The sequence below is a fragment of the Mytilus galloprovincialis genome, chromosome 1 (assembly GCF_965363235.1).
Source record: "Mytilus galloprovincialis chromosome 1, xbMytGall1.hap1.1, whole genome shotgun sequence".
NCBI classification, from domain to species: domain Eukaryota; kingdom Metazoa; phylum Mollusca; class Bivalvia; order Mytilida; family Mytilidae; genus Mytilus; species Mytilus galloprovincialis.
In genome coordinates this window covers 74,265,576-74,337,664 of record NC_134838.1, presented here as the reverse complement: position 1 = coordinate 74,337,664, position 72,089 = coordinate 74,265,576, and the positions used below count along the sequence as shown (strand labels likewise).

Genomic DNA, 72,089 nt, shown 5'->3' with positions numbered 1-72,089 from the left:
CTGTTCTTGATTTTTTCATACATATGAATCTGTTAAGAAATTAATCAGCTCATTCTGAATTATGCACTGAGTAAATTAATAAATATACATGTACCTACATTGTTTTGATTGTGGTCACAACTTTTATTTCTCTCTTTCACATTTCTTTAAAATGTAATTTGATCAGAAGGTGAGCAGATAAATATCAGTTATTGGTCATAATAATTAATTTTGATCCACATGTGCATCATTTTGAATAAGAGGTACAGTTTTGAAAAAAGAATAAAAATATAAAGATAGTCATAGGGCATCATTATCACTTGATTTGCCAAAAGTTCACCGCAAACTATATAAGGCTTTGAAAGTTTGCCGGAAGTTCACCACAAAAATTGCCAGAAGTTCGCCACAAACTATATAAGGCTATCAGAGTTCGCCAGAGGTTCACCACAAATATTCGCCAGAAGTTCACCACAAACTATATAAGGCTATCAAACTTTGCGGCAGACTTGCCGCAACCTTCATTTGCATGGTAAAAAGTCGCGGTGAAGTTGCCGCAAACTATTTGCAGCAACCTTACCGCAGTGTTTGCGGCAGATCTGCCGCAACAGTTCGCCAGAAGGCTGATTTTTCAGTAAGGGGGCCGCGCGCGCGCGCGTATATATATATATATAATTGTACGTACTTAATTAATTATATATATATATATATATATATATTAATTAATTAATTAATTAATTAATTAATTAATTAATTTATATTGTTATGGTATAAATGATAAAATTATGTTTTTTCAAAGTTAAATGCAATTGGGGGGGAAAGATTAATACTACACATATCAAGTAAGAAACAACACAGTTCATACCTACAAGGTACTAGTATTCAAGAATAACATCTTAATCTTATAAAATAAAAACCCAAAACAAAGTAACGGTACTTAAAACTTTAAATAGTAAATGTCAATGATACTCAAGAAGGAAAATGATTATAAACATCTACAACATTTTTAAAATGAGTAATTACCAAAACAGATATATTAGAACAATACATTACATGAATTTTACACAACTCTGTCATATAGTCATAAAATATAAAGCAAAACTAAATATTAAGTGCAAGTCTTCTCTGTTCTTTAAAGTCATTCTTGTCCTTCAATCTTTGACACTTGTATTGCAACCACTAAGGATCACTAAGATATATTGGTGAACCTAAAATAACATTGATTCATGTAAGTGCACAAAATATAGTTCAATTAATAGAATAAGCATTCATGTTAAAATGAAAAAGAAATAAGTTTGAACTGATCTGTTAACATCTGCACTAGATGACTGACTTTTCCAATGATGTGTTCAAAACTTAAGTTGAAGCTGTGTCTTTCTCTGATCTTCCTGCTTGGGAATGTTGCCAAAAATACCTTTTTTGGTTTAAGAATATTTTACCAAGTATAATTTAATATATTACTTAAAGTCCTTAAACATCTTTTATAGTTTGACAGTAAAATAAAAAAATCTCAAGTGTGATAACATCTCTTAATGTTTAAAAAAAAATCCTCTTTTAATTCAAGGGCTGTGCAGATAATAACATTGATTATGTAAGACAATTTGTGTTTTGTTTTTATCCTGAAGGCTAGCCCACTGGATTTTTATTTGATATTTATACATATGTTCCAGACCAAAGGATAATTTGGGCTGTACATGTACAGTCTGGACAGTTTGCGAACTTTTACACAATATGCATATGGTTGGATTTGAGATAAATAAAGTGGTGATATAGATATAGAGAGTTGAGATAAATATACAAAATGGGGATATATAAACATAGTGGTGATAGATATGGACTTGAGATAAATAAACAAAGTGGTGTTATATATACAAGTGGGGATATATATAAACATAGTGGTGCATATATAGAGTTGAGATTAATAAACAAAGTGGTGATAGATATAGAGTTAAGGTTAATGTATAAGTGGTGATTAATATATAAAGTGATGATAGATATAGACTTGAGATAAATCAATAAAATGGGTATAGATATAGCATGAATAGAGAGTTGAGATAAATATAGAGTTGAGATAAATATACAAAATGGGGATAGATATAGAGTTGAGATAAATAAACAAAATGGGGATAGACATACTTAGTGGTGATAGATAGATATAGAGTTGAGCTAAACTTACAATTGGTGAACAATATACATAGTGTGTTAGATATAGAGTCGAGATAAACATACAAAGTGGAGATAGATATAGAGTTGAGATAAATATACAAGTGGTAAAAGATATACATTGTGGGGATAGGTATATATACAGAGAAGTGACAAGTATACAGAATGGTGAATAAATAAGTTCATCATAGATACCAGGACTAAATTTTATATATACGACAGATGCTCGTTTTGTCTACAAAAGACTCATTAGTGATGCTCGAATCCAAAAAAGTTATAAAATAAAAAAAAAATGCCAAATAAAGAACGAAGTTGAAGAGCATTGAGATCCAAAATTCCTAAAAGTTTTGCCAAATACATAGATATTCAAGGTGGTGAAATATAATTTAAATGTTAAATAAATACAAAGTGGTGACAGATATAAAAGGAGGGACACCTATATAGTGCTGGGACAGATATATATACATAGTGGTGATAGATATTCAAAGTGGTAATAGATTTACAAAGAAGTGACAAATATAGAGTGGGGTTGTAGATATATAGAGTAGTGATAGAAACACATAATTTTAATAGAAATAAGAAGAGGTTTTAGATATACAAAGGGTGATAGATAAACAGAGGAGTGATTGATATACCTATAAATATTCTATACCATTTATTCCATTAGGAACATATACTGTTATATTTACTCCTGTGGAAATAATATTCCAGAATAATGTTTCCTTTTGGAACTTGTATTATGAAGGAACTTCAATTCCATGACAGTGATAGATATAGAGGTGAGATAAATAAACAATTAACAAAGTGGTGACAGATATACATAGTGGTGTCAGATATAAAGTTGAGATACATATACAAGTCGTGATAGATATACATAGTGGTGATAGATATATAGAGTTGAGATAAATAAACAAAGTGGTGATAGATATAAAGTTGAGATACATATACAAGTCTAAATAAATATACATAGTGGTGATAGATATAGAGTTGAGATAAATAAACAAAGATGATAGATATAAAGAAATGAGATAAATAAACAAAGTGGTGAAAGATATACATATTGGTGATAGATAAAGAGAGTTGAGAGAAAAATACAAAATGGGGATACATTTTTGTATATAAACATAGTGGTGATAGATATAGAGTTGAGATAAATCTAGAAGTTGTGATAGATACACATAGTGGTGATAGATACACATAGTGGTGATAAATATACACAGTGGTGATAGATAAACATAGTGGTGTTAGATACAGAGTTGAGATAAATAAATAAAATGGGGATAGATATAGACTTGAGATAAATAAACAAAACAGGGATATATAAACAGTGGTGTTAGATAAAGAGTTGAGATAATTAAACAAAATGGGGACAGATATACAAAGTGGTTATAGATATAGGGTTGAGTCAGAGATAACAAGAATGTGTCCCCAGTACACGAATGCCCCACTCGCACTATCATTTTCTATGTTCAGTGGACCGTGAAATTGGGGTAAACCCTCTAATTTGGCATTAAAATTAGAAAGATCATATCATAGGGAACATGTATACTAAGTTTGAAGTCGATTGGACTTCAACTTCATCAAAAACTACCTTGACCAAAAACTTTAACCTGAAGCGGGACAGACGGACGAACAAACGAACGGATGGACGAACGAACGAACAGACGGACGGACGCACAGACCAGAAAACATAATGCCCCTCTACTATCGTAGGTGGGGTATAAAAATACAAAGTGGTGAAAATATACATATTGGTAATAGATACAGAGAGTTGGAGCTAAATATACAAAATGGGGATATATAAACATAGTGGTGATAGATATAGACTTGAGATAAATAAACAAAGTGGTGTTATATATACAAGTGGGGATATATATAAACATAGTGGTGCATATATAGAGTTGAGATTAATAAACAAAGTGGTGATAGATATAGAGATTAGATAAATAAACAAGTGGTGATAGATATGCATAGTGGTGTTAGATAAAGAGTTGAGATAAATAAATAAAATGGGGATAGATATAAGATTTGAGATAAATAAACAAAATGGGGATAGATATAGACTTGAGATAAATATACAAAATGGGGATACATAAGCATAGGGGTGATAGATATAGAGACATAGTGGTGATAGATATAGAGAGTTGAGATAAAAATACAAAATGGGGATATATATAAACATAGTGGTGATAGATATAGGGTGGAGATAAATATACAAAGTGGTAAAATATATATATATTGGTGATGGATATGGAGAGTTGAGCTAAATATACAAAATGGGGATATATAAACATAGTGGTGATATATATAGAGACATAGTGGTGAAAATATAGAGAGTTGAGATAAATAAACAAAATGGGGATATGTATAGAGTGGAAATAAATAAACCAAAATGGGGATAGGTTTACATATTGGTAATAGATATAGAGTTGAGATAAATTTACAATTGTTGAAAGACATACATAGTTATGATAGAGAGAGTTGAGATAAATATACATAGTGGTGATAGATATAGATATAGATATGAAATTATACAGTGTGGTGATTAGTTTTCAAAATGTTGATAAGTTTACAGATTGGTGATATACAGAATGGTGTTCAATATATAGTGTTGGTATAGATATACAAAGTAGTGATATGTATATATGTAGAGTGTTTTGAAAGACACACAGGCTAGCAAACACCTTTATCCATACAGTGTAAATTCATTCATTTTTTATGAAACCATTTTTTTTAACAAGATTTAAAAAAAAACTACAGCTGTAAATTAACCTTTTGCAATGACTGGAGAATTCTTTATTTTCCTTGGTAAATTCTTACACCAAACAAGTCCTCATTTTCAATCCAGCATGTTATCTGCAAAATATAATATATGTTTATACTACATGCGAGTACAGTAAAACTAATATCCTGAAAGTTTAAATAAGTAGTTTTTTATTTGAAGTGAAAAGTCCTTTTATAAAAAGGTCTTCAAATTGTAGGGTAATGAAAAAAGTGGTATAACCCTGACGGTTTTATACCTTAAAGTTAATATACCATCTACGATATTTTTTTTGGGAATGATTGCTTTATAAACTGTGTATAGAAATAAGGTGAGGTCTCTGAAGGATTGTTCATTAAACCAACAATATACATGTAGGTAAAAATGATTAACCACAATTTTCTACAGGATCAACCATTATAAAACTAGCTATAAATTTGATCAACCATTAGTTTCCATTGGATCAGCCTTCATAAAACTAGCAATATAGTTGACATTGAAAAACTTCTATTTAATACTAGATCAATAAAAAAAAACAAGAAACTAAACATGCTTAAGTGAGGTTGATAAGCAGCTATTTCAGACTACATAATTATATATATCTACAATACAAGCAATATAGGAAGGAATGATAAACCTCCATTTTATACAGTATCAGTCTTGAAACCTGAAACATAGATAAGGCTGATACATGTAATTTCCCATTTTATAATTGATATACCGTTTATAAAACAGGCATATACTAGGTTGATAAGCTACAGTTTTTAACTGGATCAGCCTACATAAAACAAGTAATATATTATAAAGGAGAGGATGATGAACCACAATTTCAACCTGGATAAGCCTTTCGCAAAATAAGAATATAAGTAAAGTTGAAATACGACCATTAAAACCTGGATTAGCATTCATCAAACATGTCCAAACTAACAATATAGTTGCATGAGGCTGATATCTATACTTGATCAGCCTTCAGAAAACAAGTAATAAAAGTGAGGTTGATGTTACACCATTTAAAACTGGATCAGACTTCAATCACTGAAAAAGAAATATAGGTGGAGTTTATATGATATATTTAGAAAAGACATTGGTGGATAAACAGCTATGGTTTTCAAAACAATGAGAGGGGGAACCAAGTTGCTGAATAAGTTAGTAAATAATTTACAATTTCAACATTTCAATTAAAAGCCTGTCAACATTCAGATTGTGAGTTTGCAATAGTATGTGGCAGCATGGCCAACTGTATTAAATTCCAATTTTAATTGACTAGAATTGATATTTTCCTGTTGAACAATATCTCTGGGGCAACTCAAAATATTTTTCTTAAATTTTCAGGGTAGTTATTATAGTTTTTGAGATATTAGCCATAAAGTGCAGGTTTGGTAAAACAGATTTCTTGTGCCTTCATGAAGCGTTATTGATACTGGAACAGAAGTTGACCAAACATCATCTTATAAACTTTTAAAAGACATTGAAACATTAATTGTGACTCTTATGTTAATCATTACAAAATTTTTTTTTTTTTTATTTAAAAAATGGATAAAAGCCTTAAACTCAAAATGTTAACCTTTATCATGCAGAAATAATTTCCATCTTTATAGGCACAAATATTTTTTCCTTTTCAAGTGGAAATATTTTCCGCCTCTTTAGGTTGAATATTTTCAAGTGCTATATTTCCCTTCCAATATAGGCGCATATTTTGGCTCTATTCCTACTTGAATATGTCTGGAACCCATGTAAGAAAGTTTCTAGGCGTAAAGGGGGACCTCAAACGGATTCCCTGTAAAAAAAAACCACCTGGAATCCATCAAAAATCCACATGGATTTTTTTATTTAGGGACTACATTGTAATAAGAGGAGATTTTGAAAGAAAAGTTTACCGGTAACAAAGAATAATACATGTAATGTAAAACTAGGGGACAAACAATAGTGGACTTTTTATATGTGCTCTTATTTTTTGCAATTTCATACTTTTCATACCATTAAAACTATTAATCCCGCTGCAAATGTTTGCACCTGTCCTAAGTCAGGAATCTGATGTACAGTAGTTGCCGTTTGTTTATGTAATTTACATGTGTTTCTAATGTTTCTCCTTTTTGTCGTCTCGAGCCTTCGACTTTAGTAGAAAAAGCGAGACTAAGCGATCCTAAATTCTGTCGTCGTCGGGTGTCGTCGGTGTCCAGGAATATTCACTCTGTGGTTAAAGTTTTTGAAATTTTAATAACTTTTTTAAACTATACTGGATTTCTACCAAACTTGGACAGAAGCTTGTTTATGGTATCCAGAAGTAAATTTTGTGAAAATAAAATTCCATTTTTTGCTTATTTTACTTATAAATGGACTTTGTTTTTTTCTGCGGGGAAACATAACATTCACTCTGTGGTTAAAGTTTTTAGAATTTTTATAACTTTCTTAAACTATCCTGGGTTTGTACCAAACTTGGACAGAAGCTTGTTTATGATCATAAGATCTAGTATCCAGAAGTAAATTTTGTGAAAAAATAAATCCATTTTTTCCGTATTTTACTTTTAAATGGACTTATTTTTTCTGCGGGAAAACATTACATTCACTCTGTGGTTAAAGTTTTTGAAATTTTTTAAATGACTTTCTTAAACTATCCTGGGTTTGTACCAAACTTGGACAGAAGCTTATTTATGATCATAAGATATATAGTATCCAGAAGTAAATTTTGTAAAAAGATGACTCCATTTTTTCTGTATTATACTTTTAAATGGACTTAGATTTTCTTCCAGTTAACATTACATACAGTCTGCATTTAAAGTTATTTAAAAACATTTATTAGATTCATTAACTATCATAGATTTTTACCAAACTTGGACAGAAGCTTCTTACAATCATAAGATAGTATCAAGAGGAATATTTTTATTGATTTTTTTCCCTCATTTTTTTTGAGCCTGCCGTTTACAGCAAAAGTAGGCGAGACACTGGGTTTGTTGTTTGGTGTGAGCCAAGGCTCTGTTTTGAAGGATGTTCATTGGCCTATAATGGTTTACTTTTTTTTAAATTGTTATTTGGATGGAGAGTTGTCTCATTGGCACTCACACCACATCTTCCTATTTCTATTTTCCCTGAAATATTTCAAAAAAGACATATTCTGACCGAATAGAATCTCAAAAACACATTTTGCCTTGAAACACTTGTGAAATAGGGATATTAGACTGTTAGTTTTCCCGGTTCAATGGTTTTACACTAGTAATTTGGGGGCCCTTTAGAGCTTGTTGTTCGGTGTGAAGCAAGGCACTGTGTTGAAGGCAGTACATTGAACTATAATTGTTTACTTTTATAAATGGTTATTTGGATGGAGAGTTGTCTCGTTGGCACTCACACCACATCTTCCTATTTCTATACAGTTTGTGTATATCCTGATATTATACCCTGATGCAGAGCAACTATATACTCATTTTCTTAATTTTTCTCCTTATTTCATATATTTGACTATAAAAGAAAACTTAATTGTTTCTAACTTTAATGCCAAATTAGATTTTTTACCCAAATTAACATTCCATTGAACATGGAAAATGATAGTGCGAGTGGGGAATCCGTGTACTTTGGACACATTCTTGTTATCATTCAATGGGTCCACAGCATATTTTATCATGATGCTGTGCGATTTGGATTTAAAATTATTTTTTGCTAAAATCCCAGTAGATCATATGATCCAAAAACTTCATTCAATCCCATGTTCTATAATTTTAACAGCAGCAGCCAGGTTTGTTGATGGATTAAAACTAGGCAACATTTTTTTCCCTGTTTTTGTTTTCAACTTTAAATTTAGTTTAATCAAAAGTAGGGTATGGAAATTATACACAATACTTATTACAACAAAGCACAGATCAAGTTAAAAATTGGATGGCTTTGAACAGGAGTTGTGCCCCTGTTTTTAACATAAATTTCTGATCTTTTAGTTTCTGCTTTCTAACTATAGTTTGTCTCCTCCAAATTTCATGAAACTCCATACACTATGCTGAATATATAACCAGAAACACAAATCAAGTTTGTCATATGTTGGTTTCACTTAAACTGTTCTTGAGTTATGCCCCTTTATAAATTTATATTGAAAACTGTATAAAAATCGCTCATACAGTTGCTCGGTAATAATTTATTGAAAATTATTGATTTTAGTTGAAATGATAGGACAATTTTTTAGTGGGAACTCACTTTTGTCCAACGACTTTTGTATTTGGACCAGTATAAGTTGGTCCCTTCCGTAAAACATTCAGTATGCCTTCTAGTCCAGTCAATCTAGCATAAATTTGACCCTAACCCTAAAGTAATTGCAACAGAAGATTTTTAAGTTTTAATCTTTTGCATTATACCCCAAAATATACACAGAAATAAGTCCCATCAAATCTAACTTGAGGAAGACTAAAAAAATCACTATTTAAAATTCCTATGGAGATTTGCATTGAAAAAGTAGATAACTCTCGCAAAAAAGGCAGAAATTTGAATAAAAATTGATAGAAAGTTATTACTTTACTGCTTCTATTCATCAGAATGTATTGATTCTTGATTTTTTAGCTGTCTTTAGAGTATAACAAACAACTCTAAAGGTGTTTTATATCTTTTATCAAGCTATAAACTTAATTTCATAATTCATTGGTTGACCCTTTTTTGAATTGTTCAACGTGTCAAGGTAAAGAATCTCAAATTTAATCAAAATAATTAAGCATGTATTCTTCTTTTTTGTGGTTTAAAGTTTCTTTAGATAAGTAAGTTGCTGAAAAAATAGAATATACAGATGTAAACAATACCAAATTTTCACATTACTTTTTCTAAATTGTCACAAAGCTTCAAATTTGCAATTTTTTAAATGAAAAATGCATGGAAAAAATAAAACTACCCATAACACTTAGGTTTTGTACATTTCATGAGCAGAAGATTATATAATTTAGTCAAATACAAACCTATAACCCCATTTAAGTTTCATACTTTACATAAATTTCAAGAAAAACAACCAAAATCTGACCAAAAAAAGACTTATTTTTGCAAGAGTTATCTCCCCTTCTAATGTTAATTTCCATAGGAAATTAAAAATGCTGATTTTGAGTTTTTCTCAAGCTGGGAACAGTATATCTAGTATATATAACATATTATATAACATGTTCCTGCCTCAAGTGAAGTTAGATTTAATGGGACTTTTTTCTGTGTATATAAAAAGGGCATAATGCTATAGATTATAACTAAAACATTTTCTCAGTTTCTGTTGCAATTAGTTTGAGGATAAATCTTAGATTGACTGGACTACGGTATTCGGAATATACATATATTAACAAATATTGTCAACAATTTCAATAACGGCCGGGAAACAGACTAACATCTCAGTCTGGTAAGTCTAGTATTTTATTTTTGTTTCTGGAACGCCTCACATTTTCTAATTTTATTATCTATAGCATGTATAGGACTGTCTACGAGTGCAGCTAAAACAAAAAATATATCATTTACACCCATTACTCTTTGGCCTTCTTCCATCTTCATCGTCATTACCAGTCTGTCCCGATTTTTTTGTTCATCTACTCTTGACTCTTGCTGATCCGACATGCTGTAATGGCCGTAGAAATTATTTATTTTTGTAGAAATATTCGAAGCAGCTCAGGAAAGGGATGCTGGCCTAGTTCCGGAACAAATCACCTGTTTACTTAGTCTGTTGTAATAAGCTAATAGCATACTGTACCATACTATACCGTACATACAGTATACGTTGTTACTATTTCTAGAAGACAAATAACACTAATAACTTTCTTATTGATAAAGCAAATAGTTTTTGGATGGGGTGAAAAACCATAACTGTCAACAAAATTAAAAGGACCATCAAAAGCATGTATTTTATCTAAAACCTCTAAAGAATTTTTAACACTCCAAAGATAATAAATTCCATTTGTTTTATAAACTATATTACAAAAGTTAATGACAAGGACTTTGATAGAAGTAAAAAGGTAGTTAAAAGCACTGATAGATTAGTAGCAGAACACTTACTAGATGCGAAGGTGAAATGTATGTTCCTGTAATTTCGATAACCAGTACATAGTAGGGACTTTCAAATGTTCGGAAGAGGCTACATTATTCGCTGCCTTGTCTGCCAGTACGAACACAAAACCGAGTATTTGTAGCTTATTTTTTATTCTAGAAATGGGAATATCATGAACCCTTTTTTTTATTTCAGAATTGTTGTCAAAATGAGATATCCGAACATTAACAGTATTCATGATTTTACTAAATTAACTGTCTTAGAGTTTTTTTTATTTTTACTGTAGGCAAACAAAGCGTCTGTAATAATCTGACGACACGGGTTTCAATCTATCATACATGGAAGACGATATTTTGATCCTTTCATTAGTCAAATTTTGACCTAACGGTCTTCTGTAATGACATGACCATATGACATATATCTGAAATTAGAAGTTTCACAGTCTAAGGTGGGAGGAACAACCATGATATATACTGACGTCTGATGTAACTGACTTATAATTTAAAATCAAACTTCTGCATGCTTTTCCCCATAAAAATACGAAATAATGGCTGGTTCTATATTATCAAAATATGCAGGTATTTAGCTATAGATGAAAGAGTCATTGTATATACTTGATAAATAATGTTTGAATTATAGTTGACTGACAATGAACAGTTATACTGTTGCAATACTGTTTATACATCCATGTGTTTTACTTAACACTTAATCTTATAAAATAGGTTGAGTGCAAGGAATTTATATCATGAAAGAGAGTACGTATGACGAACGAAAACTCTAATCTTGGAAGCGTGTAGAGTTTTAATAAAAGGCATTTGTCAAAAAGATAAACACATTTTAAGAGTAGCTTTTTTGGGGGGGAAGGGGGGGGGGTATGAGTGTCAGTTTATTTAGCTTTAAATTTATTTCTGCAGATATCATCTTCTCAATTCATGTTTCCTATAATCTATAATACTAAAATTACGAGGTCCAATTTGTCAGCCGTCATCACGTAAAAACGACGAATCACAGAATTCAACTTTATATATAACTAATATAGTACAAAGGTGTAGAATAAAAATTACACCACTCCAGGCCCTTTTGTTTTCCACGTATTTAATATTGCCAATAATTAAGAAGTTCCGGGTCGAGTCCGCTACCGATACCAATAGTATATTCACCTGTTACCTATTACCTTATCTGTACGTTCCGCATCTGACAGGCGCACCACCAAACGTTGTATTCAGGATTAATATGCTATATACACGGGTCATAACCACAGGGTTGACACTACTAAATTGTCAAATTGTTACCTATTGTAGTATTTTAATCAATAAGACTTTCTAAGATAACAATACGAATACTAAAAATCTGGACTAAAAATAAGGCGTATAGGTACAGTTTTCAATTTGTTAGTGGGCATGACGTAAAACAGCGAAGCAAATAATTCAACTTTATTTATAACTTATATAGGACAATGCTGTTGATTAAAAAATACTCCATTCCAGGACCTTTTGTTTTCCAAATAATTAATATTATTGTTTCAGTTCGACGGGTTCAAACAGAAAGACTTGAAAGCAGAGAAAAACTGTGTATCTTATAATCGGCATGACTTTATCAGATGACAATACTAATACTAAAATAAGGCTTGCGCATAGTTATATACTTTAATTCAGTCACGGACCCGTGCTATCACGGGTGTGTTCTAGTACTTTTTGATTTTATACAAAATACCATGCATATAATGTGTAAATTAAGGAAGCTCAATACAAAGATTTTTTTACTTCCAATCTTCAACCTTTAAAATGTTGTTACTTTCTTAAGACTGCATATAAATTAATAATAAAAAAGTATATAGAGAGAGATAAAAGATTTATCTTTTAAATGAATGCAATATTTTTGTTATGTAATCATCATGTAATCAATAATTGTTATGCAATTAATGGCAAAATCGTTGTCAGTTGAATGAATTTAGCTATATACTCTTTATAACTATACATGAAATCTTAATCAACACAACAGGAGCAAATCTCTAATTAGGGTAAACACCCTTACAACATAAAAGTAGATAATATTTGATTAGGTGTAAAACTTGATCTATACACTCTAACCAAAGTATGAGACAAGCTTTTGTAAATAGTGGCTCTAGGAACAACACATAATAATATCAAATATAAATCATTTTGTTTTAAAAACAATTGTTGGCGGTCTTTCCCCTCCAAAACATGAATGATTGACTGATTAATTGATTGATTGATTGATTGATTGATTGATTGATTGATTTGATTTGATTGTATGATTGATTAATAGACTTATTACACACGTGAGATAGGGTAGCTTGAAACAAGCAAACACGAAACAAATGAGATATTGCACCCGAATTAAACACAAGGGACCACAACATGCATGTAATAGTTGGTTGGTTGTCGGTTAAACACATGGACAACGCAAAAAGGGATTTGAGAGTCAAGTGCTCGTGTTTAAACACAGAACACGTAAAATAGGCATTGAGAGCCTAGTGTCCGTGTTTAAACACTAGAGACCCAGCCTCTAGGAACACGTGAAAACGGCATTGAGAGCCTAGTGTCCGTGTTTAAACACTAGAGACCCAGCCTCTAGGAACACGTGAAAACGGCATTGAGAGACCAGTGTCCGTGTTTAAACACTAGAGACCCAGCCTCTAGGAACACGTGAAAACGGCATTGAGAGCCTAGTGTCCGTGTTTAAACACTAGAGACCCAGCCTCTAGGAACACGTAAAATAGGCATTGAGAGCCTAGTGTCCGTCTTTAAACACGAGAGACCCAGCCTCTAGGAACACGTTAAAACGGCATTGAGAGCCTAGTGTCCGCGTTTAAACACGAGAGACCCAGCCTCTAGGAACACGTAAAATAGGCATTGAGATCCTAGTGTCCGTCTTTAAACACGAGAGACCCAGCCTCTAGGAACACGTGAAAAAGGCATTGAAAGCCTAGTGTCCGTGTTTAAACACCAGAGACTCAGTCTCTAGGAACACGTAAAATAGGCATTGAGAGCCTAGTGTCCGTGTTTAAACACTACAGACCCAGCCTCTAGGAACACGTAAAATAGGCAGTGAGAGCCTATAGCTAGTGTCCGTGTTTAAACACTTGAGACCCAGCCTCTAGGAACACGCGAAAACTGGTCTGTGAAACATTTTGATTCTATTAAAATTATGAAATTTGAAGGAACATGCAAAGATATATACACTCTTACAAAAAAAAATCCTTGCATCTTCCTTTATAAAAGTTTTTTTTTAAGTAGGCTTTCCAGAATGTGTGTCGTGTCTTATTTACTTATTGATCTTATTGTGTGTGCATTGTATTCAATTTTATATTTAAAGGAAATCGAACCTGACCTGCATGGTTTAAAATGTACGTGCACATTTTATTTTTTTTCGAAAAGGGGAAACCCCTATTTCATTTAAGGTAGTACCGGATGCAGCGATTGTGAAGTCATGTGCACCAAGCAGATATACTCAGAAAGATAGTTTATTTTAATCCTTTGCAGAGAGAGACGAGGTCCTGACCACACCTATGTATAAAGAATGTGCAAAACGGATTCAATTTTCTTTCATTTACAGGTCATTGATGTCGGATCATGCATGCTTTTTTCGTTTACATATTTACAGGTACACACGACAGATTTATTTAATTTAAATGCATGTTTGATTCTAGGATTTTTAACCGGATTTTTGTGACAAAAATGTCGGTTATTGATTTGGGGATGTACGGCGGGCGGGCGGTCGGGCGGGCGGCAATCAAATGTTGTCCGTGCATTAACTCATGAACCGTTCAACCAAAGCTTTTAAAATTTTAATATGTTGTTACTGACAACTAAATGAAGGTCAAGTTCAACAATGGCGATTTTGACTTTTACCGTTCAGGAGTTATGGTTCTTGAAAAATTGAAAAATGGAGTTTCCAGTCGTGTTAGTGCATTTATGCATGAACTGTTCTACCAAAGCTTCCCAAATTTTAATATGTTGTTACTGATGACAAAATGGAGGTCAAGTTCAATAATGACGATTTTGACTTTTACCGTTCAGGAGTTATGGCTCTTGAAAGATTGAAAAATGGTGTTTCCAGTGGTGTCCGTGCATTTTCTCATGAACCATTCAACTAAAGCTTTTGAAATTTTTATATGTTGTTACTGATGACAAAATAGAGGTCAAGTTCAATAATGACGATTTTGACTTTTACTGTTCAGGAGTTATGGTTCTTGAAAGATTGTAAAATGGCGTTTCCATTCACGTTGTTGCATTTACTCATGAACCATTCAATCTAAGCTTTTCAAATTTTAATATGTTGATACTGATGACAAAATGGAGGTCAAATTTGATATTGACGATTTTCGCTTTCACCATTCATCAGTAATGGTTCTTGTGATATTGCCAGGACACAAATAAATGTTAATAAATCCGGTTTGCTGTCGTTGTTACAGCTTCTTGTACTACTATTTACGAACTTTGGAGGGAATTCTATGTCATAGATTTTAATTTCTCAACCCAGATTAGAACGTCAGGCAGACTGCACGTGATTTATACTGCTAACGGAAAATATATTTTCTCGATTTATTTTACAGGTAAACTTTTGTCCAATCGCTGAACAGTGGTCGACTCATTCATTGCATGCACACAAAAATAATGCTGGTGCTATAGTACTTTTATTTTTCAGAAATACATGTACATGATTTGGAGCCGATTTTTTTTTTTTTTGCAGCAATAGATTTGTATTTCAGAAAGAAATTTATACATAAAAAGAGAAGGATTAGCATTTTTATGATAAAATAGAAATGGGATTTCGAAAAAAAAGGGGGAGGCGGTGGTGGGGTTAGAAGGGGCTAGAATGGTGGTTGTGGGCATTGGATGATTTATAAAGATAAATTGCATGAACGCATCACGAGAGCTGTAAAGTTTGAAGCTATAATTAATCAATCTGTTCATTTTTTCATTTCAGTGGCACGAAAAACCCCGAAATACTATTCGTACCAATTCGACATATTTTCTCGACTACGTTTATGTCGTGACTAATATTTTGCTCACATTGTTTTTAATTTTACCTCAACTTTTTTTCTGAGTAAAAGCAGTTTGAAGTGAAAGTTGAGATTTAGAACATGACCTTGACCTTTGACCTTGACCTAATTTTCTAAGTTGGGACTCAAGGACCTTCAATAAAGCGACTCTAGGTTTATACCGCTTACGGTTCATGAGTTTATATGCATATCACTTATATTAAATGCATAAGGGGAAATAACTCTCATATGGAGACTCCGGAGTACTTTGGTGCAAACCAACTCGGCATCTTGAAGATATAGCAAGCACTTTGGTCAAATAAATTTGTCGTAATCTTTTACGGTTTGCGAAGGAGTAGTGGACACAAGAAAAACAGTGTTCGGGGAGATAACTCTTACACCGTAAAGTGTACGGTTTGACAGGGTCAGTTTCAAAAACGCAATAACTGTTCGATATCATACGCGAAAAATCAAAGCGACATCTTGCGAAACCACTATTTTATGCAAGAACAAAATGTGGCGGAAGAAAAAAATAAAATCTCAGAAGAAAACCAATAGGTCTTTCCACGGAAAAGTGGAAAGACCTAATTATCTCGAGATATCCATGAAGAAGATAATTTCAATTGAAAGTGGAAATTTCTTGTAAAATTGTGTCGACACAGTTAACATTATAATTGATTACATTATTGTTGTATAATACTAACATTGCATTAATATGAAAGAGTAATCTGTTAGCTATCTTTACATACCACTTTTATAAATTTTCAAGCATTTTACAGAAAATTACAGCATTTCAAAACTGGGGAATCGGAGGTATCAAATCTTTGCATTGTGCTACCTTTAAAGCGGTATATTGAACCAAACAAAGTGTATGGTTCATATGTCAATGTTCCAGCCTAAATAAAGACCAGAATCATCAAATGCCATCTTTGGGTAAAATAAAGGCAACAGTAGTATACCGCTGTTCAAAACTCATAAATCCAGGGACAAAAAACAAAATCGGGGTAACAAACTAAAACCGAGGGAAACGCATTAAATATAAGAGAACAACGACATAACACCGAAACGTAACACACACAGAAACGGACCAAGCATCAGACAAAACACCACGAGAATAACAAATATAACATGAAAACCAAATACATGAATTTGGGATAGACAAGTACCGTGCCACGTCTGATCTCAATATCTCAAAAATAAGAGAAAACACAAACGACTCAACGTTAAAATGCAACACACACAGAAACGAACAATAATATAACAATGGCCATCTTCCTGACTTGGTACAGGACACTTTTAAAGGGGAATAAAAGTGGTGGGTTGAACCTGGTTTTGTGGCATGCCAAACCTCGCACTTTATTGGCAAAGTTAAATATAACATTGAAATGACAACATAATATTACAGGACTACAATACAAATAAATAGGAGAACATATTAGACAAAGAAAAACATGATTAATAGATAACAAAAAGCATCAGGTTTAAAATTCAATACGCCAAAAACGCGCCTTGTTCACACAGGACTTACAAGTGACGCCCAGATATAAAAGATCGAAAGTGAAAAAAGTACAAAGTTGTACAGCACTGGAGATAAAAAGTTGAAAAGGTTTCGCCAAATACGGCATTGTTTTTATGCCCGGGATAAGAACATTCTTATTATATAGAACAATTCATGCTATTGCAAACAGTAAATTTTATCAAATGAATATGAAAGAGATATACATAAAGAAACTGAAGTATTAACTAATTACAGAAAACTAAACCCGAATACATAACGCCCAGATATAAAAGATCGAAAGTGAAAAAGGTACAAAGTTGTAAATAGTGTTTTTGTGTTAAACAATCGGGTGTTCAAACAGTATGTCAAACTCGTAATCGTTCCATATTAATAAAACAAAATATAAATAAATATAACAAAAAAACAAATGCAACCGCTTCCAAATACGGTTACAGATCTAAAATTGGGATAGATAATTGAAAAGTATTTTATTCAGACCAATCTATCCAAATTTTGTTTCATGCTATAGACATGGTTGAAAAACATGTTTCTTGTTCTTTATCTAGTTTAAATGTGCCACACGTGGATTAGGATCTGCTTACCCTCTCGGATCACCTGAGATAACCCCAATATTTAGTGGGGTGCGTGTTGCTCAGTCTTTTGTTTTCTATGTTCTGTAGTGTGTTCTTTTATATGTCTGTTTTGTCTTTTTCTTTTTTAGCCATAGCGTTGACAATTTATTTTTAATCTATAAGTTTGACCGTTCCTCTAGTATATTTTTCGCCCCTCTTGAATATCCATATGATCTCCGGTATGACACAATTACACAAAATTGGGAAAGGAAATGGGGGATGTGTCAAAGCGACAACAATCCGACCATAGAGCAGACAGCATGTACATGTATGTCAATAGTGTTTCTGTTTCCTATTGTCATATAACGTCTCGATTGTTTCTGTTTTGGTTGTTCTTTATATAGACTCATTATCGATCATCATCGACATGTAAGTAGCAGTCTAAGATTTTGCACATTGCAAATGCGTTAAGAACCCAAACTGGGGATTCCATATATAGATTCGGCGAGAAAAATAATAAAATGTGAAAAGGGTATAAAAATCGTACGTTTGACTGAACCAGATCTTTTTGAAATCTTTTGTTAGAAGTTATCTGTTTGCCAACTATATTTTTAAAATAAATTATCCAAACACCTAGTTAACTCCATGCAACATTCTTCTTGGTCGGAGAACAGACAGCAGGGGTTTAATTGGTTATTATAAGTTGTTAAATACTTTATATTATGTACTTCTTAACTGTGCGTCAAGTTGCACCTAATAATCCGGAGATACAGTGTACATTTTTCAACATACGATTTCCGTTCCAGTGTAAACAAGATTTTATGTACAATAATGACTACCCGTCCTCCCCTTCCTGGTATAGACCATACCATTTAAATGTAATTAAGTGTTAAATAGAAATGTAAATGAAAATATTACTTTTCTAGTCAGTACAGTATGTGACATCCTTTTTTAACATGTTTAAAGCAAAATACTTAGGAAATCGCTTTCCTCACTAGAAATATAAGAGAAGAATAAAATATACTAGATTTATTTTTTAGAGCTTTCAAAAAGGAATATAACATAAAGCTCTCATGTAACAGCTGTTTTGTCCAGTGCAGGTGATCTACATTCGTTTGATGTAGTTGCGTTTTTGATTTTGCCATTTAATAAATAACTTTCCGTTTTGAATTTTTCTAAGGGTTCGGTATTTTTTCTATTTTCCTTTTCTATTTTCCTTTTCTTTATCATTTGAACAACGTGTACACTTTCATACAATTGATTATATTAAGTTTGATATACTTATGGTATAGCATCAAATATTTCATGTTGCTTTTTGTAAAATAAAATAGAAATATACCCCATTGATTTCCCCAATCAAATCGTAAAAGTTTGTTAAAGGAGTAGGACCGGTAAGGGTCGATTTTGGCCTACAATTTCCGGTTCATCTGACAAAACATTTTAGGCACTTTTCAAACACTTAGGGTCTATCTCAGTTGATTCAATTAGTGTGTGTGTGAAAGATTTTAACTGATTTACTCATTAAAAACGCTCAGATTCTAGCTTAAATATGAAAAATCTATCAAATATGCTCAACCTTTATATATGTAATGTAGTATCATCAAATACAACTTACATTTCAATAGTAAGAATAAACACAAATGCCCTCACTTTTATTTAAGACGGAAACGGTCTTAAATTTCAATAAAATGCTAACAGTGTGAATATTTTTAGTAATTTAGTAATGATGCTAGTTCCCGATATATGTGCATTTTATTGTCAAAAACAGCCCATACATTTTGTATTTATGTGGCAGAAGAATTCTACTTTCCAATAAATACCTAACAGTTTACATTTTAACAATTGTGTAAAACTGCTATATTTTGGGGCTAAAAAGGGGTCTTACCGGACCTACTCCTTTGAACTTTTTATCAAATTGTGCAGAATTTATCTTTGTTTCAAATAAAAAAAATTGGCATGAGTAGAGTTTCCACGTCTACTTCAACTACTTCAACTGACACCAAAATATTTATCCAACCTTATTGTGCCTACGCATAGTAAACAATCGTACAATACTCGACATTCATCATCAGATAATTTCATTATCTCGAAATCAAATACAGGTTTATACTGTTGAAGTGTGGTATTCACTATCACTGACACTTAGATTTTATGCGTAGCAAAATGTGTTTGACTCCTTTCCTAATCAGTCAGGATTCTACTTCGTCAAAATTATCTCCCCATTACGCCAGTTCATTTTCACAATCGTAGAAATGGAAGCTATTGTAGGGATGACGCGCCACCAATTTTGCTCTTGGAAACCGATAAATTTATCCACATTGCACCATAATTGATTACGATCCTTATATGTCAATTGTATTTTAAAAGACAATTGTATCAACTCGCTAATGAGCATCAGTTAATAATCTTGTCTGCATTGATTCAACTTAAAACCATTGTCTGATCGGTTGTCAGGTTGAATTTTCGAAAATTCATAAACATTTAAAAAAATTCTTATTAAATATTTCGTGGAAGGGCAGACTAGATTTTTTTAGTGTATGAAGACTATAAACCCTAGTTATCACTCAGAATTTTTTTTTCGAAGATATGCATTTTCATCATCCAACTTGAAAGACTGTCGTCAAGTACTTTCAGTAAAAAAAATAGCTATTCGAACACACCTTCTCTGTTGTTGTGACTCATTAGATAGGTATTTCACTTGACCCATATATTTTATCTTTTAGTACTGTGATTTTTTTGTGTTATAAAGTCAACCTGTAGCTTTAATATATAAAAATGATAAAATCTGAAGCGAGACGATGTATGAAATATTCTTACTTTGTACGATATCAAGACAATATACTCAACTCAAACACGCCCTGACATAAAAAGGTGCACTCGATTTTCTCTTTTCGATACAATTGTTACCCATTTTTGGGAATTTTTTCTTCAGTCACATAATGGAAGGGCAGACACGAAAATTACTGAACTAATAGATTGATATGTTTTCCGTCCGTGGTAATTTTTTCCAAAAAATCGGAGGTTTTGCATTTTCTTCATCCAACTTGAAAGATACCCATGTCTCCGACTTGATATCTAATTGTTCTGCTTAACTATGTACTAGATAAATTGAAAACTTATGCAAATGGGGTTTTTAAAATAAAACACCTCGTAATTGAGAAGAAAATTGCAATTTTGTTTGTTTCTATTAACTTTTAAAAATTTTGTCACTATAGTAAACAATACAGTAAACATTTATCGCCTTCTCTAACAAAGAGCTTGGATTCTTTTGTTCTAATTCAACCTGGTTTAAGACTGTAATTCACTTCACTGAGTTCTGTCTCAATACTCCTTGAAATTAAAAATTAAAGCATTTTAGGTTGTGTACTCGTCCGTTTTTATACGCCCGTCAAAATTTTGACGGGACGTATCATGGTATACAAATGTCCGGTGTCCGTCCGTCTGTCTGTCCGTCCGTCTGTCCGTCTGTCCGGCGTAAACATGTCGCACCGTAACTTGAGAACGACTTATCCAAATTTCATGAAACTTAAGATAGTTGTTTCTTATGATGGTCAAATGATCTGTATACTTTTTGGTGAAAATAAGATTAAAACTTTTTGAGTTACGTCACTTTGTAACTAAAACAGGGGTGTGTTTTTTTCACATGTCGCACCGTATCTCAAAAACGATTCTTGATTATGGCTTAAAACTTTAAACACTTCTTAGTTATATTAATCTTAATATCTGTATACTTTTTGGTGATGATTCAACATTTTATTTTTGAGTTATTGAGTATTTTGTAAAAAAGGGTGAGGGGTTTTTTACATGTCGCACCATATCTCAAAAACTATTTATGATTATTACTTAAAACTTTACACATGTCTTTGTTATATTAATCTAAAGATTTGTATACTTTTTTGTGATGATTCAAAATTTCATTTTTGAGTTATTTAGTATTTTGTAAAAAAGGGGGAGTTTTTTTTTTTACATGTTGTGCCGTATCTCAAAAACAATTTATGATTATTGCTTAAAACTTTACACACTTCTTTGTTATATTAATCTAAAGATCTGTATACTTTTTGGTGATGATTTAAAACTTTATTTTGGATTTATTGACTATTTTGTTAAACAGAGGAGGTTTTTTTTACATGTCGCGCCGTATCTCAAAAATAATTTATGATTATTGCTTAAAACTTTACACACTTCTTTGTTATATTAATCTAAAGATCCGTATACTTTTTGGTTTTGATTCAAAATTCTATTTTAGTGATATTTAGTTTTTTGTAAAAAAAAACAGGGTTGGGGGTTTCACATGTCCCGCCGTGTCTCAAAAACAATATATGGTTATTGCTTAAAACTTTCTCAGAAACTATTTATGATTATTGCATAAAACTTCCACACAAGACATCGGGCGTATCATGCGCTCATGGCGCAGCTGTTTATTATCAAATATAAATCATTTAGTTTGCAAAGATTTTATATTTTCGAACTCTCAACCCGACATTATCGACTCACAACTCAACCCTCATTTCTCTAAACTGGACTTTCGTTACTCGCAACTCGACTTTTTCAGCTCATTACTCAACTTACTTTAAACTCGTAATTCTACTATCTAGACTCGCTGCTCGACTTTCTAAATTCTAAATTCGACTTCTTAACACGCAATTCAAGTTTTATGACACGTAAGTCGACTTTTATAACTCGTCCCTCGATTTTCGTAACGCTCATGTCGACTTTCTGTACTCGTAATTGGATATCCAACATTTATAAATTTTGCCTGTCAATCTATTTCTCTACATAAGTCAATTTTCCCTACCTTATCTGAAGAAATACCACAGGTTTTTTTATTCATTTTAAAATTATTTTTGGCCGTAATACAATTTTAACGAAATTATTAGTTAAAAGAGGGTTTCTATAAATTACAAACATGGACAAAAATTATTAAGGGAGACTCTGGAAAGTGTGACAAATAAGCCCCTCGATTTTCAATTTGTTTCATATTTCATTTTCTTTTTCCTTTATTCCATTTTACCGTTTTGGTGCAAAATATTCTATACAAATATGTCAACATGGTTTACAATTGTTGTGATATATATGATATGTATATATATTAGTGTTGTGATCGATAAAAAGCTTTTTAATCGCGTGTATATTCAAATTATGTAGTATACAGTAGTGTATGTCTTACAGAAAATATTCCCAAGCGATAAATTCATTGAAAAGGTCATTTTTGCTTAAAGCAAGTTATATTATACCTAATACAGAAACTAGAGTGTACAAGTGTGTAATGCGATGACTGCTACAGGTGACCATTTAAAAGCTTCATTTCGTTTATTTACATATTTTGTTTTTAAACGTCTACAGGTACAAAAAATGTAGAAAAAGTATTTCTTTCGACCTTTTATCAAGGTAAAAAAGGGGAATTCATGAGTATCTACAGTTGTAGTTCTTTAAAACTATTTAAATGTCTGGTTTTTTTTAAGTGTAAGGATTTATATTTTTGAGCTTTTCAAAAAGTACTTTTTTTTTAATTCGGAATTGTATGATAATTATTTTTCAACCTAAACACAATTTATGGAGATAATTATACTGTATGAAATGTATGCATGACTTGTAAAAGGTATAAACTAGTATCGGATTAACTTGACTTGAAATTGACATATAACTCGAGAAATGGACAGATATACTTCCTAGTTCTATTGTTTATTTACTGTGAAAGTATTACTGATGTAAGGTACGTTTTCTTTCGTTAAAATATCAATTGTTGTTTGTCTTTATAAAATATTATGCAAGTAGCCATACTCTGTATTAAATAATGAGAATAAAGCATCTTATTTTTTATAGTATGAATACGTTTTTACAAGGTTATTTGCTTTTAGTCTAAACATATTAATGTACAGGGGATCGGGAAAGACGTTATAACAACTTATATTAATTCCTTCAACTCTACTGGTGCGAGTGCTGCCTTGTAGCGGTATAAGCCTGTTCTTTTCCGAAATCTACAAGAGTGTCTTTAAAGTTTAAGAATATATGCCTCTTTAAACACGGGTCAGTCATTTGTCGTCCCCTTCTGACGGACTATCGTCGTTTATCAAGACCATACTCGCAAATTGTGTCAAAGAGAAGCCGAAAATGCAATCCCTGAAGTTTTTTCTCCGGAACGGGGATAAAACCAGAAACCTTTACATGTTAGTAGTCCGATGCACTAACCTTTATGACACGGCTCTCCTTACTTCACCACGGCGCATTATTATTTGCGCATTGACATGAACATTTGTTTTAACATGTTTATGTATTCTTACCAAATATTAATATATAATATGTATATGCATGAATCGTTTATTTCGTCAAATAAAATGAATATTTCGATCGTTATGTATCTTTTTGTTTCGTTGTTTCTAATGATATCATGTTGTCCTTTTTGCACTAAAAGATTGTTAAATATAGACTCTTACATTATTACGACTTGATTATCCAATCGGATTTATCCAATTGAGATAGTTAAAATATCAATTTTAAAGTCCGAGCTTCGGGGATGACTTTAAAATTTATAATTCAACTATCGAGATTGGACAAATCCGATAATCCACAAGAAACTATGTAAGAAACTGTTTTTCTAATGATTAAAAAATAAATTTTCCTTTTTTGTTAAACGAAAATCCCCTTTGAGTGCCTTTCACATTTCACGAAGTTGTCAATTTCATTAGCACCTGTTAGCATATTTTGATTCATCCAGTAACTTAAAGAGGTTATGACCCTCTAAATCATCCAATGATCTTTTGAGATCACCGGCAACCCCACGTTGATTAAAAAATTTCATACAATGGGTTCGGAGAGGGATAAATTTCCATAGAATTAGAGAAATGTATGTACAAAACTAGTTCACATGTTTTGTTGAGTGGTTAGCTGAGACCCGCTTCCGCTTCCTTTTGTTGCCTTGGGCTGTTTTCTGCTCTTTGGTGGGTTGTTGTCTTTATGACTCATTCCACATTTCAATTCTCAATTTTTAGTGAACGTGATGTATGAATGTAAAATGATCCTATCCAAAACATATGAAATATCTCATTCATGGAAATCATTCATGTCAAGATGTACATGTAAATAAATACTCTTTGAAGCATCTAATTGAGATGATAAAACTTCAACTTGTGAATTTGTATATTACTTCAATTTATGGCCCATTTATTAGTAAAATTTGCAAAAGTTTGTACGTAAATGTCGCAAAGGATGTATCCTTTAAAAAATATTAAAACCAAAACTTTCACTAAAGCGGTAAATTTTGGACTTTGAATTTTTTAAGGAACCAAATCCATATCAATTCCAAAGAATCAATATTTTAATGTATATTTTGTGTCAATTCATAATAAATAAGGCTTTTGAACCTTGTTTTCATTCCCCAATGGGCCAAACTAGCGTAACAGGAATCATTGAATGATGTCCATTACATGAGATCCTTTTAAAATATATAGGGAAATAAAATGTACGTACTTTTAAATGTCACCAAAAAAAATAATAGAGATACAAGGAATTGCGACTTGATAACAACTGAAAACGGGAAACGATTTAGCAAAAATTTACGATCAGAAAACAGAATGTTTTGGAACATAGATCCTTTGCAATACAAGCGTGTTCAAAAGTTGGGCACACGACGTCTTGCATAGGTTTATAATAATGTCATGATTGGTCGTGATGGAAAATTATCAGAAAGTTTTGTATAAAACTAGTTATTTATTAAGTCAAATTGGACTGCACAGTTTTAGATATTAAGATCTTCTGTCCCAAAAACATGACAGGAAGACTAAAAATAAAAAAGACACTGTATAAAGATAAAATTTACACCAATGTAAATTATTTATAAGTTCTAGAATATCTTGAGATGGCTAGATAAACAAATTGAAGCAAAATATATTTACAATAAAATAATTTACAATATTAAAGTACATCATAAATTTACAAAGCCGTTCTATATCAATATTTGGACAAGCTATTGAAAATAAGAATACATACCACACAATAATGTAAATAGCAAATGAGTGGTCTATGTAGTCAAGCTACTGAATCAGTAGCCTGCTAACTTTAATACTAGCATTGTGAGTTCAATTCCCAACCATGACAGGTGCGTTCGACTCCAATCTTAATTGATCACGATGTCAGTTTTCCTACCGAGCACTACGGCTTCCTCGTACAATAAAAAAACTGACCAATGCGAATTAACAAATATGTTATCATTAGAATTTCTTAGGATAATGAAATTTACACATTACAATTGTTGCAGAAATGAAGATTCTTTCCATTTTTTTTTTTAAATTGGGAAACAGTTCATTATTTTCAATATATCTTACAAAAATATATTCTAAAACAAACACCAGTATTTGGATACATAATATCAGATTATGTGGATGATAGTTTTTGTCAAGCCTTCGTTTTCTGTGGAAGAAAGCAACACAAACATGTAGTGATGTACATGTATGTGTGCATTTAAAATTTGTTGAACTTCAAGTGAATGTTGAAAAATGTGATATATAATCCGTAGCTTTTGGTGTTGACATGAATATCAATATTGTGGTCATTTTTATAAATTTCCTCGTTACAAAACTTTGAATTTTTCGAAAAACTAAGGATTTCCTTATCCCAGGCATAGATTACCTTAGCCGTATTTGGCACAACTTTTTGGAATTTTGAATCCTCAATGCTCTTCAACTTTTTTCTTGTTTGGCTGTATAAATATTTTGATATCAGTGTCACTGATGAGTCTTATGTAGACCAATAAAGGCAACAGTAGTATCAAATATTCAGATAAATCGGACAACCCGTTTTTGGGTTGCTGCTCTTGTATTGGTAATTTTAAGGAAATTTTGCTTTTTTTGGTTATTATCTTGAATATTATTATAGATAGAGATAACTGTTAGCAGCAACAAATAGCTAAAGTAAGATCTACAAATAAGTCAGCATGACTAAAATGGTCAGTAGACCCCTTAAGGAGTTATTGACTTTTATAGTCAGTTTTACCATGATTTTTTCTTAAATTTTTGTGATCTTTTACAAAAACCCTCCCCTGTGAAACTACTTGATTAAATTTACCTAAACTTTGCCAAAATCATTATTGTGGTATCTGGTTTTACTCATTTGTCCGGTGACCCGGCCTGCCAACCAAGATGGCCGCCATGGCTAAAAATAGAACATAGGGGTCAAATGTAGATGTTGGCTTATAACTCTGAAACCATAGCATTTAGAGCATATCTGACAGAAGGTAATATTGTTTATCTAGTCAAAATCTAACTGCCCTGAAATTTTCAGATGAATCGAAAAACCGGTTGTTGGGTTGCTACCCCTGAATTGTTAATTTTAAGGAAATTTTGTTGTTTTTTGGTTATTTTCTCCAATATTATTATAGATAGAGATAAACGGTAAACAGCAAAAATGTACAGCACAGTAAGATCTACAAATAAGTCATGATGAGCAAAATAATCAATTGACCCCTTATAGGGGGAATTGCCCTTTATAGTAAATTTTAACAATTTTCATAACTTTTGAAAATTTTGGTAATTTTTTACAAAATGTCTTTCTTTGTAACTACTGGGCAAAGTGCATTATAGATTTATATATTGTTAACAGCAAGAGTGTTCAGTAAAGTAATATGACTTCACGGGTGGGACAATATCTACGAACACATCACCATTACCAAAACACAATTTTATCATGAATCCATCTGTGTCCTTTGTTTAATATGCACATAGACCAAGGTGAGAGACACAGGCTCTTTAGAAACTAGTTTTATTTTTAAAACTTAGTCTATATCATAAAAATGACAAACGACGGTAACATTTTGTGCAATAAACTAATCGAAGATCTTTGTAGTGTCACCAAGTACAACACTTAAACTGAAGTTTTAAGTGTTGTACTTGGATTGTTTATTTAGGACTTATTTCCCATTTTTCCAAACTTGGAAACCTAGAGATTTTGTTTCCATACATCAATCATTCTTTATTGATTTAGTCAGTACCTATAAGAATACGAGGACCCATATATTTTCATATCGTTACATTTATAATGATTAAAATTGTGTAAGCTCAATTTTATATTTCGCAGATTTTTTCTTCAACAATGGTAAATGGCCTATACATTTTGATCTTCTCCAGAATTGGCATTTTAGAAAGAAACATGTTATATTTGATAAAGCCTATACGTTAATGATCCTATTTCACTTTTTCTAACTGTATCGGTGGAATTATAAATTTTAAAGAAACATTCATTATATTTTCGATATACAGATGCAGTTCAACGAGTTCTAAATGATTTCAAATATAACTAAAAATAGAAATTAAAAAGATATCGCCCAATTTCCTTATTGCTTAAGTGTATTATAAACACTTAGTATAAATACTGACTAAAGTTGAGGTAAGCTATGGGTTTCTTGCAACGTTTTCTTATTCAGTTGCACGTGTTTTTTGTTTGTTTTTTTCTTATTTTTTATTCCTACGAAATGAACAGTTCTTTATTCGCCTTTTTAATATATACATATGGAACTTTAAAGTATTTTAAATTTCACAGTAAACATGCTCTCAATGAACCGTTCTTCTCAATTATTTCTTTGTTTTCTAGATTCCGTATGTTCGCTTATTATCTAAAACCATTAATATAGAAATATTTGAATTTAAACAAATGTACCTTCGATATACGATTGAAATGAGAATAACGTTCATTCCTTCATCTATTGAAACATATCTTCAAGATGAAAACAATGAAATGCAACTAAAAAGAAGAAGACACGTATTAATTTAAGTTCTGATTCGCTATAAAACCCATAATAAGTTTAGTTCTGAGAAAAAAACTGTAAACATCACAGTAACGCAAGGAATGAACAGCTTCAACTTTTTTTTTTGGTTTTTAGTAAATGTGAATTATGTCTGTACTAATGTTGCAAAATATATAATTCCACAAATAAACACCAATGGATGTCAACCAATAACGCGATAACGCAAAAATAAAATGACATCGTTTTCAGATCATAATCATGACGTCAATAAAGGATCAAAGTAAAGACAAGTGAATATCATACTGTGGATTCATTTATCTTTTTCGCTACCAATTTTCGTGGACTGAGGTCTTTTTATTGCTATAATTGATAAATAAAAACCGAACACCTTCGTTTTACATCCATTTATTTAAAAAAACAAAACACGATGGCAACGTAGTGGGATAGAGGTTTGAATATTTAAAAATTAAACGAATGAATTCCAATATTGAGGGAAATTAATGGAGCTTATACATGTAGCATAACTTTGTTGAAATTACACCAAAGTTGTTTCCTTTAAAAAGATATAGTTTTTAGACAAAATTTATGCTGTATTTCTCATATTTTTCAATGTGAACAAGATATATTCTTATTGAAATTAAATTGTTAAAAAGTTTACAACAGGACATTTCCACTCACACTGAATCAATATGTTTGTCGCTGTGTTTTGTTAACGCTCATTATTACACAATTTCTCAGGAGTTAATTATGAACCCTAACAAAACAAACAATGTCTTCCTTTTCCACCAAAGCACATTTATATATGTCTGCACATTCGCAACGCTCGTGAGTAGTCAATGTTGTCAAACACTCCCTAACAGTATATGTGTTGTTACTTTTATTTCAGCAAAGCATAAGTTGCGACTGTACCTGATGGACCTTTCGCCATATAATATGCTGCTCATGTTACTTATCCACTTATCTATTTTGTTGACTGTTACAGCCCAGCGTAAGTTAAATTAGATGTTTAGTTACCTTCAAGATTAGAATACCGATTATATATCTACTCATTGAAAGGGTACACACCGATCTCAAATCTTAGTAATGAGTTATGATAACATTTTCTCCTCGTGCTTAATTTTTCTCCCTTAACAATTTACAGTAAATGTTATACATCTTCTTTGAGCTTAACTCTATTTCGATTATTGATAACATTCATCGTAAATTATTTGTTCTCACTTTGAGATCCATATGATAAGGTTTGTTTCTCCTCTTATAAACCAAAACAAAGCATCGAATTTCAATTCCGTGAACTATCTAGGTATGTATCTTTTAATATATTGTTGTATGATTTTGAAATCTCAAAGGTAAAAGAACAGTTTTTAATTTCCAATTTTGCAATACGAACAATCTTTAAGATAATATGACATATGGAAAATATTTAAAAACACCTACTCGTTGATTATCCTAAGTTTTAATCTGAAGATGGAATAAAGAAATAATGACTTAGCATGCAGGAACGTAAAGTATTTGAAAAAAATAAGCATGCACAAAAACTATATAATAATTAAAGAAAATTATTTATTTGGATGAAGGCGTTGCAACCTTTGTTTTAAAATATTCAAATTTCACTATTAACATAACAACGGCATGGCAATGACCGCTTCGTTTTCATTTCCATTTTATTGACAATATTAGAGAACAGGATCATTTAAAATAATGTATGTAGTTGAATATTGTCTGTTTGATAACAAAGATGTCTTGTCATTTACAAGTTACATCTATATAATTTTAACTGAATATTCACCTCCTTAAAACATGACTTGGTCAAAATCCCTGTTAAATTTCAATTATATGCTTGAATTCATCATATGTTGATATCATAGACTAGAGGCTTTAAAGAGTCTGTATCGATCATCTGGTCTATGTGCATATCATAAATAAAGGACACAGACGGATTCATGACAAAATTGTGATTTGGTGATGGTGATGTGTTTGTAGATCTGACTTTAGTGAACATGCTTGCTGCTTACAATTATCTCTATCTTGATGAACCTATGAATATATCCCAGAAGTTAAAACATTTTGTAAAAGTTTACAAAATTTACAAAATTAATGAAAACTGTAAAAAATTTAGTATAAAGGGCAATATCTCAATAAGGGATCAATTGACCACTTTGATCATGTTGATTTATTTGTAGGTTTTACTTTGCTGTATATAATTTCTCTTTACAGTTTATCTCTTTCTATAATAATATTTAAGATAATAACCGAGAGCTGCAAAATTTTCTCAATTCAGGGTAGCAACTCAACAATGGGTTGCCTGATTGGTCTGGAAATTACAGAGCAGATAGTGCTTGACCTTACAAACAACGCAGTAGGTCCGGTTAGGTCCGATTGTGGTCACAAATTTCAAGTTCATCTGACGAAAGATTTCAAGACACTTTTTAAACACTTCAGTGTCTATTTTAGTTGATTCAATAAGTTTATGTGAAAGATTTTTAACTCATTTGAATTTATAGTGATTACGATTATAACGCAACGTCAAATTGATGCGACTGTCATACAAGTGAGAGGTTTAGCTAGTTTTTATTTTGATTTTCCTTTTAACATGATACTTGGCTTTCTGTGAAATTTATTCTCCTGCACTTACTCTGGCGAAAAGAATATTGTCCTGCAGTTCACAGTCAAATACTTTTTTGTCGACCATGAATGTCGATGCATCTTAAAGATTGTCAGATAAGATACATTACCACAGGAAAACTCCCTGAAGAAATGTCTTCTGTTAATTCACTAGAGCTGTGTCTGAATATTATGTTTTGTAATCAGTAACTCGTCTTCAACTTGAAAAGAAAGTTTGCATTTCTTCTAATAATATCTTTTTATATCTGATTATTAGTTTCGACAGGATTTGTGCCATTTTTTCTAGTGATTCTCGAGCGCTTCTGCAATTCAATAGCAGTCAATCGACTATGTCATTGCTGGTTGATTGATAGGTTAAACCAATTCAATATACATATATTAGCATCAAAGAGCTGATAATCAGATCCAATGATAGAGTATGTTATTGCAAGGGGTCATTATCATTCACTTTTCCACTGTCGGCATATCACTTTCTTTCAATTTTGTTCGTTAGGTATTTCAATCCAGTGTTTCCGATATATCAATGTGGTCCATTAAACATATTGTGGAGTTATATTTCGCAATTCTCTCTTCTTATTTAAGCAAACCTGTAGACAAACGAAATTATCTATTAGATACTTTCATTTTATGCGCATGACATATTTGACCACTTTATGAACATCAAATATTAAACATTCCTAAAATATTATTTGGAAAAACTTTAATGTAGTTGTAAATGCAAAAATGGAACATTTTAACAGAATTTTTGTAAATCAAAGATGTGAATCCTTTACTTTTATTAAGTTTAACAAAATGAAACCAGCAAACCATTCAGGAAAGTTGCCAAAGTACAGAATCTAGATTTACGGAATTCATATTTTAGCACCGAGAACACAGTTATTTCGTAGAACATTTCTTTAAGACGATAAATTCAAATTACTAGTAATCATGGTAATAAAGTTGAACCTGATCTATCTCAATTTTGTTTTACAGTTTAGTGTTATACAAGTAAAACAAACCATTATAGAAACTTCTACCAGCTTTAACTCAAAATATTCACAATGCTGTGTTAAGGGGGGTCTACAACTCAGTTTGAAAGCTTCAGACGTAATCAAATTTGGCCTTTTTTAACTGGACCAAATCACTACTTAACATAAATATTCAGCACCCAAATTGTTTTAACATTTCATTCAATCCCCCTACTTAACATGCTTACTATTTCATGTATTAAATATAAAGAAATAAATTGGGAAAGTGTATCAAATTAAAAAATTATAAACTGTTCACACTAAGGACGATAACTTTGTCCTTAGACCAAAATTTACCCAATCAAAATGGCTGCCAGTTCTTCAGTATATTAAGTCATCAAATGATAACCCTTGTCTGTTGTGAAAAATATAAAATATATGTTTGCGAATTTTTTTTTGGTATAAATTTTCTAGCGGCATTGAAATGGATACCCTAAGAAGCCATTTTGATTTTCTGAAATGTGTCGATATGGGAATCCTTGTGAACATGTTTGCAGTCAGAGTCCTGTGTTTAACTAAACAAATATGAATGTGAAGGTAAAACATGTTGCCGAGGAAGATGCAAATTTGTAAAGGTAGAATTATGATGTACTGCTCTGTGTATATGTGAGGGTCAATATGATAGGATATATTAGAGAGTGATCAATATTGTATGATTTGACAAAACATGTACTACTTAGTTATTGTTTGATTTTAATTATGTCAATTAAGAACATTTTAACAGACAATTTCCTGATAACATTACTTAATTTTTATGTTACTATTTATGTCTGCATGCAATGGATCTTTTTTAATATAAACAAAGAATATGTGGTATGATTGCCAATCAGACAACTCTCCACAAGAGACCAAAATGACACAGAACTACAGTTGATTTTAGATAAACAACATCAACCAAACAATTTATTTTCATCAGATTTTATATTTGGAACTCCACCTATTTTGGCATACAAATTTCAAGATATTTCAAGGTTGTCGTGATTCTGACAATATAAGCATAATTTGTGTGAACTTTGTATATCGAAGCAATTGATGGGAGTACTGTTAATCTATTTATATGGCTGTATGTCAATAGCTTAACTTATAAAATTTGCATGAATTTTTTAAGTATTGAAAAAAATCAAAAATCTGCCATTTTATAAATTGCCACCTTTACTTTCTACTTTCAGATTGGGTCCATGGCTGAAGTATTTTATGAGCTATAGGACTATTTTTCAAACGTTCAAGCTTTTACCACAATCTGAATATTTTTGCTTAAAATCTACACAAATGGACTAGACTGTTATTCAATTATTTATGATTATAAGTGTTTTGTGTAAACCCCTGTAAAACAAATAAGTTTTCCAATAAAACTCGTCCGCCCTCCAATAGCCAGTAAATATTTGTTGTAGCAATAGTAGCTAATAACATATGGATCATTTAAAATACACATGTATATTGCTTTTGTCAGTTTCGTAAATTGTAAAAAGGGTAATTGATATTTTATATGCAACAATTTCCAAATATTTCCATTTTCAATCTTCAATACTCCAATGATATCAGCTGTAGATTAAGTTTAAATTGACCAAAACAATACAAATAAAATTCATAATAGATCATAAACTTCGACCGAGCTATATCCGTTGAAGATTGTACGTCAAAAACTGTTGAATACTTCATTTGTTAAGGTATCTTACTAAAGGAGGAATGAGTGCTTGATCTATGAATTTCGAATGTTGATCCATCTCGCTCTCTCAGAAAACAAGTTTTCATCTGAACAGAACTTGAATGTATTATATGCAAATTAGACAAAAGAACAATATCAATGACAAAATATTTGTGTAAACATCAATGAGATAGCAACTTAACATAACGTTGCTTTAAAACATCTCGACTCATACAAAATCAAACTATTCAAGGTTATCGTGAGAGAAAATATTCTTATATTATATATGAATTTGCTGCATTGTTTAAAATGTATCTTAATTTGTGTTCTGTTCCTTTTACACAGAAAACCTTACACCATTCGGACAGCCTTTACAAAGTTCAAATGGTGGAGGCTATGCAAAAAATGCTATAGAACCACCTATATCAAATGAGTTTGATTTGAATAAATGTTCCAACACACGACTTGGTACCATCGCAGAATGGTGGATGTTTGAATTTTCTTTCAAAGCTGCATTTGTCACAGATATCACTATATACTACAGAGTTAATTGTAAGTACATGTATACAAATAAAATCAATACATAACTACATATAACCCGTGTTTGATAAAAACTGTCTAAAAGTTTTTTTTTAAATTTACATTTAAATAACTTAGTTTTCTATGTTGTGTCATGTGTACTATTGTTGGTCTGTTTGTCTTTTTCATTTTTAGCCATGGCGTTGTCAGTTTATTTAAGATTTATGAGTTTGACTGTGGTATCTTTTGTCCCTCTTTTATCAGAGAAGCTGTTGTTCAACACTTCTACAAACGCCGAAGATCCAACAAAACATTAGGGGATCGAAAGGAAAAACAAACGCCGAAAATTAAAGAGAGCTATACTATGGATATGACATTCGTTACAAAGATAAGCTCCGTTTCTTAGAACATTTTGAAATTTTGTGACAGCGTATTAAACATAACACAATGTTCGTATGGTCATGCCAGTTTCAAGGTAACAACATTAAATATATCATTTTACAGCTCCAGATGTGCTTTAATACAAGTATTCTCTCTTGATGTTGAAGGCAAGCATATTTCCATAAACAAAACACATTGTTATCAAATTCTTTGTTAATATATTACAAAATTATTGAGAATCCGAGACTTCAACACTCTTAGTCAAAGTTGACCTTGCATGTATTCAGGTTTGTTTTGATTATATAGCTATTAACGTGTATTGGTACTCATCCATTGCTGGATTTAAATAAAGTGTTTTAAATAAAGTTAAATCTAGAAAAGTGCTTCGAACACCCACATTTTATGTCTATTTATTCTTTGTGGTTAAGGACTGTGGTTAATTCTACGAATTATTTATAAAGGATCAAACAGTTTAACTATAATCATTAAAATTGTGTTTTGAATATTCTACTGTAGGGAAAAATAAGTTCATGCAAACCCTATCATTTTTAAACGATATTAGATGTGATATTAGCATATATCATGTCATAATTAAAATAATGTAAAAAAAAGTAACAACACATATACATGTGTAGTTACAGCAAATGTACGTGTCTTGAATCCTTTAATTTTCTTCTAATTTTTTATGAACAATTTTCTGATTATTTGCTTACGTTCCACTTTATACTGGTTTAATCGTAATAATTACAGTTCCTCACCGTATGGATGGATTTAAAATATATGTAACTAATACATCAACTATTCCACCTGACGGTTATCTATGTTATGAAGATCCTGATTCGGGGTTACCGGACATCACTCAGACAATTCCTTGTTATGAACTTGGAAAATATGTCATTTACTACGATGATAAAGGATCTACAGAACCAGGTGGTCGCAAAGATGGACCTGTTGTTGAGCTATGTTACGTTGCCATTAATGGTTGGTTGATAGTAGTTTTTAGAGATATTTGTTTTTAAAGTTTTTAGTAAATAGCTGAACTTGCCTGTAATTGTCACACCACATGTGTGGAGGTTACAGCACTTCAGTTCATGTTTAAAGTTTATGGTTTGACAATATATTGGTTTGTAAGTGCTTTAATTCATCACAATAGAACAAGTGGTTTGGGCATTCAAAAGAAAGATAGAGGAGTGAACGGCTATACGCAACAAGAACTATAAGAAACAAGAGCATTGAGAGTAGTAAAATATTTAAGGTTACAATATCATTAGATAGTTCAAATATCTTTTTTTTCTAAAATATAAACAAAAACTTAAATTTATTACACGGTTGTCAAAAACAAAATCCTTAACCACATTCATCAGACACCATGTCTCTAACATTAATCTTATATGAAAGATACGTTTTTATGAAATGAAAATCATTTAAGAAATAAACGATTGCAGTTTAACTACAATTCCATTCCATTTGACCCAATGTGACTTACCGAATTATACTATTTCCCGGGTTTGTAGTAATATGAGCAACACGACAGTTGCCACATGAGAAGCAGCCGTTATTAATTTCGATCCATTAGTTGGGTGATCCCTCTGGTATCCTTGGCCCCTTTTTTAAATAAATAGCTTTATCCTGCAATTGAGTGTCCTACTATACAGATAAAGCCATACAGATATCGCTATGCTGTATCTGTATACCATAAAAATATCCCTTTAAAGCTCCGCCTACTGCCGTACTGAGTATTGTATGAACCTGCTTGAACTCAGAATATGTATTACAGTATTACAGGCTTACACCAATTTTCTGATAACATACACACATGAATAAACTCATCATAGATACCAGGACTAAATTTAGTATATACGCCAGACGCGCGTTTCGTCTACAAAAGACTCATCAGTGACGCTCGATTCCAAAAAAGTTAAACATGCCAAATATAGTACGAAGTTGAAGAGCATTGAGAACCAAAATTCCTAAAAGTTTTGCCAAAAACAGCTAAGGTAATCTATACCTGAGGTAGAAAAGCCTTAGTATTTCAAAAAATTACAACATTTTGTAAACAGTAAATTTATAAATATAACCATATCAATGACAATTCATGTCAGCACAAAAAGTGCTGACTACTGGGCTTGTGATACCGACAGTAGTCTTTTCTACGATGACAATTATCAATACAATTATCGATTTAAAAACTTGAATGTGTCTGATTGTGTAACAAAATTTAACCATGTCAATTTCAGCATGCGTGCTTCGTGAATGTCATGTCTGAAGCGTAGGACAACTCGTACACTTCTGTTTCAAACAAAACAGTATTTTTTTTTATTTTTTAGTAATGTTTGAATAAGTTGTTATGTTAAAATGTAATAGTAAAAGTTCAATGATAAGTTAATTTTGATATTAAAAGGCTTCCGAACAAAAAGGGGTGTTCAGATCCCCGAGCCCGAAGGGCGAGGGGATTTGGACAGCCCTGTTTGTGAGGAGGTCTTTTAATGTCAATATTAACTTAATCATTGAACTTTTACTGACTTACAAACCGTCAAAAATATATGAAAAGTACATAAAAAGCACTTGCAGAAACCTAATTCCCCTGAACTGGACGAGTCTAAATATGTTTAACTTAAATGATAGTTAAACAGTACTCAGACTGGTATATACAATTAACAGTCACCAAATTGAAATGAAAACAGACCAATTTAATGGCATTACATCATATAATTATTTATTTATGATAAAAAAAAATAGCGTCTAAATAACACCAAATGATAGTTTTACAAAATTAAGGGGTAAATATATATTTTTTAGCCAACTTTTCAAAATAACGATTTCTTATTTAATAAATCAGCAATCAAAACCCCCGTACAGACCTCATTTATAACTGACCAATGAATATTATGCCCAACAACTTCAAGCTATATATACTTGATGTTTTTGATTTGTCAATAATCATGAAATAGAATCGTAAAGATCAGACCTTAAAAAACAGTAAGTAAACTCTTCCAACAATTAGCTTTTTAAACAGCTTGTTTAAGAACTTTTAATCGGACAGTCCTAGATGCATAAGGTCCTTCACAATATTCATCCGGCAAATGTTCCTTTTGTTTTTGATTTGGTAATTTTCCTACATTAAGATACATGCGAATGCAAAATAATTAGTGTTGTCTATTCAGTCCAATCAACTAATAGATCTTGCTTTATTTGTGTTTTTTTTTTTTAAATAAGAACTATGCATGCAAACTTCAATGAATAAAACCGTATTGAACTAGGTTTCACTGTCCCGATCAAAACGTGTTGGGTGAGATATATTCGCAAGTTCAATATTTTATATGAAAACAAACACTATAATTTAGTCGTCCGTTATTCCCTTTTCGTGTCTAAATGAAGCAAAAACACCTGAAAAAAACTTTTATCTTTGAAGTTTTTTAGTTTTATCCTTGCCTGACAAAAAAAATCATATGTTATAAATCGTATTCAAAGATAAGATAAGAACAATAGTAAAAAAATATCTAAAACTTTTGAATAAGCAGTCATTTATGTGATAAACTGAAGAGACCCCCCTCCCCCAAAAAAAAAGAAAACAAAAGAAAACAACATAAAAATTTAAATGAAAATTGTAAATTATAGCATTTTACAAGATCTTGTCTTTGTGTGCCAAGTACTAGTACTGTAACAGAGATATTAATCAAATTAATTGATTGTTGTTTGCTTTAAGTCCAGTAGCAAATATTTATGCCACTGCTGGTGGACGTTTCGTCCCCGAGGGTATCACCAGCCCAGTAGTCAGCACTTCGGTGTTGACATGAATATCAATTATATGGTCATTTTTATAAATTTTCTGTTTAAAAAACTTTGTATTTTTCAAAAAAATAAGGATTTTCTTACCCCAAGAGTAGATTACCTTAGCCGTATTTGGCACAACTTTTTGGAATTTTGGGTCCTCAATGCTCTTCAACTTTGTATTTGTTTAGCTTTTTAACTATTTTGATCTGAGCGTCACTGATGAGTCTTATGTAGACGAAACGCGCGTCTGGCGTATAAAATTATAATCCTGGTACTTTTGATAACTATAATCATGCCTGTTAATGACTATAACACATAAATTTTAAATACAATAGGAAGGTCGAACAATAGGTTTTTGAATTGATTCAAAAAATCTACCCTGAAGTCGATCATCCATGTTTACGTGTAGTTTACAATATCATTTCACGCATCCAATTTAGGTTATTTACTTTTAGCTCGCTTTAGTAACTGTGAGAATTCTGTGAAACTGTATTGTGTATTGTACTTTAGTTTTTGGTATGATATTCTGTACTACCGATCACTGCTGCTCTCCTGGTTGGTCTCGTGTGGGGGCGTTCGCCTCGAGAGCGAGAGGTCATTAAATTTGTTCGAATCCCGAACGGGTCAAACAAAGACGTTAATTAAATTGGTATTCTATTTCAACGCTTGACACGTGGCATCATAAAGTAAGAGCACAGACTGGCCGGCTCAGCGTCGGAAATGTGTCCTGGTCGGGTGACTTTTCTTCCTGCGAAATAATATCTTGTGAACTTACACGATAAAAAAAGACTCAGCTTGTCAGTCTAGTAAAAAACGGGGTTAATACTCTTATTATATTTCACGTAATCGTCCTGAATATTAATTTTATTCGCCGCTGGTCGTCATCCATTATCATTATTTATTTTACCGTTTTATTATACAGTGAAGTGTTGGGATTATTATCTTTCACGGTAAATAATTATAGTAAATAAAATGTGCCTTTTCGGATATATAATATTTGACGGAAAATATTGAATTAACTCCGTATAACTATTATTTAGTCATGGGTCGGTTTTGAGCTTATTATTCTGTACACGGAATGTTCTATAAAAAAAGACCGAATATTGACTCTAAATATTTTTATTTATCTGTGTCTTTGGGTTGCTGTCGCATTAATGTATACCTTTATCTCCTTTTATTCAAAACCAATATTTGCTTGGGTATAGAGATATTTACATCTCTAGACCTCTCCCGTTCCACAGTATACCCTTGCTAAATGGGTGCGTTCGTTTGGCTTATTGGTTATATAAATACGCAGCTTTGTCCGATCAAAATATAATAGGAATGTATATCAGATGCCTGGTGCAGTGAGAATTCCAAGCTATCTTAACCTTAAAAAAACATTAGAGGAAAAAATGATCTACACACGAGTTGAATGATTGAAATGTGTAAACAACAAGAAAAGTCAGCTTAATCTTTTTAAATAATTATAAGTCGCATGGCTGATTTTAACAACATTTTTGTGACTTTTGTAGATGAAATAAAAAATATAACAAAACCGATCAGCAAGACAATATTAAGAAAAACGAAACGCTCAAAATAAGTTGAATCTTTTTTATAAATTGTTGTCAACCTTTTTTTATCATTTTCCCCCTTTTATGACAACTATTATATCAGTCTGAGATATAAATGAACTTCAAACAGCAAATGTTGTCACCTAGACGAGGGAGCCGTCATTGTATGCTTCAATATATGAGTTATTGCCACTCAATGAAGATTGTTTTTCTGATGTAGTCCCTCCCCTGTTAGTTTTGCTGGAAATTATACAATGTAACCCCTGATGTGTACTACGACAACGTTTTTTTAATATTAAAAAAAAGACTAAATGCAAAGAGAAAAATGATGGAAGAAATGCTAAGATTTACGCATAAAAATTCAAATGTAAATAAAAATGAAATATATAAAAATTGGAAAACTGTTTCAGACTATAATCAACTGAGGACAAATTATTATAAATCACATAATGAAGCTGATTAATTTATTGCTCCTTTGTGTCCAGTGGCAAATATGTCATGCATATTCACGACTAGATTCAAAGTGGATCAATTTGAAGCAAATGTTCACAAATTTAGAGTGGCACTTTTTACAATAAGGCAGAGCGTTCGCTAGAGGTAAAACGTATGCCGTAATAGAATAGATTTGAACAATAATGATTGACCTCGTAAGTTATAAAGCCCCTCTTCCTTTTTTTTCTCCACGATAGACGAATGTCATATACAAAACGTCATGAATTTACAAACAATAACGGCCACTAGAAGTAAATGAGATATGGACTTTTTTATACATTAATTCCTATTGCAGCCAACATCTCCAGGTTCGGGACAGGTTATTTATTTCCACAAAATACCGCCTGATTATTGATCAAAAATATTTAAGCAACCAAAAGCACTTTGAATCAAACAAATTCTTGAAATGGTAAATTAAGGTATTTTGCTGGGTGTTTTTCCCAATCCTATTTCGGGCCCCCTGATTTTGAGAGGGCGTATCTAATTAGTCATGCCCGATTAACTTTTATTGAATTGAACTTCAACTTAAAGACCTACATCGGGTAAATAAGTTCGAGGTACAATAAGTAGACAATAGAAATCCTTTGTGAAATAAGATCGTCCCAGGTATCTTAGAAAATAAATTTGCGTTGAATAACAATGAAAAATGCACGAGCAGGTTTGTAAAGATAAATATTCACCTTGATCGATGTAATATTGCTGACCATTCGGGATTGTTTTTCTGCGTATCCGTCTTCAGCTGAATGTGTGATATTAATATTACTACGCGAGCTACAAGGGATTTCAAATCGGATATAAATATAAAAAATGTGAGTTTTTGTGTCTTTCTAAACACAAACAATATACAGAATTGCTCGGCTCGAAACAGGAGTTATAGCTCGCTAAAGCTCGCCTTTCACCTGTTTCTTAGCCTCGTACAAATACAGCTGATATTTTTTAAAGACACTAAATATTTATTGTCTATATATGTAGCATTGGATAATATCAATATTGACGTATATTAACATGTTTTAGGATGTCAAAAAAGTCTTTGGGGAAGTACTTGTGGGCAATTATGTCCAGAAAATTGTATAGATCGAAATTGTTACCCTGGAAATGGATCTTGTGTTTGGGGGTGCAATGCTGAAAACTGTTTAAATGATATTTGCGACAAAGATGCTGCAGTCTGTACCGACGGTTGTAAGGAAAGCCGAACAGGGAGGTATTGTAACAAGTGTAAGTAAGTGTGTATTAACATTATTGTCAATGAGACAACTCTCCACAAGAGATCAAATGACACAGAGATTTACAACTAACTTTTTTTATTGAAATAATTGAAAATTTAAATTTATTAAAGGTTACTAGGTAATTTTACTTTATGAAACTTGTATGCGATTAAGTAATACACTCTGTGACAAATGGTATAAAGTTAATACAAATTGTTTCGAATATTGTTTTTGTCTTTTAAGTTTTTAGTATCTGATTATGAATTTATATTTATAATATGATATATATGGTTGTTGCTATTCTGGTTAGGTATTTTTATTTTTATCCTAACAGCCGGTATTTTGCATTTGGCTTCCAATATTTTTGAATTCAAAGGTACACGATCTAAGTTTTTCCAGAATCTCCTGTCTAGCATACTAAAATCAGTTCAAATCGACAAATATTTATTTTAGTAAATATTTGACAGAATAGTTTGTTTTTGTCAAAACAAACCTGAATGTTTATATTAAGTGTCCCTATCTAATTTGACATATATATTTCGAAAATATCTTTTTTTTCTCATTTCATTTTCATATAAAACATCTGGTATTCATTTTTATCATAGATAACATAGCATCTAAAGGGATAGTATGGCAGATTCCAAGTGGTAGTACAAATGTTGGTCTAGCAAATGATGGAATTGAATCAACATGTGTCAAAACCACAGGACCTAATGGAAGATTCCACATTGACCTACAGAAGAAAAGTATTGTAACAGAAGTGTATATCATTTTAGGTATTTAACTTTTTAAAAAAATACAATCATGGTAAGCTATTTGACCCCTTTTTGATATTTCCATAGGAAAACTTTAAAAAAAAAATAAGGTATATGCATTCCTTTGATAATTAGTGTTCACAGTTTTTGTTCTTAATATTATCTTCGTCTACACTGTCTTGGGGATTTAAAAGACTTTCGCCAATTTCCTGCATAATTTTCATTGTGATTTTTAATTTTGCATAGAATAATGAAACTTATATTGCATTCTCAACCAGGTTTGTCATTAACTCATTTGATACATTTGTTAATACTGATGAAATTTGGTGATAGCAGTTTAACCAAATCATGAATCGTTTGACCTTTCTTACGATTTATTAAAAATTGTGAAAGCTGACTTAAAATATAAGTTATTCGAAGACTCTTGCTAGCAGAAAACATTGAAACTATACACGTTGGATGCATAAACCAGTCAAAAGTATAAAAATATGTGGTTTTTTGTCGCCACAGGCTGCATTTATATCAACTGATAAAATTATTTTCAATTTCATTTTTAATTTCACACCCGTGTCAAACGCTAGTTCACGTTTTAAATAATACCCTTTACTTACGTTTACTTTTATAAATTGTTATTTGGATGGAGAGTTGTCTCATTGGCACTCACACCACATCTTCCTATATCTACTTTAGATTGGAATTAACCTTCATAAAATAATAAATTCTTAAAAAAGGATATCAATTTACATTATTGTTATATAACTACTTTAGTTCATAGATGTTGCAAAAGTATTCTAATGATTGATTGCCAGACTTAAATAATGTGCTTTTTTTAAGCGATTTCAAAATATACTACACCCCATAATGCTGTACTTGCACTACACGAGATACGTAAATCAATTTGAAGGTCTGTTTGAAATAAACAAATTAAACGAACAAATGATTTGAATAGTAGTTTGCTTTAGATTGCTTTACATTTTAAGAAAGATAGAAAATATTTTTGATCGTCTGCCTTTATAAAGTATAAGGCTCAATTATACCCGCGTGATTATACTATTAAGTAAGACAAAAATAATTTTGTATGGCACCTTCCTTTACAATTTATGAAGCTACTTGTATGACCCTAAAAACAAATATTATTTGTATTTTAGGTCAATTTTGGTAAAAATTTTCTATAATTGTAATTGGCCTTGGCCGCCTTCCACGATCCAAAACGTTTTTACATTGATAAATTTTATATCATAATTAAAATCTTTTGGGTACAAAACATTTTGGATCGCTGATGGCAGCCAATGTATTCATTAAATAAAGGTAACAGCTGTTTACCGCTGTTCGAAACTCAGAAGTCGACATAAAAAAAATCCGGGTTACAAACTAAAACTGAGGGAAAAGCATAAAACGCATTTAGCTTTTATATTTTAAATTGCACCAATCATTAGATTTAGACAAAATGTCCAAACTGGGCCTACTTTGGAAAATATCATGTACTTTTAAAAAAAGAACTGATTTATTTAGCATTAAGGCTTTTGAAAAAGAACCATTTAGAAACCAAAATGTGACGTTTTTTGGTGTTTAATGATAGATATGATGTGTAGTATACCTGTTTCATTTCAGAATATAGCGTTGTAACACATACAAAATGTTATAGCATTATTACTTAATACACTTAAATAATCAATGGTTAATTATGTTAAATGGAAGTCGCAAACTATTGGTACACGTTTTTCAACTGCCCGCACAATTTATAAAAGACGTCAGATTGATGTTGTTACCTTTTATTTATCTGTTTGATAACCAAAAGTTAGCAATGCTTTCAAAACTAGCTATTATCATGATTATCGCCGACATGTCGTTTCTATGCAGATTGAGGCCTTTAGAAGTGGGTTTCCTTAGAAAATATTATATAGGTCTAGTTGTTGAAACACCTTTTGTAAGGAGCTTTTATTCTATTTTCAAAAATAAAAAGAGAATTATAAATTTACATATAATAACATATCTGTGTAGTTCTTTATAGACCGAATTTTAAAAAAAAATATTGTTATGTCAAATCATTGCTTGTAATGTAAAGGTGGTAAAGTCGGGCAGCTTTTTTTCAATGCTTACATATTTGAATACACATGAAATGATAAAAATACTTTCTATAATATAATGAGTTTTATTAGCTTTTAAACACATTTACAGGCTTTTGATTTTTGAAAAGTTTTGGCCTTAAGTGTCACTGAAAAGACACAAATGTCAACATACGCTACAAGTGTAGTACAACTGGTTTATGTATGAACTTATTCATGCTACACATGTTTATTTATGAACACTCATTATCCTATATCCTATCGAAACTGTTTACATGTGTGATGGCATTGCAACAAGGTCTCTACGGCTGTCGCGGACGTCTTTATTCTAAATTCGTTATATGTGTACTGATAGGTACTGTAGAGTGGGAGAACATGATTTTATTTATTAGTTATTCATGTTATTATTGGCTTTGATCTAGCGCCCAGTTTCTGTGAATTTCCATAAATTGGTGCCTTGTGTCTTATTTGTATTATGTGCCTGTTTTCCTTTTTTTATTAATTTGGTGCTGATCTATCGAGGTGAGTGATTTACATTTAATTTTATTGGTTGTATTTGCTTCTAGCAACACGGTCCCTGACTACGACTATTGAGCGCTGACAAACATGTTTAAACACAGACACATCATGCATGTGTCTGTCTCAATTTCAGGAGCCTGAGGTTCAGTGGTTGTCGTTGTCATATTTCATTTTGGTACTAGTAACTTGAAATGTCTCCTTAGTTTATACGTTTATCTCATATATTAGTAAGTAGGTTCAGTGGTTGTCGTTGTCATATTTCATTTTGGTACTAGTAACTTGAAATGTCTCCTTAGTTTATACGTGTATCTCATATATTAGTAAGTATTTATTGTGAAACTGAATAAAAACATTACCTTTTCTATTTTAGATGATACAGCAACCGAGGGTCACCATACTATTTACGCTTCAAATACTAGCAATGCCTGGAAGAGTGGAACTGTTTTATACAACGGGACATATCTGCCTACTGATATCAACGTTGATGCCGTTTTTAGATTCATAACTTATGTACCTCCAGTTCTCAGTCCAGTTACAGAACTTGTGCTATGTGAAATTGGGATTATCGGTGCGTATTTTCACTTGTAAAAGAAAGAAAAAAAAAACAATTACAATGGCTGTATATTCACAGTTAAAACGTTTAGAAAGTCGTTATATTTTTTCGCATACACTTTTGACTAGATTTCTAAGTCTATTCTTACATATTTTTCAAATATATAGTGGATACAAACAAATTTCTACAATTTAAAGTTCTGTCTCCTGCTGTGGTAACGATGCTCCTATAATTGCGACTTCAAAAATTCCTAATTACAACGCGACTGTAAGGGTTGTCTCCAAATCTTTATTGTGTTTGGGTTTTGACATCCCTATGTAAGGTACGGTAATTTCTCCTGAATAATTTGATATGACTCTATCTCCTATATGTAATACACAATAGGGCAGTCGGAATTCTAGACTTCATCCGTTATTCGTTTTGAATTAAAGGCGACATTTTAACGTGGGAGAAGAACTTACAATGTATTATTCAACGTTTGATGTTTGTGAGTGAACTCTCTGGGAAGCTGTAATCATTGTTCACCAGTTCAATTCACTATGTATCAAAGGTTTGCATTATAAACCTCGACTCATCCGTTTATGATGTCTATGAACATGTGCTGAAACCCTGATGTGATACTAATTGTCAGCTCGAATATCATGTCTCTCGATGAACGACTTTTATTACTGCTGTTAAGGTCAGCATCAAAAGCTACAAGTTCAGCTACTGTAATACGGTATGAGATATTGATAGAATCTACTATGATGTAATATACATTGAGTCATTAATTTGGTTACACAATTATTTCGACTATATTTTTGTAATAGGTTGTCCACCTACCCACTATGGTCATTTATGTAATACAACGTGTCCCCAAAACTGTAGAGGACCTTGTGACCTTGATGTCGGGATTTGTAAATTTGGTTGTATAAACGGATGGACTGGTAATAGATGTGAAAACGGTAAAACATAATTTATTTTACTTAGAGATTTATAGCAGCAAAAAGATTACATAAAGCCTAACTTTTGAAATGTATTTATTATCAATCTGTTACCAATGCAATAAAATTAGATAAAAAATAATGTTTAACTAATGACAAATGTTAAATACATTCATAAAAATGATAACACAAAATAATTAATGACGATTTATACAAAGGTCTTAAAACGGAAACGGGATCTGCACGTTAAAATTCACAAAGTCAAATATGTAGCTAAAACGATTTCTGGGACTGAAACCAAATCTTTATTGTTTCTAGTTAATATATCGTAAAGTGTTTCAGACTCGGTACCAGTTTACGCTGTACATTTTGGAATACCAACTATTCATGTTTTAAACTTGTCTATTTAGTGTGTTTTCTAGTTCGTTTTTGGTCTTATTTATGTAAACCAACATCTTCATGTATTCATATTTTCCAGAGATATGTAAAACTATATGATTTAAAGGTTAACACTATTAGTCACGATATATTGAAAAACCAGCAGTGTCAGTACATGGAAAATTAAAGTTATGCTATATCAATTGATTACACTAAAGTCAAACTGCATACGTTAAAAGCAAGCATAACAGAAACAAGGCTGTTATTGCTTTTATTATCTGCGGTTTCATCGTGGTGCAAAACCTCTCATCTGAGTTCAAATTCAGATTCAAAAGGAAAATTAAATACTGAATTGACAGTAGAAAACCTAAGCTCTTTTGGCAAATCTTGAAGAACTTTTACGACTTCAACACAATATTATCACTAAAAAAGTATGAGAAATATTTGATTGTGATTTTTGAACATTAATAAACATTAGATTTTTTTTGTTATTTTAGATCGTGAACAATTAATAAGTTTATAAGATATCTCAAGCTACTTAACAGATGGATCTCTCACACTTACGGCGTACCTTAGTTTACTATCAGTTTATTTAAGTTTTCAATGCTTAATCTTTATTAGTCTTTGCACCATTAATCAGGTGTCAGTTTCTTTTATGTTTTTCTTGGATATTTTCATTTGAAAAAGAAACAAATTGAAGTAATAAGAATGGTGAAGACAAACTACAAAATGTTTTGTCAAACTGTTTAAAGGTAACGTGTTGAATTCTTTTTCCGTTAAGTGTTTCATATGCATTTTTATGTAGTAAATTTTATCTTACAGAATGCAATGATGGTTCATACGGCAAAGATTGTCTTGAACAGTGTTCAGCAAACTGTTGGAATACTACATGCAATCACGTAACAGGCAAATGCATCGGTGGATGCAAGGATGGATGGCAGGGATTCAATTGTTCACAGAGTTTGTTCTTTGTTTTCCAAGAAACAATCTAATTGATTACATTTTATTCAAGTATTAACAGAAGTTATTTCTTGAGTTTTAGAATTAACTTATTGAGACTGGCTGTTGAATTTGTACATTTGACGTTAGCAATACACACACTGTTCAATTCTACTTTTAAACAAATGGTTTATTCCCTTACCACCTTCACATGTTAAGTTAATAACTGTGTCATTTGTTTAAGCGATTCAATTTTCTTCTCTTTTATATTTAAGAAATGTAATTTTGTGTTTTTTTTTTTTTTTTTATTCAGCATAATTAGAAACAAACATTAATGTTACATTTAAATACAAATCTCGACCTCAGAAAGTACGTATAATTTAATTTGTCGACCAACAAAATGAGGTTTCCTGTTTAATATTTATAGCTATATTTTGATGTGAAATTTGTATACATATTTTAAGCGTGTCCCGATAGTCAGTTTGGGAGAAACTGTTCTGGATTTTGTGAGGGATGTGTATCAAGTATGTGTCATCATGTTAGTGGGTTGTGTGATAACACCACTAGCTGTAATCCTGGTTATGAACAAACCGAAAAATGCGACTTATGTAAGTTAAGTTTAGTATATCAAAACTGTTACATTTTTTTTTAAATAATTTAATCGTAAATCGAAGACATCTTACATTTGGTAAACATGGAAATACGGTTGTGCGATATGCTTTTAATTAACTTTTAACTGCTAATGGTTTTGTTGTTGTTCGCTATGAATATAAGCATCCCTTTTTCTGAATGAGCGTAGACATTAGAATGAGAACGGATGCTGATTTGATTCAAAGATGATTTCAACTGAAAGAACAGTAAATATTTACCATTTATACGGATACATGTATGACAAACAACAGGCTGCTATTAGCAGGTTTTGAAGTCAGAGGTGCAGTGTATGTCTAAACCAGTAATGTACAGATCACTCGGTGAAACTATCAAACGTGTTACACCATCACAACAAGATACAATCGCTGTTGCCCTTTTTTACAAGCAGTCAATTTAAACTATTGATAGGAAATTGGTGTACAAATAGAAAGTTTTGTATCAGAATATTTTTGGAATTTGAATTTTTAATTGAAAACTACGCTTAATTTTGCCTCAGCCTGCGACGATGGAGAATTTGGTATTGGTTGTAAACAGAAATGTTACTGTGTTAGTGCACATTGCAGCAAAGAATATGGAATATGTCCACCTGGAGGCTGTGAGGCGGGATTCAATGGTGAATCATGTAACAAAGGTAAGACACCTCAAAAATATAAAAATACTCAGGTTTTCAAAATATTCATGAACAAAACTTCTTTCGAAAATTTCATAGTAAGGCAAGGTAAATACCTCAGATCTACCTAAAACTTTGAAACGTTGCAGTTGCATAATGGTTTTGAAGCCAACATTATCATGTTTTCATGTATGTTTCAAATCGATCAATTTAGAAAATCGCATCAAATTAACGTTACATGTATCAGTCTGAATAATGACAATATGGTACTTTAAAACATTAAGTCCAACGTTTCACACCGTTTTGTGTTAGAACATTCAAACTTTTGTGATGCTTTACAATGCACCCTTTTAAAGTGAAAAACACATTTTAATCCACCTTAACTTCTAAAGTTTTAAATTTATGTATACGATATATATACTACTAAACGAATTGACATCCCCCTCCATTCCCCAATATTTTGATATTTCTGTGAAATTGTATATACAAGAGATAACGAAATCAAACTGTTATACCACTGTGTGACTGAATTCTTTTTGCTGTGGTATGTAAAATGAATCCATGCAGAGCCTTTTACCATTAACAACTTAAGAACTTCACGGAAATTAAAAAAAGTTAAATATCGTACACTTTAAAGCATCGTATTATGCAAGCCACGACCTAAAGTTGGTCAGATAAACTTTTGTAGTTTTTAATTGAAATTAAGTTTTTCTAATTATTTTACGAAAAGTCAATAGAAATTAGAATATTTGGTATGAGTGCCAATGAGACAACTCTCTATCCAAGTCACTATATGTCAAAACTCATAATGTGCATAATGTTATAGTTATAATGTTTATAATGAAATTACGTAAATATGCGTTATTATTTCCCGCTAAATTTCAGAATGTAGCAATGGAACATTTGGCCAAAATTGTAAAAATATCTGTAAAGGATGTATATCTTCTATGTGTGACACGATTGATGGATCATGTAAAAACACGACTGGTTGTGAAACTGGTTATCTATACGACAAATACTGCAATAAAAGTAAGTATAATAGTGTATATAATACTTCTGTTATACTTTTTGGAGTCAATTCACTATCGTTTTCTATCGTTGGATATTTATTTCCCCGAGGGTATCACAAGCCCAGTAGTCAGCACTTTTTGTGCTGACATGAATTGTCATTGATATGGTTATATTTATAAATTTACTGTGTACAAATTTTTGAATTTTTGGAAATACTAAGGCTTTTCTACCTCAGGCATAGATTACCTTAGCTGTATTTGGCAAACTTTTTGGAATTTTGGTCCTCAATGCTCTTCAACTTCGTAATTTATTTGGCCTTTTTTTGGATTCGAGCGTCACTGATGAGTCTTTTTTAGACGAAACGCGCGACTAAATTTAGTCCTGGTATCTATGATGAGTTTATTTTCTCGGCTTATAAATGTAAAGCCATGCAACTATACTATTAAACAAGACGACCTCATTTTATGTGTCGCTTCTCTTCCGTCCACAATAAATTAATCATCTTATCTCTGTGTCTTATAGGTAACATACGTAGTCGCATGTGTCATCCTCTTTTATGATTATTCGTTTTAGGTTATTTTGAGAGAAAAACCAAAATAAAGGCGTCCGGATATTGTTTCCATCATCGGGCAGACTTTTAGTGATATACAAGACTCTCGTTTCGGACTGTTTAAATCTTAAACTATAAATAATTTGCATAGGTACTTGGGAACAGGACTATTATTGTTGATTGTTTATGTTACTATGAGCATACAAACACTATAAATAAAGCATATTTCCTCTTCACTATCAGTGACCGCCGCGTATTGTTAATTTGGAATTGATAGAAAATAGCAAATACAGCTTATTTCGTGGATAGTTAATAAACTTTACTTATAGTGTATGTATGCTCATAGTAACGTTAACAGTTAAAAATATCTTTCCTGTTTTCAAGTACCTATGAAACTTGTTTATAGTTTTAGATTTAATTGAAATTGAAATTAATAGAAAACAAAAAAATAACGGGTTTGGAAAAGGGGGAGGACTCAAAAAATAGTTCTGTCATTAAAAACCTATGACTGAAATTCTGCAGTCATAAAATATTTTACAAAACTTCATCCTACATCAGTTTACATACTTTCAACCACGCTCTAAATGCCCGCGATTTCGCGGGTGTGTTCTAGTATGTTTTAATTATCGTAACCACAATCTCGTCATCTTTTACTCGATTTCCACATTTCTGATTTTGTACTTACCATGATCATGTGTTTGTACTTTCTAAACATTGCATACACTATAAAATGTTCAGTTGTTTTGAGTGACTAGTTATTCAAATGCAGAAGAATTTGTTATACATAATAAAGATGAGGATAGTAGATTCACCACAAATATTTGAGAAAAATACTTCGATTTTTTTTTTATCATAAATCCTGTTTTTTAACAGTTAAACTAAAATTACTTAAACTAGCGAGGATAAATTCAATATCATTTGAGCAGGAAAGACACACGCTTTATTAATTGTTTTACACTTTTTTTATACTTTGTTGATAATCAAGAATATCCGTTACTATATTGGCATATATAAATGTTTGTTTCATTATTTTTCCTAGCCTGTGACGATGGACAGTTTGGTAAAAACTGCACAGGAAAGTGTAATTGTTTGACTGGAACATGCGACATTTCTACTGGAATATGTGGAGGTATTTTTAAAATATAATGAAATTTAACAAGACAGCTTTGTTAATGTTATTCTGATCTGATCATTCTATCTTTACTATTGATATAACAATTATTGACATATAACAATGAATATGATAAATTTACTAAGAAAAAAGTGATCAATAGTATAGCTATGCATAATTTTCTGGTTTCTTTTTGTTATAAAATTTTAAATGTTAATACATTTTTTTGTACATGCCCGACTTTCAACCCACCATAATTGTTTTAGTAAAATGACTTTATAAAGTCAGGAAAATGGCCATTGTTATATTATAGTTCGTTTCTGTGTGTGTTACATTTTAATGTTGTGTTTCTGTTGTGTCGTAGTTCTCCTCTTATATTTAATGTGTCTCCCTCAGTTTTAGTTTGTAACCCGGATTTGTTTTTTTCTCAATCGATTTATGAATTTCGAATAGCGGTGTACTACTGTTGCCATTATTGTTTTATTTGTTTGTCTTCCGAGTTCCTGATGGAGGCATAATATTGTCGAGAGCCACACTTAGGACGAACAACTTTGTTTATGAGTCGTAATGTTCCTTTGGTATCTTTCGCCTCCCTTTAACAGACTTCAGTTAATATTGAATTGAAATACCACTTGCATGCAAGATTAAACGGGCATATCTACAGAATTCTAATATACGTTCACATCATGAGATCGTTTTTGAATTGACTAGACGGTGTTTTTTTTAATTGATCAATAATACCTATAAAATGTAAAATCGTGACAAAATATAAAGTAATGAAATTCATATGCCGTCTTCTTTACCGATTAGACATGTTGTCTTTGATTTTAAACTCGCATGTTAAATATCTCCAGGTGAAAATATAATCTTACTAGTACATACAATTGTCAATCAGATCGATATAACTTCTAACAAACCTGCTCGTGCATTTTTCGTTGTTATTCAACGCAAAATAATTATCTAAAAAACCTGGGACGATCTCATTTCACAAAGGATTTCTATTGTCTACTTATTGTACCTCGAACTTATTTACCCGATGTAGGTCTTTAAGTTGAGGTTCTATTTACTTAAAGTTAATCGGGCATGACTAATTAGATACGCCCTCGTGAAATCAAGGGGTCCGAAATAGGATCGGGAAAAAACACCCAGCAAAATACCTTAATTTACAATTTAAGACTTTGTTTGATTCAAAGTGCTTTTGGCTGTTTAAATATCTCCGATCAATAATCAGGCGGTATTTTGTGGAAATAATAACCTTTCCCAAACTGAGAGATGTTGACTGCAATAGGAATTTATTTATAAAAAAAGTCCATATCTCATTTACTTATAGTGGCCGTTATTGATTGTAAATTCATGACGTTTTGTTTATTGCCACTGGACACAAAGGAGCAATAAATTAATCACCTTCATTTAGTGATGTATAATTATTTGTCCTCAGTTGATTAAAGTCTCAAACAGGTTTCCTTTTTTTCTATATTTCATTATTATTTACATTGGAATTTTTATGCGTAAATCTTAGCATTTCTTCCATCATTTTTCTCTTTTAACATTAAAAAAACGTTGTCGTTGTCAGGGGTTACATTGTATAATTTCCAGCAAAACTAATAGGGGTGGGACTAGAAACAATTTTCATTGAGTGGCAATAACTCATATACTGAAGCGTACAATAACGACTGTCTCGTCTAGGTGACAACATTTGCTGTTTCAAGTTTATTTATATCTCAGACTGGTATAATAGTTGTCATAAAAGCAACAACAAAAAATTATTAAAAAAGGTTGACAACAATTTATCAAAAAAATCAACTTATTTTTGGAGTTTAATTTTTTAACATTGTCTTGCTAATCGGTTTTGTTATAAAAAAAATTCATCTACTATTGTTCTAGCAAAAGTCACAAAAAATGTTGTTAAAGTCAGCCATGCGACTTATTTGAAAAGATTTAGCTGATCTTTCTTATTGTTTACACATTTCGATCATTTAACTTGTGCGTGGATCGGCTTTCCCTCTAATGTTTTTTTAAGGTAAAGATAGCGTGAAATTCTCACTGCACCAGGCATCGTATGTATACATTCCGATATATTATATTTTGATCGGACAAAGCTGTGCATTTATATAACCGATAAACCAAACGAACGCACCCATTTAGCAAGGGTATACTGTTGGACAGGAGAGGTCCAGAGATGTCAATATTTCTATACCCAAGTGAATCATTTGCTTTTGAATAAAATGAGATAAAGGTATACATTAATGCGACAGCAACCCAAAGACAAAAATAAATACAAATATGTAGAGCCAACATTCGGTCTTTTTTTTATAGAAAGATGCGTATACAGAATAATAAGCTCAAAACCGACCCATGACTAAATAATAGCTACACGGAGTTAACTCAATAGTATTTTCCGTCAAATATTATATATATCCGAAAAGGCACATTTGATATAATATTATTTACCGTCAAAAATATCTCAACAATCACAAGTGTTTGGTTGAAAAATTTCACCTGCCATATTTTAATTTTGATCGGTGAAAATTTAAGAAGTTGTAATATAAACCAGTAAAAGAAAAACACTTCACTGTATAGTAAAACGGTAAAATAAATAATGACAATGGATGACGACCAGCGGCAAATGAAATTAATATTCAGGACGATTACATGTAAATATAATAAGAGTATTGACCCCGTTTTTTACTAGACTGACAAGCTCACTGGGGTAAAGCTGATGACCGTAACTGCATTCACGGTCATCCCAACATGTCGGATGAAAAATTAGGTCAGTTTTTATATTGTCTGTTAAAGTGTTTCTATATCATTTTCTTTACAAATCATACATTGAAACGATGAAAAATAATAAAAGAATCACTCGGAAATCACTAATTACTTCCGAGAAATGTGCATGAAACGGGAAATTCGATTTGAAAAAATCGTGAAGATGACCGTAAATCATAATCAAAATATTTTCAAGATGACCGTAACATATAACAAGGATGACCGTGATTGGTAAAAAGATGACCGTAACTTGTAAAGGATGACCGTAATTTGTAAAGACTGACTGTAATTTATATAGGACGATCGTAACTTTTATAGGATGACCGTCAATTCTATGAAATATCCGTATTTGTATTGAAAGCTTTTTGTTGAGTTTGTCGATCTCAATAGGGGCTCGGTTGGCGGATATAAATATGTTTAATAAATTTCTTTTATTAAACTATAATATAATTGGCCGTATTTGGGATTTATGACAATGATAGTAAATTGCATATTTCTCGTAAACAATGAAATATTTATTGATAACGACGTTAAAATTTTAACACAAATTGACAGCGATACGACGAAAATTTGAAGAATAAAATTGAGAATGAAAATGGGGAATGTGTCAAAGAGACAACAACCCGACGTAATAAAAAACAACAGCAGAGGGCCACCAACAGGTCTTCAATGCAGCGAGAAATTCCCGCACCCGGAGGCGTCCTTCAGCTGGCCCCTAAACAAATATATACTAGTCCAGTGATAATGAACGCCATACTAATTTCCAAATTGTACACAAGAAACTAAAATTAAAATAATACAAGACTAACAAAAGCCAGAGGCTCCTGACTTGAGACAGGCGAAAAAATGCAACGGGGTTAAACATGTTTGTGAGAATTCAACCCTCCCCCTATACCTCTAACCAATGTAGAAAAGTAAACGCATAACAATACGCACATTAAAATTCAGTCCAAGAGAAGTCCGAGTCTGATGTCAGAAGATGTAACCAAAGAAAATAAACAAAATGACAATAATACATAAATAACAACAGACTACTAGCAGTTCACTCACATGCCAGCTCCTGACTTCAATTAAACTGACTGAAAGATTATGATTTCATCATATGAACATCAGGCACAATCCTTCCCGTTAGGGAATTAGTATCATACCATCATAACATATATGAGAAGAACATAACCCGTGTCATGCCAACAACTGTTTTTAGAATAAACGTGTTTAGTTCCGATGCAAAGACCTTATCAGTGACTCAATATTAACGCCAAAATATGCAATCTTTAATGACTTGACAACAGTATCGTAATTATATCCCTTCTTAATAAGTCTATTCTAAGGTTTTGTAAGTTCCTGAGGTGAATACTGACACCTTTGTGCTTTATAAAGAATATTACCATACAAAATTGGATGTGAAATACCTGAACGTATTAGAATAAAATTGAGAATGGAAATGGGGAATGTGTCAAAGAGACAACAACCCGACCAAATAAAAAACAACAGCAGAGGGTCACCAACAGGTCTTCAATGTAGCGAGAAATTCCCGCACCCGGAGGCGTCCTTCAGCTGGCCCCTTAACAAATATATACTAGTCCAGTAATAATGAACGACATACTAATTTCCAAATTGTACACAAGAAACTAAAATTAAAATAATACAAGACTAACAAAGGACAGAGGCTCCTGACTTGGGACAGGCGCAAAAATGCGGCGGGGTTAAACATGTTTGTGAGATCTCAACCCTCCCCCTATACCTCTAACCAATGTAGTAAAGTAAACGCATAACAATACGCACATTAAAATTCAGTTCAAGAGAAATCTGAGTCTGATGTCAGAAGATGTAACCAAAGAAAATAAACAAAATGACAATAATACATAAATAACAACAGACTACTAGCAGTTAACTGACATGCCAGCTCCAGACTTAAATTAAACTGACTGAAAGGTTATGATTTCATCATATGAACATCAGGCACAATCCTTCCCGTTAGGGGTTTAGTATCATACCATCATAACATATATGAGAAGAACATAACCCGTGTCATGCCAACAACTGTTTTTAGAATAAATGTGTTTAGTTCCGATGCAAAGACCTTATCAGTGACTCAATATTAACGCCAAAATATGCAATCTTTAATGACTTGACAACAGTATCGTAATTATATCCCTTCTTAATAAGTCTATTCAAAGGTTTTGTAAGTTTCTGAGGTGAATACTGACACTTTTGTGCTTTATAAAGAATATTACCATAAAAAATTGGATGTGAAATACCTGAACGTATTAGAAGTCTGCATGTTGAGCTATATTTACGAATGATGTCTTTATACCGATGATAAAATTTAGTAAATGTTTTGACTAGTTTGTGATATCGAAAACCCTGGTGTAATAATTTTTCAGTAATACATAAATTTCTCTCGTTAAAATCAAAAACATTGTTACATACACGAGCGAATCGTACAAGTTGAGATATATAAACACCGTAAGATGGTGACAAGGGAACGTCACCATCGAAAAACGGATAATTAACGATAGGAAATGAAAAATCATCCCTTTTATCATAAATTTTAGTATTCAGCTTTCCATTAGTGATATAGATATCAAGATCGAGAAAAGGGTAGTGGTCATTGTTAGTATTAGATAATCTGACGATATACGGAATCTCCAAAGCGAACAAAAATGTTATCTAGTAAAAATTCAAGGGCATATATAGTATCAAAGCATGTCCAATTAACATAGTTTTTTTGTTTATTGCTACTAAAAAATGACCTAAAAGAGTTTGAACATATATATTCACATTCTGATTTTTTGAATGCCCATTTAATTAGGTGTGTGAATTTTTCCTTAATGAAAATGTGAGGCAATGTGGTATACAGGGTAGAAAAATCAAAACTTTGAACAGATTCAAAATCACCAATATAAGCATGCAATTTATCAAGTACTTCCAACGAGTTCTTGACACTCCAAAAGTAATTTATTCCACTATTTTCGAAGGCCTTATTTGAACAATTTATTATCAGGTTTTTAATTGTACCAAGTGTGCTGGTAAGAAGAATAGACAATTTAGTAGTTGAACAATGGCTTGAAGACGAAATAAATCTATATTTGTAAGGGGTTTTGTGTAGCTTCGGAAGCCAATACATAGTTGGGACTTTCATTGTATTTGGCTCTGTTTGTAAAGCGGTGGCTAAAATGTAGAAGTCTGCATGTTGAGCTATATTTACGAATATTGTCTTTATACCGATGATAAAATTTAGTAAATTAATGTGTCCCTGGTACACGGATGCCTCATGTACACTATCATTTTCTATGTATAGTGGACTATGAAAATGGGATAAAACTGTTATTTGACATTAGAATTAAAAAGATCATACCATAGGGAAAATGTGTACTAAGTTTCAAGTTGATTTAACTTGAAGCTGGACAAACGGACAAACAAATAGACGAACGGACGAACGTACGCACAGACCAGAAAAACATAATGCCAATTAATGGAGCATAACAAACATTAATAATACATATGGATATTCGGTAATCGAGCCCATGTGTATGGTTCCAGAGCAAGCAGATTAAAATCTTAATTTGTCTTGATATATGCAGGCGGAAACACTCTTGAAATAGAACAAAAGAATCAAAGCTCTTTGTTAGAGAAGGCGATAAATGTTTACTGTAATGTTAACTGTAGTGACAAAATTTTTAAAAGTTAATATAAACAAATACAACGACAATTTTCTTCTCAATTACGAAGTGTTTTATTTTAAAAACACCATTTGCATAAGTTTTTAATTTATCTATTACATAGTAATGCAAAACAATAAGATATCAAGTCGACGACATGGGTATCTATAAGTTGGATGTAGAAAATGCTTAACCTCCGATTTATTTGTTTTAACGAGGGACGGAGAACATATAAATCTTTTAGATCAGAAATTTTCGTGTCTGCCCTTCCATTATGTGAATCAAGAAAATATTCCCAAAAATAGGTAGCGATTGTATCGAAAAGAGAAAATCGAGTGCACCTTTTTATGTTGGGGCATGTTTGAGGTGTATATTTTGTCTTTAAAACGTAAAAAGCAAGAGTATTTGATATAGCATCTCGCTTCAGATTCTATCATTTTTATATATCAAAGCTACAGGTTGACTTTATCACGTAAAAAAATGACAAAAGATGAAAATTGAATAAATGGGTCAAGTGAAATACCTATCTATTGAATCACAAAAACAGTAGGTGTGTTCGAATAGCTATTTTTTTTCTAAAAGTTCTTGACGACAGTCTTTTAATTTGGATGATAAAAATGAATATCTTTGAAAAATTTGATTTTCTTGTGTGTGATAACTAGGGTTTATAATCTTCAACCACTGAAAATATTTAGTCTGCCCTTCCACGAAATATCTAATTAGATTTTTTTTTAAATGCTTAAGAATTTTCGAAAATTCCACCTGACATCCGATCAGACAATATTTTTAAGTACAGACAAGATCATTAACTAATGCTCAATTGCTAGTAGATACATTTGTCTTTTAGAATACAACTGACATATAACGGATCATAATGGTGCTATGTGGATAAATTTGTCAGTTTTCAAGAGCAAAATTGGCAGAGCGTTATCCCTACAATGGCTTCAATTTCTACGATTGTTGTGAGCATGAACTGGCGTAATGGGGAGATAATTTTGACGAAGTATAATCCTGACTGTATGAATAACATTTCTGTATATATACAAATTGACAACGTTCCGCCTTGTGATACGCTTTTCGTTCAAAACTATTTTAAGGATCTACTTTGCTGGAGCTCACCTTCACTAGTCGTATGATATTTTCAAAATATTTTCTGTGATTTTATTTGCACGACAAAATGGAAGGCGATATAATGCATTAAAAGGAATCCCAGAAATAAAAAAAAATCTTTTGTCGTGCAGTTGGAGGCTGTGCACCGCATTTTTTTCATTATACTTGTAAGGTGTCATTTTATCGCGCTTTTGTAGCATGTTTTCCCTACCTGTTTATTTGCATGTCTTTTTGCAAATTCATTTTAAAAATTAAACCCTCTACCGTAAAAAAGATACATATGGTAAACTTTGCAATTTGAAGCACGTCTTATTTTCTTCTACCTATAGGATAATACTCTCATATTAATATGTTTATACCAACACGATTTATCATTTGATACAAAAAGGTAGTTAAATACGGATATTTCTTAGAATTGAGGGTCATCCTTTAAAAGTTACGGTCATCATTTACAAATTACGGTCATCTTAAAACCAATTACGGTCACCCTTGTTATGAATCGCTGTTTCTGTTACGGTCATCTCGATTGTGATTTACGGTCATCTTCACGATTTTTTCAAATCGAAATTCCCGTTTCATGCACATTTCTCGGAAGTAATTAGTGATTTCCGAGTGATTCTTTTATTAATTTTCGTCGTTTCAATGTATGATTTGCAAAAAAAAAATGATCTAGAAACACTTAAACAGACAATACAGAAACTGACCTAATTTTTCATCCGACATCTTGGGATGACCGTGAATGCAGTTACGGTCATCAGCTTTACCCCAGTGAAGCTGAGTCGTTTTTTTATCGTGTAAGTTCACAAGATATTAGTTCGCAGGAAGAAAAGTCACCCGACCCGGACACATTTCCGACTCTGAGCCGGCCAGTCTGTGCTCTTACTCTATGATGCCAAGTGTTTAGCGTTGAAATAGAATGCCAATTTAATTAACGTCTTCTTTGACACGTTCGGGATTCGAACAAATGACCTCCCGCTCTCGAGGCGAACGCTCCACACGAGACCAACCAGGAGAGCGGTAGTGATCGGCAGTACAGAATATCATACCAAAACTAAAGTACAATTATCCACTATACAGTTTCAAAGAATTTTCACAGTTACCAAAGCGAGCTAAAAGTAACTAATCTAAATTGGATGCGTGACATGATATTGTAAACTACACGTAAACATGGATGATCGAATTCAGGGTAGATTTTATTGATCAACGCTCTCGGCAAATTAAAAGTTCTTGCACCTATTATTTGAGTGGTCCGAATATTGCCAGCTGTTTCAAGTCTAAATTTCTGTCCTTATTCAATATACCCTCATTTTCCAGTGGTATTTTAAAGTTTCACGTCCAACCTCACTGTCGACCTCCTATTGTACGACCTACCTATTGTATTTAAAATTTATGTGTTATAGTCATGAATGTGCATGCAATATTTGCTACTGGACAAAAAGCAAATAACAATCAATCAACTTTATCGATTTCTCTGTACTAGTACTTAGCACACACAGACAAAATCTTGTAAAATGCTATAATTTACAATTTCCTTTTAAATATTTTTGTTGGTTTTTTTTAGGGGTGGGGGGTTCTTTTCAGTTTATCACATAACTGACTGCTTATTAAAAAGTTTTAAATATTTTTTACTATGGTTCTTATCTACTGTTTTAATACGATTTATAACATAGGATTTTTTTTGTCAGGCAAGGATAAAACTAAGAAACATAAAAGTTTTTTCCGGTGTTTTTGCTTCATTTAGACATGAAAAGGGAATAACGGACGACAAAATAAAAATGTTTTTTTTCATATAATGCATTGAACTTGCGAATATATCTCACCTCACACGTTTTGATCAGGCCAGTGAAACCTAGTTTAATACGGTTTTATTCATTGAAGTTTGCATGCATAGTTTTTATTTAAAAAAAAACAAAAATAAAGCAAGATCTATTAATTAATTGGACTGAATAGTGAATAGACAAAACGAATTATTCTGCATTCGCATGTAACGTAATGTATAGGAAAATTACAAAATCAGAACCAAAAGGAACATTTACCGGATGAATATTGTAAAGGACCTTAATTATGTATCTAGGTTTGTCCGATTAGAAGTTCTGAAACAAGCTGTTTAAAAAGCTAATTGTTGGAAGAGTTTACTTACTGTTTTCTAAGGTCTGATCTTCACGAATCTATTTCATGATTACTGACAGATCAAAAACATCAGGTATATATAGCATGAAGTTTTTGGGCATAATATTCATTGGTCAGTTATAAATGAGGTCTGTATGGGGTTTTGATGGCCTGATTTATTAAATAAGAAATCGCTAAAAAATATAAAATTTACCCCAACATTTTGTAAAACTATCATTTGGTGTTATTAAGATGCTAATTATTTTTATCATACATAAATAATTATATGATGTAATGCAATTTAAATCGGTCCGTTTTCATTTCAATTTCGTAACTGTTAATTGTATATATCAGTCTGAGTACTGTTTAACCATCATTTAAGTTGAACATATTTATTATCGTCCAGTTCAGGGGAATTAGGTTTCAGCAAGTGCTTTTTATGTACTTTTTTTATATTTTTGACGGTTTGTAAGTCAGTAAAAGTTCAATGATTAAGTTAATATTGACATTAAAAGACCTCTTCACAAAAAGGGCTGTTTAAATCCCCTCGCCCTTCGGGCTCAGGGATCTGAACACCCTTTTTTGTTCAAAGGTCTGTTAATATCAATATTAACTTATCATTGATCTTTTACTATTACTAAATGCATGATAAGTATCTTAAAGGGAAAATTCGCGATTTTTTACTTATAGTTTAAACATGTTCATTATGACATTAAATTTTCAAAAGTAAGATTTAATCAATACAATAGACTGAAAAACTTCTACTTATTGTTCCAATTCAGTAGCAAAATAATGCTTCCTATCGCACTGTCTCTGTGTGTTTTTCAAAATTTCTGAACAAAAATATCTGCCGATTTAGAAAAGGCTATGTTCGATTTTACAGGAAATAGAGAGGGATAGAGTATTTTCAATGAATTTGTGTTAATGCCTTAATCTCCATTTAATGTATGCTGTATGTGCTATATTAAAGATGAATTTCAAATAGGAAGTGACGAAACGTCTAACGTGGCTGCTATAGGTGGAAGTATTGCTGCTTTCATAATTGTTGTGCTGATACTAGTGGCGGTATTTATCTTTTACAAGTAAGTTTAAATCTTAGTTAAGTAGAAATTAAAAAAAAACAAAATTCTGAGCTCCAATCAAAATTCAAAACAAAAAGTCCTTTATCAAAGGACAAAATTAAAAGTTCAATAAATCAAATGAATGGAAAGCAACTGTCATTTGTCATTATCATTGAGATATGACAGTTGTTATCCATTCGTTTGATGTGTTTGAACTTTTGATTGTGACATTTGATTAAGGACTTTTTATTTTGAATTTTCCTCGGAGTTCAGAATTTTTGTGATTTTAGTTTTTCCTGACTTGGTACAGGCATTTCGTACGGTGGATTGAACCTCTGGTTACACAGCTAGCTAAACTTCTCACTTGTATGACAGTCACAAAAACATCAATAATATTGACAACAATGTGTAAACTAAATAAACAGACATTAAGTCGTATTAGCAGCAAAATACAGTAATCGTTTTCGTTTAAGAATGGCCATTAGAATGAGTCACACGAAAACTTGTATCATCACGATATTGACCCATTGGCACGTTAATATCCCATACTGTTATTTTGAATTAATGACCGTTCTCTTATTTTGTATACTCTGGTCTATTGTTATAATGCAGTTTACTGGTTTTTTTTTTAAACTAATGGAAAATCATTTAACAAAGAAAACAAGATAGGAGTAGAGGACATGTGACCAATTTTAAAATGGTTTGTCCGAATACCTAAGCATAATGTGATGAACATCAGGATTATCTGTGCGATCACAAACATACTTTTGATATTTATATTTATCCAGGCATATTATAAGGTTATTCTTATTATCCTACAAATAAATTCAAAAATTAAATCAATTTTACTGTGTCGCGAACTTCTTACCAAATATCAAGAAATCATTTGAAGGCACAAGTTTAAAACAGTAACAAACAGCAGAAAAAAATAACCAAAAAACCGAACACCGACGAAAATTCTAAACAAAATTGAAAGCTCATACACGTCAAACGAATGGATAACAACTGTCATATTCTTGACTGTAAATGAAAAAAACGTCGAAATAACGCAAAATGTTATTCATTTGCAAAAAGGCAGCTTGAAGATTCAAACAAGACTTATTTTGATGAAAACAATCAATTTCATAGTCTTAGTTTATATTAATCATGTAGGTTAGGTTAACCTTTATAGTTGAATGCACTTAATTATAGTGTTAAAATCAGTGGTGACAGCAAACACAAATAGTAGAACATCTTATTGATTTATTAAACATGTTCCATGGTTCCAATTACTAGGTAATGGTTAAATGGTAAATCTGATTTTTTTAATTTCTTTTTTACATAATTACGTTGCTGTATGAGGTGGAGTAATCGATAACTTATTTTTTTCAATAACTATTTGTAATACTGTGTATATTCTGAATTTTGTTGCCTGAAGTTACACAGTTTATATGTATTTAAGCTTTAATTTTATAAAGTTATCACTATAAAGAGATTTCGTTATTAGTAATTCATCGTTTATTGGTTGAAAAAATTTCTTTTGATAAGCAAAAAATCTCACGTATCATTTGACTGGCCGAGTTATGAATTAAACCAAATTGAATTCCATTATCTCGCAAGATTCGAATAACGAGATACGCACACGCCTCACACAAGAAAATGCTACCTTTTTATTTATGAATAATAAATTTCTCATGGTTTACATTAAGAATTATTTCCCTAGACCGCATCATGATCGTAATGTTTTTAAACAATATTTGTACCAACATCTGCTACTTGTTTCGATGTGTCGTCCTTCTTAGAGGACAATGGTTAGACTTGTCCAACTACATTGAATTGTCATAATTAATATTATTCACACCAAACGAATAAGAACTTGAAACTGTGAAATATTTAATGAAAATGCCGAAACAATATAAATAAAAAACCATAAACACTTTGAATTCGTAATTGTATACTAATAAAGTTTTAAAATTACCTCACGTTACGGGATTGCTCTTCACACCAATTATTCATACTGACATATAATTATTTGTATTCAAAAGCTCTCCAACGACGCATGTGTAGAAGAAGAAATGCCAGAAGTAATAAATTAAAATTTGTATCTTAGATAACAGATTTAAAAACACATGAATTGACTTTTTTGGTGTACCAAACGAGTTGGTAACACACTCTATATAGGAAATGAAATGTGATGAGATTGCAAATGAAACATTTATTCAACATAATATAGCGATTAAAACTATCACTCATTGTATGAATTATTATTAACAAGTTCTCATACTTCCTATCTTAAAAGTCTTATACATCACTGTGTCGTCTTTTACTTTGCAGGCGCAGATTAATTGCATCACAAGATACGGGTAAAACAACGTCAAGCGATACGATTACTTACGGTGAGGAAAATGTTTTCGTTGGGCTTTGTTTATTTCTAAAAAACAAAATAGCGTTCTTTTAACCAAGTTTTACTAATATCGAACGATAAATGAGGCCTTCATTACATGCTGCATATATTCATATCTCTTTCGATTCACTAGTTTGTTATTTGGAAGTAATATCATATGTTTGTTTACAAACCATCTCCGGGTTTGAAATTGTAATCAGCAACAAAATGTTCTACTCTAATTGTATTTGTTTGGTTGATTTTGTTGTCTCTGGCCACAATTAGTTATGTTGTAAGGTAATACAAGTAAAATGTACAGATAGTTAGTATTTTGTATTTCTTCTGATTATAACAGACACCATATAATCCACTGTATGGTTAATCGTTCACTACGATTATGTCTCTGTTATATTAGCAGGAAAATAAAGTTGGTACACTATTTTGCAATACTAGCGTACTTGATTTTTATGCCCCATTTATGGTCATTATGTTTTCTGGTCTGTGCCTCCGTCCGTCCGTCCGTTCGTTCGTTCGTTTGTCCGTTCGTTATTTCGTTCGTTCGTTCGTCCATTCGTTCGTTCGTTCGTCCGTCTGTCCCGCTTCAGGTTAAAGTCTTTAGTCGAGGTAGTTTTTGATGAAGTTGAAGTCCAATCCCGCTAACATGTTTAACCCCGCCACATTATTTATGTATGTGCCTGTCCCAAGTCAGGAGCCTGTAATTCAGTGTTTGTCGTTTATTTATGTGTTACATATTTGTTTTTCTTTCATTTTTTTATATTAATAAGGCCGTTAGTTTTCTCGTTTGAATTGTTTTACATTGTCTTATCGGGGCCTTTTATAGCTGACTATGCGGTATGGGCTTTGCTCATTGTTGAAGGCCGTACGGTGACCTATAGTTGTTAATGTCTGTGTCATTTTGATCTCTTGTGGACAGTTGTCTCATTGGCTATCATACCACATCTTCTTTTTTATATTGACACTTAGTACTCATGTTCCCTATGATATGATCTTTCTAATTTTAATGCCAAATTAGAGATTTGATCATAGAAAATGATATTGCGGGTGGGGCATCCGTGTACTGGGGACACATTCTTGTTTTCGTTTTTTTTTTAGTATCAATTATGAGACTTTGTGAACTTTCCATTTCTAAGTGGCAACATTCATTGCCAGCAGCACATGCGCACGGGGTATATATCTCCCTTTTGATACGATATTCCCGTGCTTGTATTTCCTATCATGATTTTCTTGATAGAGGGTAGCTGCTCACAATAAAGCTATTAAACCAAGAGTTCTTAATGGTGAAGTTGAAATCATCCCTTCGTAAATTTTACGTACCCCATCACGAGTTGGTTAACCAATATGGAATAACCGTTTCACAGCTACAATACCCTTCCCTTTCATGAATGTGACCTATCCAATTAGACTATTTACTGTATTTTTTATGAGCAACACGACGGGTGCCACATGTGGAGCAGGATCTGCTTACCCTTCCGGACCACCCGAGATCACCCCCAGTTTTTGGTGGGGTTCGTGTTGCTTAATCTTTAATTTCATATGCTGTGTCATCTGCGCTATTGTTTGTCTGTTTGTCAGTTTCATTTTTAGCCATGGCGTTGTCATTTTATTTTCGATTTATGAGTTTTGACTGTCCTTCTGGTATCTTTCGTCCCTTTTTTTTCAGACGTTCAGCACATTTTGCATTTCAAATTAAAAGCACAGTGTGTTTTCTTAGCTTTATACCACCCTAAATTCCTAAGCTTACTCAAATGTTTGTCTGGGAAACGTATTTTGCAGTTTTTGACGTCTGCAGTTGGTCGTGTCATGTAATCCTGTTGACCTCGACTTTGAATCTTTTTTATTGCCTCTCTAGTAATAGCTTACTGTATATTATCAAGTATTAAGAGATATCATTGGTTTGTAAATAAGAAACTCTCCACCACAAACTGAAGGACGTTGATGTAAGCATCACTGGTAGGCCTTCGACACAGGCCAAAGTCATAAAACAAAGTCAAAGCAATATATAAAAGGCACTGTGTGGAAAAATACGATACAACTCAAATGTAGGATCCAATTGTTTTAATTATGCTAGAACAAATAAAAGAACGACATAAATAAGTATGACAGACAACAACCTTGACAAGACTGTTAATATGGGACAGTGGTTTGACTTCACAACGAGCGAATAACTCAGTTAAAAGATGCTCGACTCAAAATATCGAGGCAATATCAAGACTTTAACGGCAAAACAAATTAATGAAAAAGATAAAAATCGATTTTGTTTTTTTTAATTTCAATAAGTGTACTTAAAAACAAAAGTGTTATTGTTATCGTTTAGTGACTTGAATATATTGATATGTGCAGTATTTCATTGCAAGTCATGAGGTTTTCTAACAAACTTTATATATGAATGCATATATATATATATATATATATATATGGCGGTCAACATCAACGCATTGCAACATCCATCTCAATCACAAATTGCATAAAAAACTTCTTTAGAAGATTAAACAACAATAATTATATAATCATAACAATATATTCCATGTATGGTAAAATAAAAGCTGCTGGTATTACAGTATAACGGATATTTGAGATCCTTTAATCCAAATTGACGACACGGCGACACTTCAAATTCAGTACTGCATTTACACGAATTCTAATATATTGTAAAAAAAAAATAAAACGTTAAAAATTTTAATTTGATAGAGAATATTATTCCGGGAAATTTCAGGAATATTTTTCTTGCATAAACGTAATGGCTAAATGTGACGTTATAATGCTACAATTTACATAGAATACACCATATACATCTGATTGGACATGTAAGAGTTTGTTAATACATTTTGTATTTAAAACGTAGAAACAGTTTTGTTGAAAAGTTGAAATTTTAAGTTTTATGATCGTATTTGTATCTAATTTACATTCTCACGAAGATGACCGCCTAACAGACAATTATGTATTATAAATTTATTGCAGAAACTAGGATTACTACCAATAACTCACATCAGTAAGTGTATATAATTATCAAAAAGTTTTTTCATCCTTGAATTCTACATTTTGTACATGTATATGAGTCACCATTATAAAGTGTCTGCAAGAGGTACAGAAATATGGAACGCCATAACTGCCTTATATTGATGATCATCATCATTCAGCGGTCACAGCATTATATGCAGCCGTGACAACATCAAATGCAGTGGTTGCAACATTATATGCAGTTGTTGATCATTTATGACTGGATTTGGCAATTTCCAATAATAAATTAAAGACGTTTATCAATCTGAACCACCACCATCACATACATCAATCATTATCATCACCATCACTGATCATCTTCATCAATAAAACATGTATAATGTTGTGACCATTGCATAATATAATGTTCCTAAAACTGCATATAACTCTATATCGACTGCATGTAATGTTGTGACCACTTCGTATAATGTTGTGACCATTGCATATTATAATGTTCCGACAACTGCATATAATTCTATCAAGACTGCTTATAATTTTGTGACCACTGGATATTATTAGTTATCTTGGTGTAATCAGGGGTGTACAGAATTTTACACCGTTGTTGAAAATTCATACACCCAGAGGCACAGCCGAATGGGTGTATGAATTTTCAACAACGGTGTAAAATTCCGTACACCCCTGATTACACCAAGATAACGAATTTATTTCTTATGAACAATTCCTTTACTCATTTTGAAACCAGGACGTAAAATTGTAAAAATGGTAATGAAAAATTCCCAACGTAATATTATTTCAATGTCCATGTTGCTGCACATTGTCAAATACTTTTTTTACTTTATTTTTGGAAAAATTCAGAACATTTTTGTGTTCTTTTTTTTTAGCATTTTCTTCTTATATTTTTTTTTCTAAATTTTTTTTTTTTTTTTTATTTTTTTTGGGAAAATTTTATTTTTTTATTTTTTTTTGGCAAAATTTCATTTTTTTTTTAAATTTTGGCAAAATTTTATTTATCCCCGGGTGAACAAGGGTGGGGTGTTATTTACACCGGGGTAGTCAACCAATCGGATTGCAGTATTTTTGCTTCATAAGAAATAAGATGTTTTAACCACTGCATATAGTGTTTCGACAACTGAATATAATGTTAGCACGACTGCTTATAATTTTGTGACCACTTCATATAATGTTTTGACCACTGTATATAATGTTGTAGACACATCATATACTATTTTGACAACTGTATATAATTAATGCTGTCACGGATTCATATAATGCTGGTACAACTACATATAATAATGATCATCAACATAAGGCGGTCATGGGGTTCCATACAGAAACATCTAACATGATTATTCATCATATTTGTTCATCTGATTTTCTTTTCTTTCACTTTATAATTCAATTTTGTTAGTTTATAAATGACACTTATACCTAAGCGAGGTTTATATGTAGGACAATATAAAAACAAGTAGTTAGTTTTTCTTCATTGCATATAACGATTTATTTGGCAATTCAAACTATGGTCAACCTTTTCTGCACTATATAAAACTCAAGAGAAGAAGCATTGCATTTTTATCATCGAACGAAAATGTGGAACAAATAAAACACGATTAAATAAAACCTCTAAGTTTGCTTTGTTTTGTTGTGAAATATTTATTTGATTTGTTGTATCTTTTTCATGTAAACATATTCATTCGAAAAGAAGCATCTCTCTTGGTTGCTGTCCGTCAAGAAAGATAATGGAATACTGATGAAATATCATTATGTATTTATGAATGCATTTTTATGAAGTATTTATGTATCGCTTTGAATGATGATTTACGTTTGGAATCAATGCATATCCCTCTTAAAACATAAACCTTCTTATGAACTGTTACCCCCCCCCCCCCTTCGGGAGTATCACTTACTCGGGAGCCAATAATTTCTATGTTGATAGGAATATTGCTTGTGGTCCTTTTTTTGTTTAATCAGCTCGTTAACGTATGCTTTTTTGGACTTTCTGGTTATTAATCTCGAATGAATAACGATACATTAAATGTGCTTCTGGTGCAGTCAAATGTTACAGATTTTTTTTTTACGATAATCTGTTTTCATCAATTTAGTTTAAATCTGAACAACCGAAATTTTAAAATGATTAACCCAAAAAGTCGGAGAAAAGGACATTTTTTTTTAAAATCAGTGTACATTTTATCTATTATCATTTAAACATTTAAATTGAGTTCTCATGATTTGCATAATTAAAATGTACCATCAACACACTCTTTTTATATGTGTTAGTTATTGTGTACGTGAAGCTGCCATTATTTATTTTTCAAGCCCTCATTTTTTTCTCTTTATGCAGAAACGAGCAGCAGTATGATGACCTTATAAGAATGGATCCCGCATCACCATATCAGGATCTTATTCCAAATTCAGCATCAAATGAATATGAACAAATCGATAACTCATATGTAAATCTAAGCGTACAGATATAGCAATTGTTTGTTTTTTTTTCTTTTTCTAAACAACTGTAGAATTATGTAAATATTGTTTATGCCCAATTTAAGATAAACTTGATATGCATCCTGCCTTTAAATATGATACATAAAGACAGTAATGAACAATATGACAAGAATAATGATGTATGCCATATTTAACAAAACTATTCTGGAGGACAATAGCAGAACAATTAATGTTCTGACACTTATAAATGCTATTGCTGAAGGTTTCAGGAGTCATAACTCCTAAACATTTGAAACTGTAACCTCTTTTTTGTCAAAAGAAACAATGTTTTAACTTTTAATATGTTTACAAACCTGCTCGTGCATTTTGCATTGTTATTCAACGAAAAATAATTATCTAAAAACCTGGGACGATCTCATTTCACAAAGGATTTCTATTGTCTACTTATTGTACCTCAAACTTATTTACCCGATGTAGGTCTTTAAGTTGAGGTTCAATTTACTTAAAGTTAATCGGGCATGACTAATTAGATACGCCCTCTTAAAATCAGGGGGGTCCGAAATAGGATCGGGAAAAAAAAACCAGCAAAATACCTTAATTTACAATTTAAGAATTTGTTTGATTCAAAGTGCTTTTGGTTGCTTAAATATCTCCGATCAATAATCAGGCGGTATTTTGTGGAAATAATAACCTGTCCCGAACCGGGAGATGTTGGCTGCAATAGGAATTTATTTATAAAAAAGTTCATATCTCATTTACTTATAGTGGCCGTTATTGATTGTAAATTCATGACGTTTTGTTTATGGCTTTCGTCTACCGTGGAGAAAAAAGTGGGAAGGAGGGCTAAAAACTTAACTTACGAGTTCTATCATTATGGGTCAAATGTATTCTATTACGGCATACGTTTTACCTCTATAGCGAACTCTCTGCCTTATTGTAAAAGTGCCACTCTAAATTTGATAGCATTTGATTCAGATTGGTTCACTTTGAATCTAGTCGTGAATATGCATGACATGTTTGCCACTGGACACAAAGGAGCAATGAATTAATCAGCTTCATTTAGTGATGTATAATCATTTGTCCTCAGTTGTTTATAATCGCAAACAGTTTTCCAATTTTTATATATTTCATTATTATTTACATTTGTATTTTTAAGCGTAAATCTTAGCAGTTCTTCCATCATTTTTCTCTTTGCATTTAATCTTTTTTTTTAACATTAAAAAAAACGTTGTCGTAGTACATATCAGGGGTTACATTGTATAATTTCCAGCAAAACTAATAGGAGAGGGACTAGAACAGAAAAACAATCTTCATTGAGTGGCAATAACTCATATATTGAAGCGTACAATGACGGCTGTCTCGTCTAGGTGACAACATTTGCTGTTTCAAGTTTATTTATATCTCAGACTGGTATAATAGTTGTCATAAAAGCAAAAAAATAAATGATAAAAAAAGGTTGACAACAATTTATAAAAAGATACAACTTATCATTTTTGGGCGTTTCATTTTTTGATATTGTCTTGCTGATCGGTTTTGTTACATTTTTTTCCCCCAATTACTATTGTTCTAGCAAAAGTCACAAAAAATGTTGTTAAAATCAGCCATGCGACTTACTTGAAAAGATTTAGCTGATCTTTC

At 31.8% G+C, this 72,089-nt stretch overlaps 1 protein-coding gene and 1 long non-coding RNA gene across 4 annotated transcripts; one reads left to right on the top strand and one right to left on the bottom strand.

Annotated features, from left to right (window-relative positions):
* Nucleotides 1-740: 740 nt before the first annotated feature.
* LOC143083539 (uncharacterized) lies at nucleotides 741-10,445 on the bottom strand. 3 transcript variants are annotated; one of them, XR_012980773.1, is made up of 4 exons: nucleotides 10,361-10,415; nucleotides 5,785-5,935; nucleotides 4,912-4,995; nucleotides 741-1,184 (listed from the first exon to the last, which is right to left on the bottom strand). It is a non-coding gene; the product is annotated as an uncharacterized LOC143083539 (long non-coding RNA). The 3 variants fall into 3 exon arrangements; XR_012980774.1 differs by having other exon boundaries at nucleotides 5,794-5,935; XR_012980772.1 differs by lacking the exon at nucleotides 5,785-5,935 and having other exon boundaries at nucleotides 10,361-10,445.
* Nucleotides 10,446-23,537: 13,092 nt separating this feature from the next.
* LOC143083529 (uncharacterized) lies at nucleotides 23,538-70,669 on the top strand. Its single transcript, XM_076259777.1, has 17 exons — nucleotides 23,538-23,674; nucleotides 29,583-29,684; nucleotides 34,316-34,522; nucleotides 35,621-35,851; nucleotides 41,704-41,904; nucleotides 42,500-42,670; nucleotides 45,605-45,802; nucleotides 46,597-46,731; nucleotides 47,911-48,048; nucleotides 48,492-48,635; nucleotides 49,175-49,309; nucleotides 50,174-50,317; nucleotides 51,889-51,978; nucleotides 62,581-62,692; nucleotides 64,985-65,046; nucleotides 68,013-68,043; nucleotides 70,351-70,669. The coding sequence occupies exons 2-17, from the start codon at nucleotides 29,609-29,611 to the stop codon at nucleotides 70,481-70,483; spliced, it is 2,208 nt and encodes a 735-aa protein (XP_076115892.1). The 5' UTR covers nucleotides 23,538-23,674; nucleotides 29,583-29,608; the 3' UTR covers nucleotides 70,484-70,669.
* Nucleotides 70,670-72,089: the final 1,420 nt, after the last annotated feature.

Coding starts and splice junctions, on each gene's coding strand:
- LOC143083529 (XM_076259777.1), top strand. CDS start 29,609: ATGGACCTTTCGCCATATAATATGCTGCTCATGTTACTTATCCACTTA. Junction 41,905..42,499: donor AGGGAGGTATTGTAACAAGT/GTAAGTAAGTGT, acceptor TTTTTATCATAG/ATAACATAGCATCTAAAGGG. Junction 46,732..47,910: donor TGGTAATAGATGTGAAAACG/GTAAAACATAAT, acceptor TTTATCTTACAG/AATGCAATGATGGTTCATAC.